At 37.9% G+C, this 72089-nt stretch overlaps 1 protein-coding gene across 1 annotated transcript; it reads right to left on the bottom strand.

Moving 5' to 3' along the window:
• Positions 1–2719: 2719 nt before the first annotated feature.
• Positions 2720–28178, bottom strand: LOC100889473 (TALPID3 protein). The gene is made up of 19 exons (XM_030999146.1): positions 28108–28178; positions 16949–17063; positions 16421–16516; positions 15798–15866; positions 15063–15304; positions 14570–14642; positions 13915–14229; positions 12891–13077; positions 11904–12271; positions 11471–11563; positions 10855–11090; positions 10101–10234; positions 9259–9452; positions 8191–8398; positions 7386–7647; positions 6287–6501; positions 5801–5889; positions 4655–5279; positions 2720–4289 (listed from the first exon to the last, which is right to left on the bottom strand). The coding sequence occupies exons 1-19, from the start codon at positions 28176–28178 to the stop codon at positions 3856–3858; spliced, it is 4026 nt and encodes a 1341-aa protein (XP_030855006.1). The 3' UTR covers positions 2720–3855.
• Positions 28179–72089: the final 43911 nt, after the last annotated feature.

Genomic DNA, 72089 nt, shown 5'->3' on the forward strand with positions numbered 1-72089 from the left:
AAGTTGTGTCATTAGGAAGAAAGAAATAGCTTGGAATCAAGGCAAATGCAATCACAAACCCATGCAAAATGCAATAAATAAAATATAATTCTGAAGAAAAATTATTATTAAAAAAAAAATCATAACATGAAAGAGATTTATTTCAACACAACTGTGCCAACAGAACTGCTCATCCATGAAAACATAACAGTACTCATACCTAATCAGTTGGATCTTTGAAATTCCAATGAAACAAGCAAACATTTCTTATCTTGTAAAGTATAAAAACACAGAAGGAAAAAAGAGATTAATGACATATTAACATAAATACATTTGCCTCCAACTAAATAAACAGACTTAATACACAAATATGTCTGGGTATCATTAACCATTTCAGAGTACCGGTAGCTTTGACACAAATTATCTCATCAGCATTATGGAGAGCAAAACAAACACCACGTGAGGCAATAAAATATATCACATGATATTTTTCAATTTTGTTTCTTTTGGCTTGTGATATAAGCCCCATGTCGACTGGTGAGTTAAGTGTTCTACAATACTATATATGCCTGTCAAGTTCATCCTTTGAAGATAACTATCGACTCTGGCATGTAAGATACAAAACATTAAAGAATTTGAAAAGCTATAGCAACAATTGAAAAGTTTGTGACACCACAGGGAACAATTACAATGCAATATCACAATGAAGTTCAGGCACAGGTTTAAACTGAGCTCCAGGCAAATTCTCTTCAATCATCCCAAATATCACATGGACAACAGGTTTAATATATCTTGTCAGGGACAGATCGCCTCAAATAAAGATCTGTATTCAGTGCAAAGAATCCCAGCCTTGAGGCTATTTAGAATGGAACCATATTATGGCCACTTGTCATGGTCATGTGACGGTCATGTGCAGGACACAGGATCTGGCCTTGGCATTGAACCCTTTTAGTAGTAGAGTGTTCAGGTAGGAGGGGGCAGCCAGACCAAAAGGTGTTATATTGTCTCTCCCCCCCCCCCCACATAGATCCTCCATCTTCACTACAGCCCCATTAATTTTGCATCGTCCTGTTCCAGTCCGAAGCAGTTTAGACAGGACCTGGGACCCATTTCACAAAGCATTTTTTCAACGACAAATCAGTTACAAATCGGTTGACAACCAATCAGACGCAAGGATTTCAGTAGCTTATAACAAAAACTGTCATTTGTCACTGATGATGAGTTTTGTGAAATGCCCCCCCCCCCCCCCCCCCCCCTGATGGGCCACGCATGCCTCACTTGAACCAGATGGCAGTGATTTATCAATGCAAAGTGAAAGAGAAATCTACATAACCACATTGTAAAAGAGGAAAAAGAAATCTTGGGCTTATACCAGCTTAACATGAACTAGGAAGAAGTTGGCATCAGACCAGACAATAATTGAAACCTAACTTGATGTTATAATAATGTGCTGGTCTTCTATGAGCTGTGCATAAAACTCAGGAAGGTGCATTAAAGTCTTGATAATTATGGAAAAACATTCTACAGAGTTAAACATGAACAAGAATCCAGGCAGGCAGGCTGCAACATTTTCTGTCACATCACTGCAAAGATCAGATAGTTCTGAATATTTGTGAACAAAATATCCTTGAAAAGGGTATCATTAAAAGTTTATTATTGGAATAGGGGGGGGGGGGAGATATATAATTATGTGTCTGACTTGGCAAGGCTGAGAGAGAGAGAGGGAGGGAGAGAGGGAGGGAGGGAGGGAGGGAGGGAGGGAGGGAGGGATCAAGGGAGGGAGGGAGGCAGGGAGACAGAAAGAGAAAGAAAGAGAGAGAGAAATAATAAATCAAAGATAAAATAATCTTTCTGTTAATCTTTCAGGTCAATAAGGAGAGACAAACGTAAGTAGATCAAGGACAACATGATACATGTTCATTTGATACATACATTGTACTATGTTCATGTGATACATACATTGTATTATGTTTTTTATATGTGTGTCTGTACTGTTACCGTGACCCTATAACAAGCGTATGTTTTCAGGGGGTTTTATCCCCTTCCTCCATTGTAGTTATATATTCCATTTTTTTCCGTTGAGTATTAGAAGGGAATAAAGATTTCTAAATCTCTAATCTTGATTTGTTAATTTTGTTTACATACCAAACTAGAAAACATTAATGTCAGAGTCCAGTATAGGGCATAATATCTTCCCTCACATGTACATACATGTGACATTTGGTAAAACATGCAACATGTCAGTTGGTTACACAAATGTGACAAGCGATATGCTTGAATGACTACAGAGACATCACAAGGGCAGCTGGGCAGAGATGGTGAGATAGTTCCATGAATGGACTGCAGTATCTCTAATCCTCTATAAGCTGTAGGTTGAGAAAAGAATGGCCAAAACCCAAATAAAAGAAATCCTTCAAGTGATGATGCATATACACTATGAACATGACTGACAAAGAAAGCGGACAAAATATACAGTTCCTCAGGTAGACAAAGGAACATCCCTTCGACTGCTATTATGTAAAAAATGTGTAGAACAGGTGTCACATGCATATTCACTTTTTACATAATAGCAGTGAAGGGATGTTCCTTTGTCTACCTGAGAAACTGTATATTTTGTCCGCTTTCTTTGTCAGTCATGTTCATAGTGATAACTCCTATCACACACACATACCTGTGACATTTAGTAAAAAAACAAAACAACAACACCATGCTTGAATGACCACAGACACATCATTTGGGGGGAGGGGGGGGGGGGATATAAAGGCTTCCGGGCGACTCCAACAGAAACCATAAGAGACCAACATAATTTGTCTAATGGTCTCTATTGGTCTCTATGGGATTTTCGACCTGGGCAGGAAGAAAAATCAACAAAGGTATACTTTCATAAACATTACCAGAGAGAATAGTGTTCTATGCAACTTCATTCCACTGTAGCTAGGAGATATAACCTTGGATGCCATTTTCTTCTAAAGAGGTTTGCATTACAGGGGCATTCTCCTAACATGTGACCTCCACATAATTGCTTGAATGAATAGGACTGGACAAATCAAAGAAAGAAGTCTTATCACGGTTGAGAAGTTTCACAAAGGACCATTCAAAGATGGTGATCTACATTCTTCCATAAGACATACAAAGGATATAGGCATGACTGAATGATAATAAAAGGCCTTCTGTGACTCACAGAAAAGAGCACTCAAGAGATGATGATAATTGGACTGGGTCTTATCGTTACTTTGGAGATTTCTTTTCTTTCTTTGGAGTGGAGGGGGGGGGGGGAGGGGGGGGGGGGGGGGTAATGCTGGTCAAGACTATCCCATATTTCATGTTAAAACTCTAGCTGGGTTTTTATCTTTTATTCTGAAACAACTTCATAAATCTAGTCAACAACTATATGCATACAATCTGAATCCTAACTATTAATAATGCAACAAACTTGAAACACATGAATTAAAAATAGTTCATCTCTGGGCACTCAGGGAAGAAGTATTACATGAGTTTTAATGCAGGACAAAAACTGCTGATTAGAGCACAATTTGCAAAGTCATGAAAAAGAAAAAAACAAATATGATGTACAAAAAGGCACTCACTTTCTTAGTAGGCACTCAGTTCACACACTTTCGCTTTTCCAAACCATTTTCGGAAGATAACGGATACAATAGATATGTATAGATACAATAGACATCAACTGCTCCGTTGTGTCTTGTCAAATTACTTTTACTGTTTGTTTTTAAAGAACCAAAACTTTGACAGAGCTTATAATTTCATTCTCACCACTCCACTGCGCAATAATCTAGATAATTAATTGACCCACACACACTGGACTCCATGTAAGATTTGTGCTTTCTATTACATCAGGAGACATTTTGAATTAAGTTATCAAAGGGTAATTTCTGAAACATCACTTATTGTCTCCCCTCCATGCACCTCTCCTTCACTGGCACTCTCCTCTTCCTTCTCATCTAACCCAGCAATAGAGGGCAGTGTAACCTGAAATGACCTCTGTGTCATACGCTCCTCCCTCCCTCTCATAGCCACCCCAACCTCCAGCGAATCTTCCGAAAACATCCCACTTGTCGCAAGGAGACTTGAACCCCTCGGCCCAGCACCGGAAGCGTTTAATCCCGTGACCGAATTATTAGTCTGGCCGAGAAATTGTGAACTCTCGAAGTCACTGGTAGCTCCACCCAACCCTCCTTCTGATTGGCTGAAGGTTTGGCTGAGGTATCCTGATTGGAGGTAAGCATCCATGTTCATAGCGTCTGGTGTCATGGTATGTCTGCCTGGATCACTGACCATGGAGGAGTATAAACCTGATCAAGTGATGAACAACAGAACAAGAATAAAGTTTCTCGAAAAAAAAGGGTAATTCATTACACAACAGTATACAAAAATAGTCAGCATTGTACCTACAACATCACTGTGTTATGATGAAGTTGCCAATTGGTCTTTAGCTATTTGTCATATTTGTATTATTTAAAGATTCATGACTTATTTAATTACTTGTTTGATTTGCCTTGAATCTTTTGATATATGTGCTCTGCTTTTTATAATAAGAACATATATAGGGGCTGTCCCTTTTTCTTTAAGCTAGAATACAAAGGATAGATTAAGGATGTGTTCTGATACACTAAATGTCCATGCATTGACAAAGAATGACGATAGATTATCTTCTTACTTGCTGGTAGTGGTCTATCTATGAGTGTACCTCCAGCAGTCATATCAGCCTCTGCCAAGTCTTCTTCTTCCTCCACTTCCTCATCCTCTATCTGTTCTGGAGTCCTCTGCCTTCCAACCTGAATCACCCTGGCTACCGGACTCGGTTCTGGAGTCCTTTGCCTTCCAACCTGAATGACCCTGGCTACCGGACTCGGTGCCACCATCAGCTGGGAGGCACTTGCCTTTGGAGAGATGTTTTGATTAGAGGGTGTATCATCAGTACCCTTCTTCACAGCATCTTCCCCCTCCTCTCCATTGCTCCCAACTTCACCAAGGGATCTTCTGTGGTCCAAACCCGCCTCGGGAGGCTTCGAGTGGTAGGCCTCCTGGTAGAGTAGACGCTCGGCCGGTGGCATGAGACTTGGGCGTTGCCCCTCGCTCACCTCCCCCACGCTGCTGCTGCTTGCGCTGCTGATGCTGTGTGGTGAAGAAGCAGCTGTGGGATGCATTCCTGCAGGGGGTATGTGGCCAGGATGAGGGACACCAGAGGGCGCCTGGCGAAGACGAGACAGGAGGGCTACGACTGGATCTCTGGTGAGCTTCAGACGGCTAGGGTCCACTTCACCTTCACTCCTGGGTTCCTCCTTAGAAGATAAACATTCAAAATATAAAATGAGTGTTAAGGCTTCTCCTGCAATGTACACAGTATATCAAGTGCATCAGTACAAACAATCATATTTGGATTACTTTTATTCCATTTAAAGCCCGTCGGCACTAGTTTGGCCAGGAGGGATTAGACCTCCCTGTGTGGTCATTGACAGGTGGTTATCTCATCAAATCAGCTCTCAATTAACATAAGAAAAAGGGGACCATGGGGGAGCAAGGGTACCGCTTAGGCACTGTTTGCTATATAGAGGGCGCAAAGTAGTTACAAGCAGTGCAGTCCCACATTAAGGATCACATGACAGATGGATGGAGGATTGATGGAATTACAAAATAAAAATACAACAATATTTGATGGATTAAGCAGGGATTTAAAAAAAGAGCCATTACAGAAAAGATGTAAGACAAGAAGGGAGGTCAAAGGTCAAAGAGAGATATAGGGAGATATAGAGGATGTCAAAGTAGAGAGCAGAAGTAAGAAGAAGAAATGCTGAATGTATACCTGATCTTTGTCAGGGTCTGTTGGTCCTTTGACAGTGCTGGTTGTACTGCTTGGTAAACTCTCATCAAAGGCCGCCATCTCTGAAACACCTTTCAGATTGGAAGAAGATAACAAATCACAGAAATTAGACTAATGCATTGAAGTAAAAAAAAAAAAGGAAATACTGATTCTATCACAAACTAATTTACCATTAGAAAGCAAGCAAGAAGGAACGGGAAAAATCAAAGAATAAGCATGTGCCAAACAGTAAATTTAACCTTGAAGATTAAACCTGACGGATACCGGCGCTATATAAATAACCTTATTATAATTATTATTATAACAAGTTTGGAACATTGAACAAAACAATACTTTCCATTCTATACTGAAAAGCAAGACCCCAGCAAGGTTAATGAATTAAAACTGATGCTGATGTAACAGCAAAATCACAAGGATACCATACAATATAAAATATTCTAATTTGCATTATTTGACCATATGTCTCACCAAACAAGGTTTCATCTGGTACCCGTCCCTCTTCCCTCTCACTGACCAGCCATTCTCCCTCAGATACCTCCCTCCCTGTAGAATGCGTAATGGTAGAGTCCGGGGGTGTTGACTCAGTAGTGCTGGAGGATGCTACACTGGGTGGAGCAGGGGTGGCAGCCTTGGTAGGGGGCGGTAGAGGGGATAGTGTAGGGGATCGAAGGCGTGGCTCAGGACTGAACAAAGTATATGAGGAAGAAAAAACGAAAATAAATTAGACTTCAAATCATAGCATAGATCCACTATACAGCATTTATTGTTTCTGGTAATATTAATTTGCCAAACGGAACAGTTTTATCCTTTCTTTGACAATTAGCTAAATCTCACTTTAGATGTTTCACTATGAGCAGCTTTTCCAGAATTTAAGCTTATTTCATTTCATAACATTAAAATGTAGTCTGACAAACCGATATAACTTTAAATACTGAAAAATTATAAATTAAAAATTGGAATAGTGCTTATTAACATGCAAAATCTACTTGCCACAATGGAAGGTTACCTCACACACACATACTGTTGTACAGAAAAGAAGCTGGTACTCTTTACTTTACCGGTATGTGTTTACATGAAATGAGATGACACTAAATAGTGGTTGCACTAATTGGCATTGGATCAATTGGCAATGTACTATCATGTCAAGGCCCTTTACATGAACATAGTACAATAAAAGTTCACTTACACACAGTTTCTAGCATTTCATGAAACAAAATCGTCTGTTTGGAGCCAGAAGTGTATTAACTCAATTAATGCCCTTCTGGCTCCAAACTCCAGATATGTTTTGCCCTGATTTTGCCCTGATGGAATTTCAAAGGTCCAGAATCATCCTATCAACCTATTTTAAACACTAAAATGCCAATCATCTATCTGATATGATGTTTGGATACAAAACAAAAATGTATGAAACTGACTACTTTCTATTTCGGGGCAATTAATTCCCAGAATTTTCCTTTAATTGAAGTGTTTTTCTCAAATTTCCTGACTATTCCACGACTTAGACGGAGCTCATTTCCCAGTTTTCACTAATCTCTTCCCTAGATAGCTAGGAAGCTTATAAACCCACCTTGGAGTACGCAATGTAGCCTGGAAGGCATCCTCCTCTGGTTCTGATGCTACCGGACTCCTTGGCTCCGGGGTAGGAGTAGGGGTAACCATGGGCTCGGAGGGTACACCCACCAGGGACGTGGGGGAGGAAGGAGGTGAAGGAACCGGTGTCTGGGGCTCCTCCCCTGGGATTGGGGGTGGTGATTGGGCGTTGATGGGGGGCGGGGTGGTGGGAGGGGTGGTGACGACTTCTGGACCTGGTGCGGCAATGGTGTTTGCTTCTGGTGGAAGGAGGGTGAGAAAGAGGTCTATGTAAGTATCATGAAGAAACCATAGTATCAATGGTTATCAAATCATACTAGAAAGGATAATACATGTATATGAAAAATTAAAGAAAATTTGTCCATAAAACCATATTCTTCCTCTTTCAAAATATAATATTAAGGAATGGACTTGTTGGATAATCTACATTGCAAGCATTTCTTTGTATAGCTTTACTTCAATTAACAAAAACAGAAATGTATTTCATACCAGCTCATTAACATGCATGATCTCAGGAATACCATACTGATGGAAATTCATATATATACATTAAAAAAAAAAAAATCATACCTTGAATTACTTAATTATTGCTGTCCAAAATCTAGTCAACAATCCTGTAGCTGGCAATCATGAAACTAGACAGAGTAGGCAAGCCTGAACTGATTCACTGTTGGGTTATACATGCTAAAGACATTAAAATGCAGAAGGCTTTTTCAGAACCTAGACAATCGTGCAGTAATTGGTCTTTAACAAATACAACAAGTTCATCCCTCTTTCCTTACCTTGGTTAGAATTATCTGAATCTTTCATCAGATCTTTCCAGCTCTCTGTCTCCGACTCGGCTCCTCCTGATGCTCCCTCCCCCATCTCACTGGCCTCTGGGGTAGGGATGCGATCCCTAGGGGTGGGGGAAGGCTCTCTGGACAGGGCTACAAGGGGCGAGGCTGGTGGAGTAGGCTCAGGGGTGGGGATGGGTGAATGCTGGCCCATCTGCAAGTACACACAAAAATAATATGACAAGGATATACCTTTATAATAATAATAATAATATAATATCATAATATGCCATGTTTACCCTGAGTAGCCTCATCAGTATTAATATTCTTCTACTTGGGGACCCCTGCCATTATATTATTACCCGGGTGTATGTGCTTGGATGGAATGTATGTGCTACAAACGTTCAGATCATATGTAGAGGCCTTCTCATCAAACTTTGTTTGTTGGTATGAAGATAACAGTCGCTTCCATTTGGATACAATCATCATTAAAAAAAACTTCGGAATAGTACAAAACACAAGCAGCTCCATTTCGAAACCTTAACCTACCTCATAAGGGAAACCTTGCTATAGATTTATTCACTTCACTTACGATCAAGGGTGCAAATTCTTGCCTAGCACATTTATCTTTAGATAAAAAAAAAATTTTGTTCAGTTTTCTCTCTTGATAGTGGTATTAAATGGGTATCTGGAAGGAAAAAAATATTTTTGACCAATGGAATATTATATATGGCAGCTTGGCTAAAGCATGAATAAAAATATTGGAGGCCCAGAATCATACCTTATGGCAACGGAAATGAGCACTAGCTACCCAAGGAACCATTACAATCACCATCACTACACTATCTTTTAAAGCCTGTCTGTACTAGTTTGGCCAGGGGGATTAGACCTCTCTGCAAGGTCACTGACAGGTGGTTATCTCATCAAATCAGCTCTCAATTAACACAAGAAAAGAGGATCATGGGGGACCAATGGGCACCGATTAGGCATTGTTTGCTATTTAGAGGGCACAAGTAGCTATAAGTAGTGCAGTGGGGTTTTAATACATGTGAAAGTTGCATTATCTATACTAACAGGCTGTGGTGTGGGCCGTCTGGCATCATGAACAGTTGGCATGGTAACGGATGACCTCTCTCTTTGATGCTGACCCAGGCAGAGGGCGATCTTTTCTTCCAGCACCTGCTGGACAAGACTGTTAACCAGGGTGGGGTTCACCGGTTGTCCGGCATCCACAAAGAACTGCAGACCCCCTCCCCCAAGAGCACTAACTGGACAGCAAGGGTATAGAAAAAATAACATATATGTCACTCAAATTTTCATTGAAAGATTCTTGAAGGTACTAAAAAATGCTTGTAAAAGTAATGTCATTATGTGTGTCACAGTTTGTTGTTAAAGTTATCTAAAGACTCAGGTGTCATTTAAGGAGCTGCTTACACAAACACTCTATATCTTAAAGATTGTATGACCTTTGGGGACAAGATGTGAAAGTCTTTGGATGACCAAAGATGGCATGACGACTACGTCATAATCATTCCAGCTAGAAAATAAATTTATTTGTGCAGTGTATAGACAAGAATTCAAACTAGAATATACTAGAATATACAACAGCCATAATTTGCAACACCTAGAATAATCCCAAATATCCTGCCTCAACCCAAACAATACGGTAGCAGCTCCCAAATGTTTTCATGATAACAAATTTTATTGAAACATAAAAAAAGTTCTAATAGGGTTGATGGAGCCTTATGTATGTCATCAATGACCCTCACAATTTAGAAAGACCCCTAATTCTGTAAAATCAAACATAAAGAAATGCTTCTTTTAGGCAATATAAAATATAAGGAGATTGCTTTAGGAGAAATTAAAATTAAGCTCTGTCTAGCCGTCTCTGTCTATTTTGTCTACCAATATCTCACCGACATGATCAGAGTCTTCTGAGGATGATGGGCTGACAGGCCTGGCACCATGGACGGTGCTTGGCTGCTGAAGTCTCTCTGATTGCCGTAGATGAGTCCCACTGATAAAACGAGACATCAACTCTTGCTCAACCCTTTCACATAACCAACAGAGAACAAATCAAATTATTTAAGAATCATGCATGCTGATCCTTCATGCTTCATCAGATTTTATTGCTGTTGGATTGAAGAATATGCATACTTCTATAAAGAAACACAACATTTTCTAACTTCAATGAAGATTGTAAGAGTAAAAGCCTTTTTAATACCATTGTATGTTACCTATGGTATAGCATTTGATAATCTATTTAGGACTTGGTGAAAATCTGTGTTCAAGGTATTTCAACAGTTTATAGTGGTCTTCCCCTTCCATTTCTTGAAATGGGTATCAAATAAGAAATAATTATTCGAATTCTGCAAGTCATTTATTTCTTGCTAGTCTAAAGCAAGAGTAATAATTTTTAAAGCATAATAGGACATTGTTTCGTATGTGATGAGAGGTAAATGAAATAGTTTACATAATTAGAGTAAAACCTAACATGAAAAGGGCTCAAGGATTTTTTTAAATATTTTTGTTTGTTGTTGTCTTCACAAGCAGATAACCTTTATTTAACAGGTTGCAATTAGTACAGATCTTTAATGAAAAGGGAAGGGTTAAAGAGGCAGGTGACTTTTATAAACCGGAGGATACTAAATCACTTGGGGGAACCCTTACCAGTCAACTGCTCTGGTCTGCAGCATCTCCATCCTTCTGATACCAGCAGCCAGCTCATCTGATGAGGGCTGGATACCACCTGCTGGGTGGTGGTGGTGGGATGGGGGTAGCTGCTGGGGTGGGAAGGGTGGTCCATGGTAGGAGGGTTGCCTAGCTGCCTGCATCCCTTCCATGGAGATACCTGGGATCTCTGGTGATGGGGGCTTTACCTCCTCCTCCTCCTTCTCCTCAGATGGCTGTATAAGCAATCAAAGATGGGGTTATGGAAAGAGATAGATGGCGCTGTTAGCTATTTAGTAAGAAGACGATTTCTAGATTCTGATATCTGCAGTACATTTTTTTTTTCTTCATTGGAAGTCATGCATTTTTCTAGTTGTGAATGTAGATATTCACATTTTTATGTCAATGTTCATGTGAATGATAAGTACGGTAAACCTTTGGGAATTTTGAGGACTAGCAACTGTTTCAACATATGCAATACAACAAAAAAATGGGGCATCTCGTAGACATACTAATCTAAGTAAATATGCTATGCTTACGAAGTTTAAGAAGGGTATATGTAAAAGTACATGCATTATCATTTTTCATTAAGAGATGATTGTACCTGTGTGTTTACCTGATGTGGTGGCTGTGCTCCAGGGGAAACTCTTTCTTGAGGTGATGGGGATGGGGTAGCTGGATTGGAATCAATGTCCACATTGGGTAACCTCTGAACAGGGAAGAAATCAATGCATGTCAAATTAGAATTTTGGAAGATATTTTATAAAACTTTGAAATGTAGTGAGGAAGGTCAGCTTTAAGATATCATTCATTGACATTTGATTAATAAATAATCATAATTCAATTCCTTTGTTAGATAAAAATCATGATGAATAAAAGAGTTTTAAGTGCTTTAAAAAAAGGCATATTTTACAAACTTTACAAGAACACAAGAGAACATATAATTGGACACATACTAATAACATTCTACATTATGGACAATAATGAGGGCTTTTTACGGCTTTGTTTGATGATAATTGCTTTCTGCATTCCATGATGTGTCGTTTTACCTGTACAGTGAGGTCTCTTTTCTCTGGTTCCATCTTATTCTCATCCTCATCTTTGACATCAATCAGGGCCACGTTAGACCCCTCTACCGGTCTAACCGGTGCCCCTCTCCCATTGCTGATGATGGTGACAGGCTGGGACATCCCCACCCCTAACCTTGGCTCCCTGAGGGGTATCGCCATGGGGATGAGCTGGCCGTCTGCTGGGTTGGGGTGCTGGGCGGGGGCGATGACAGGTGCATGACTGGGTCCTGCTGGGTAGGGGCTGAAGTAGTACTGAGGTGCGGAGGTTAGGGGCAGGTGGGTTCCTACTCCTCTGCTCCTGCTCTTGTGTGTCTCTGTTTGCGTTCTGATGGGTCTTTGAATTGGGGCTATTATGTTATATGTTAGAGAGATGAAGAGGAGATGGATAGCAAACCAGTTTCAATAATGGTTGGTGAATTACTGTTCTTCAATTCTCTGTCATAATTAAAAGCCAATACCGTTAGATCAAAGATGAAGTTGTAAGATCTTGAAATGTAACAGTATGCAGCATCAATTAGAAGATGACTACAAGCAGGCTTGTGGTTAGCAAAGTATGTTTTATGGTTTTTGTATTATTGTAAACCTTGCATTTAGTACACTTTTGTGAAAAAGTTTACAAAATGCAATGTAAAGAAAGAGAGGAATATCTAGGGTTCATAACACTAGTTTGAAAGCAAACAAAAAAGAGAAAGGAATCACTACTCTAAGACAAATGGTTGGCAGTACCCAGCATGGTGTGAGATGAGGGGTAGAGACCGGGGGGGGGGGGGGGGGGGGGGGGGGGGGGGGGGGGGTCCACAAAACATGTCTTCAGTGATAAATGACATTTTTTGTTATAAGCTACTGAAATCCTTGCTTCTGATTGGTTATCAGCAGATTTGTTCCTGGTTTTTGTCATTTGTCATTGAAAAAAGGCTTTGTGAAACGGGTCCCAGGGGTGTTGGTGGGATGGAGAGAGGCTTGTACCTTGAACTGGAGAAGCATGATGAGCAGCTATCTTCTTAGTCTTGGTAGGTGTCTGGTTGGCAAAGTGGAGATAGGGGGCATCCCTGAGTGTGGACCTCTGTGACTGAACACGGGTGTGGCCATAGATGTGCTTGAGATAGCGCTCATCATCCTGCCCTCTACCGGTCGGTTTGGAAGTTGGTCTGGGCTAGATAGAGAATAGATCAGACAAAGCTTAGTGGTGCATCATAGAGGTGGCGTAGTGGAGTGGTTTAATCACTTGACTGGAAATGCAAAGGTCATGGGTTCGAGCCCTGGCTTGACACGTATGTCATTGAGCAAGGCATTTTATCTACATTGCTCTTCTCCATCCAGGTGTTAAATAGGTCCTGGTAGTTGGATTTGCATGTGCACGCCCTTAAACAAGGCTACTAGCTGGAATGGTTCCAAGGGAGTGGAGAAGGTGCACCAGAACGTGCAGAATAGTTATTGAATCCAGTGAACGGGTAATAATAATACTGTAGCATTTTGATCAGTTAATGGTAAAGCATTTTATAAGAAACAAGTTTTATTATTTCCTACAGTTGAATGGATCAGACATTAAGGGTAGAATTTGAATTTGACTTACGGTAAGGAACATTTTTTTCCATCTTTGCAAAATCTTGGCAGGACATGTGTACATACCCTGCGGGAGTGACATTGCGGTTGCTGTATCGAATATTGGAATCCTACTTATACAGTGATTTTCCTTTATGAAATTTTAATCTAATTAATTTTGTTAAGGGCGTTTGAGATTTTCAACAAAAAAAGAAATAAAAGATATCAACTAGTCAATTTTGTATGAACAAAACGTGTCTAAGTAAATCTGAATACATTGTGTCATATGGAACATTGATTTGAATAAAAAGTAAATGTTGATGAGAGACCATCAGGCTTAATAAAAAGTAAATAAAAAGTAAATATTATTATTATTATTATTAATAGATGGATTTATTGGACAGCAATATTCCATGAAATCATTTGTGTTCAATCATAAGAAACATACTGGAGATTTTAGGACAGTTGTTCTTTCTTTCAAGTTCTCCTTGTTCCTTTCTGTCGAATCATCCTCTTGCTCCTCCCCTTTCCTAGGTCTGCGTAAACCGGTGTCTATCTTTGCCTGCACCTTCTTCTTGCTCAACTTCCCCAGACCTGGCCCTGCTGATTGCTGGCCAACTGGCTTGCTTGTAGGAGGTTGTTGGCCCTGCTTCAGCTGTTGTTGGTGTGGTCTTTGGGTGATCTTGTCTGGAAGAAGTCTTGTTGGAGGTGAGTGGCGACCACTTGGTTTGTTGATGTGAAGTCTACCTTGTTGTAATTCTCTCTGTGGCAGGCACGCAAAGGCAAAGAAAGACTATAATTTAATTACCGGTACTACAAGTTTTATTTTCCTTGTTAATCACTTAGATACACTTGTCAATTAATTTTATTACGCACTGTATAACTTCTCATCTACTATGATGTATGTAGTTTATGTAGTTTACTTTACATTTACATCAAATAATGTGTGGACCGACTAAAGTTAAAAAGTGATATCCATGACAGATTATTCATTGAGGTCATTGAGGTGGAAATAGAATTCCTAGAGTTGAAATATGCAGTAGCGACTGGCAAAAAAAGTTCTTGATAGTTATGGACCAATTATAATATAATTTATATCATACCTTGATCTCTGTATCAATAGCAGCTATTTGTTCATCAACAGCTTGCTTCATTCTGGCAAAGTCTGATCCATCTCTGCAAATAATGAGGAAAACAATTGCAATGAATTTGACAGAACTGTGACCATAACTGGCATTTTTTCTAATATAATCAAGGGAGATAACAAGAAAGAATTGATCGACAAACATACAAGTAAAACTGTAACTCAAACTTAACAAGGTCTAACGACTACAAAGTTAGGAAAAAAGAGGAAGAGTAGGGAGAGTGAAAGAGAGAAATACAGAGAGGGAAGAGGGGAGGGAGGGGGAGAAGAAGAGAAGGAGAGAAGAGAGATGGAGAGAGAGAGAGAGAGAGAGAGGGAGAGAGAGAGAAAGAGAGAGAGAGAGCGAGCAAGAGAGAAGAGAGGAAAAAACAACAACTGAGAGACAGAAAAAGAGCAACACATACACACAAAGACAAGGCCAAATCAATCAATGATCTCCATCTACCACTTACCCCTCCCTACAGATGCTCTGGATGACTTGATAGAAGTGCTCATCATCTTGTGTCCTAGCAACCGTGTCCAGATTCTCCTCTAGCATCTCCTTGGACGTCTGCACCTTCTTGAGTAGAGCCTGAGCCTCTGCACACAGTGGGGTGAGGACAGGGGCGTTATGCTGGGAGGGGGACATTGTGACATGGGAACAGGGAGGGGGCAGGAATGCTGGCCCTGTCATGTGAACATCTTGAGTTCTCCTCTACAATGAATATAAGAATAGGATCACAGATTTACATTTATTAATGGAGTAACAGTGAGATGTGCTAAATGATGAAATTTGAATATAACATTATAACATTTCTCCTATTAAGTGTTCATTTCCCTAATGAACTAACATAAAATAGAAAAACTACATACTGGAACCAGTAAACAAAATTCTCTCTGAACAATCCACATTATAATTCATTTGGAAGAAAATATCTTTCAACATATCAAAATAGATATATGTATTTGCACCACTCAATTGGATTAAATTAGGGGGCAATTTTATGGAGCTTTAACTTTCTCATTTTCTCTTTGTCACAAAAATAATATGTTTTCACCAAGAAAGCCTTTCTTTGAGTTGAATTATATTTACAAGTACATCAGTTTTGACAGGTATAGCTGATCATGAATTTGCGCATGGCAACTCACAATCACAGATAAGTTTCTGATTCTTATTCAATCCTCAGCAGATGTAATAATATAGTTACCAGATAATCATCCAGAGGTGCTGGTTCCAGCCAAGCTTGTTTTCTCCTGTCCATATCCCTCTCTGCTTCCTACAAAACCATTAACAGATTTATACATATTCATTAATACATGGAAATGTTTAGTGCTCTTTGATTTTTTTTTTATAAGGACATTATCGTGAAAATTATCCTGTACAAGATAAATGTTTTCATAAACGAATAATATGGCATAACAAGAATGTTTTTTACACAGATTGGTTTAGTTGTGGAATAATTTATCTAAAGGACCACTTTGAAGAAGGAATTTATTTTGTCTGTTAAAGACCTGTCAGTATGATGACTTGAAACAAGGAAAAGCAAGCAAAATCTTTTACTCAATTATACTAAATTGAAGAAAGCTATTTCAAAAATATAGTTCAGTGATTTTCACTCTAGACAAGTAGATCCTATTCACTCTCTAGCATTTATTGAATATGAAAAGAACAAATTTGTCTCTGATTATATCAAACATGTTGTGGAGTACGCTTTTAATATTGATTTTGCATGATATCTCTCGGGATGTTGCATCTGGCTATCACCTTGAGCCTATAAAACAACTATTCCTCTCATAGCAGTCATTATATCTATACTATCTTATCTTTTACCTGTCTGAGCTTCTTGGATATTTCCTTGTAATGCCTGTCTGGTGATGCTTCTTGAAGAGTGTTTCTTTTTCTGCCTTCTTCCTTCAATCCACCAGTCTGTTCAAGAAAATCAGAAAATAGAAAGAAATACAGATGCAATGAAGAAGTTCTCTTACCCACACTCTCTACCATCTCTCCTTTATCATCTTGCATTCCATTGTATCTTCTCTATCACCCTTCACCTCAACTGTACATGTACATCCCATTGCAGTTCATATAGAAACAAAGAGAGAAAGAGAGAAAGAGAAATAGAAAGAGAAAGAGAGGAAGAGAAAGAGAAAGAGAAAGAGAGAGAGAGAGAGAGAGAGAAAGAGAAAGAGAGAAAGAGAAATAGAAAGAGAAAGAGAGGAAGAGAAAGAGAAAGAGAGGAAGAGAAAGAGAAAGAGAAAGAGAGAGAGAGAGAGAGAGAAAGAGAGGGAGGGGGTAAATGAAATATATAATATAGGAATTAAAAGAAAGAGATGTAGGCCTATGCAGATAAGTACTAACCTGTATTGTTTGTTTGACTTGTTGGTTGAGTTCTCCAAGTTGTCTGGCTATTCTCTGTGCTCTCTTTACAGTAGGGCTGGTAGAACCTACAGATTGATCAGACTCATTAGTGGGCCTGCATAAAAGATAACAAAGTATTCAAAATATTATTGTCATCATGAATTTATGTGTATTTTTGGGGTTTTGTTTATATATTTGATTCCCTATTAAGTCACCTATCACTGAAAGGAAAATAATAAGTGAAAATAATAAGCAAAAGTAAATCTTAGACATATCCTGAATCTAAGTCATTTAACTATCAAGCTAATCTACTCATCTAAAAATCTCTATTCAGAGAATAAACCTTACTTATCAAGTAATCATAATCATAATCATTACAAAAAAATAGTACTTAAAACTGAAAATGAGTTCTCAGAATGCATTGCAACTTTGAACTCCATATACGATAGTTCCTCAGCTCAAAATCATCAACAGCACCCTCTCTTGACGAGCAGAAATATCTCTCAAATCCATCTGCTCTTCCTTCTGCATTTTAAATGATATCATTTCAAACATCCCTTCAACAATCTTTTAATCAGTAGCATTACAGAATTAAGAATTCTTGTATTAAAAAAAAGGATATTTCCTCTTTTCTCTTAAATATGAGGGAGAGACCTATTCATGTGGAGAAAATAATAATTGGAGAAAAATTCAGCATTTCAGCATTTTATTGCATATCTCGATCCAGGTTGAATGAAGTGTTGGAGTGTATTGCATTGAGCGACTGATCAATACGAATGATATCATATGGTCAGCTCACAAGCTCTGATACCAGTTGTGCCTTTTACCCTGGAAACCTCCTCAGTAACATTTAAGTAATGGATTTATGTTTTGCCTTCATAACATTTGTATGATTTTTATAAGTACATTAATTATAGATATTTAATGAAATGTATGTTTGAGTGCTTTTACCTCATCAAAGTTGACATGGAATGAGTTGAGCGTATAAAGCTCTTAGCTTCATACAAGATATTTCCATTTAAAAAAAACAATATTGAGATTTGATCATGATACTTTTTGTTTATGTACTCTTTTTCCCCCTTTTTCCTTGCTCACTCTTTTTTTCTCATGTAATAATTTGTTTGTATTTTGTGTATTTCTTAATTATTTCTTTATGTGCTGTTGTTGTTATTGCACTTGTTTTTTTTCTACTAATGTTATTTGTTACAGACTGAAAAACAGCCTTGCAGCCCAAAGCAATTTTGTTCTACACCATATTAAAGAAGATATAAAAAAAAAACTAAAAAAAAAACTAGAGAGTTCATGAGAACAAGGTTGATCCTCTAGGCATTTATCAGTGTTAGAGAAACAACAAGTAAAACACAAGGAGCAAAGTAAAAGAAGTGGGTGAGACACTTATCATATGAAGCCAATTGGAACACCACATCCATTAAAAGGGTCGATTTAAAAAGAAGGAGAGAGAGAGAGAGTTAAGATTAACCTGATAACAAGTTTGACTGGAATAATGTTACAAAACCTTTTGAATGCTATTACAAGTTTTTGAAAACATATTTTTTCATTTGAATAGGGGAAAAGCTGGAAGTGCATATTGCTTCTTCCTTTTTAATAAAAAAAACAAAACAACTAATACCCCATACTCATACACTCTAAGAACGTCATGGAGTGCAGAGATTTTTTTTTTTTTTTGGGGGGGGGGCTGGCAAAAGTAAGAAACATTTTTTTGCTCTTGAGGGCTCTTCAAGACTTGCTCAGGGGGTGTAAGTATGGGAAGGGGTAGTAGTTTAAAAAATGCTCCTGAACAAAACACTTTTTTTCAAAAATATAACACTGGTCTATGGGGGTGGGTGGAGTATTTCTTAATGGAAAGGGGCACATGCCTCCTGTAACCCTCCAACCACCACTGCCATTGCAAAGTTCATTATTCACAATTCAACATCCCTCCAAATACAAAACACACTACATAATCATCTGTCCTATCTTTTCATCAGTAATAACATCATACCCTTACTGGTGAGGGAGATACATGCCTACTGTGACCCCCCCCCCCCCTCCTCAAAATCCACCACTTTGCAAAGTTCAGTACTCTCAACTCGATACTCTTCCAAAGACAAGAACATACTTCACAATAATCTGTCCTCTTCATGTCTTTTTTGTATGTATGTCTCCAGGAAATCTAGCCTCGATGACAGCCATGCAGCTTGCGCGCAGAAACGGGGACAGAGTACGTTGTTTAATGACATAATTTCTGCATAATGCATGAGGATGAGGAGACCCGTCGTCGGCTCGAAGGATGCTTTATCTTGTCAATGGAGAATAGCAATGAGCGATTGGAGGATTTAATCAGGTTCAAATAGAATGAATGGTGAAGAGATAATCCTCAGGGAAGGAAAGAAGATCTAGAGAAGTTATGAAATTGATTTGTTTCTCCGATGACACGTGTAACTGAATTCATTTCAAGTCTTCAACTCTGTGGTAATTAGCTACGACATTCTTTCAAGTGAAAATAAAAATGAAGAGCTTTTGATGGATAGCACTATGCATCGCCAGTATACCCATGAGGGCACTGAGAAATTTCACTGCCAGTAAAAATGTTGAATCTGATTCAATTCCCAAGAGAAATATCAGAGTTAGTATCTTGATTGAACTGAGATTTTGAACATAGAGGATAATAATGAGAAAGAAACAAGAAGAGTAAAGGGTACCAAATGTATGATAGACAAAAATTGAATGCATTCATATCAAACACAGCAAACAACAACAAGTTATTTACATATTTCTTCCTGTCTTGATCTCTTTTTTAAGCAAAGAATAATTCACAAGCAATCTATATCTCATCACATCTTCCTTTTCAATCATAGCATTTGTTGTACAAAACTTATCCAGTTTCTCTCAATTTCAATGTGTTTGTAAATATATCATATTAATACATGTATACTTATACATTTCATCCTTCTACTTTCAAGGAAGATATAGCATTAGTATTATTTTCAAAGTTGAGGAATCTATGAAGAAAAAAAAAACACTTTTCTGAAACTCAAGCTTCTGAAATTGACAACTTTCCAAGAGAGAAATGTAAACCTCCAAAAGCGATTCTTCACAAAGGTATGATATGATTTGGGTCAAGTAGGAATACATCCTGAGATAGATTGATGGATTCTGAATAAACAGGATGAGGGAATCAATTCACAAAGAAAGTGGTCAAATATATTGCTGCATGTTTGAGGAAGTTGTTGTTAAATAACATTTCTAAATCAATCCAGCATATTTCTGAAAATTTGGGATTTATGCCAAGGTTACTTGTATCAGTATACAATCCCTCCATACCCTACAGACATCTTTGCCAAAACACAACGTGACTATCTCACAGCTATGTGCTTGGTTTGACATTTCAGTGTCTTTGGTTTAAAGATGAAGTTGAGTTCTGCATGGTCATGCGATTGCATTGTGAAAGAAACGGTGTGGAATCGACCAGAAAAGGTTGATCATCTAGCATATAAGAATTTGTGTGTATTGCAAGGTTCTGGAATCATCAAAATGATAAGAAATTTGGCCAAGTCTTGGTAAAGTTACAAACACTTGCACAGAAAGATGTATATGGGACTACACGAACACGTGGCGTAAAAAGCCGCCCCCCCACCCGATTTTTACGATGTTACATGCATATTTAGAATATGAAGGCATTTGAAGAGCCATGCTTTTCAGGGAACATGTCTTAACTGATGTTCTTCCACACTTGCATGATAAGAATGAGTAATGCTCACAAATTATTTTTCACCTCTTCCCAAAATTCAACCTTCTCTTTAAATGTGAAAGAATCATGGTGGCACCCTCTTTTCTGGTTCATGACCAACCAGCTAATTTGGACGAGTGGGTGATTCGTCTTCAATCCCAAACATGTCCTCAATTAGGAATGAACTACAGCATCAAGGTCAGGGCTTTGTCAAGTCACAAGTGGATAGCATCTAATTGATCATACAGCCTCCAGGGGAAACTTCCCACATCCTCCAAACAAGCAACCACTATCAGACAGGCATTATTAACATATCAAGCAAGAGAAAACTTTTCCAAATGCCAACGGTCCATGCCAAACCCATCTTCTTCTAGATTAATGTCACTCCATGTAAATCCCACCGATAATTCAAGCAGGCATCTGATAAATTGTTGACTCTCTCAGAGATGCATCTTCTAGGAGCTTTCCCCGAAGGGCGACAAACCACTTGCCGACTCCGCCCTTCGCTTCCTTTGGCGTGTCGCTTCTCTAGGGAGATCTCACATGGAAATGACGAAAATCATCAACATCATTACCAAATGTCTAAGTGTCAACGTCAGCGTTATGTGGAGTAAATTTGCATTATCCCCCAACCCCCCTTCGCCATCGAACTAATACTTTACGCTTAGGGTGATGCCATCTATTTTGTCAATTACAATCAGATTGAGACCTAAAGGCATATTCGCCCACAGTATGCCATCTATTATTTAGTTCGATTATGCCCTCGTTAATAGGCAAGGCCTTTCCACAGATGACACAGTAAGTTTATCTGCTCAATACTGAAAAAAGAGAGAGAGAGAGAGACAGACAGAGAGACAGAGAAAGAGAGAGAGAAGAAAGAAGAAAAAGAAAAAGAAGAAGAAGAAGAAGAAGAAGAAGAAGAAGAAGAAGAAGAAGAAGAAGAAGAAGAAGGAGAAGGAGAAGGAGAAGGAGAAGGAGAAGGAGAAGGAGAAGGAGAAGGAGAAAAAGACTGCAGTTTGATAGTGACACTGAAACAATTTGCCTTTCTTTTACTTATTGCAGTTGTTAGATAAATTCAGTTGCACAAGAAATTCAGCAAGAATGAAAACAAAAGGATATAAACAAACAAAAACACTGCCAACTGAAGTTCTAATAGTAGGTGTAAAACAATTAACCCATGTTTGCAGAAATATGAATATTTAAAGCTGTGTTAACTCAGATTAGAGTTTGTGGAACATGTAGGTTATGAAAAGATCAGACTGTATCCCAATAGATTGACAAGAGAAATATCTACATCTGGCATAACTAGAATTGCTTCATCAACTTTAAAACTAACCGCATTGATCCAGTTTCGGTATGGTAATTAAATCTAACCCTTTTCTTATGAAACCCCTACTTTCTATACAGTCTAGTGAGTTGACCTATGCAATCAAACTCCCAAGTCATTGTGGATACAATGACCCCTTAAAATTCTACTTCTTATGGCAAAACTTCAAAATAAATTTATAAACAAAATTGCATGACACAGAACAAATGCTCAATATCCTTGAACTTTAAATGTTTTGGGAAACAGATCTGTTTTAATATCAGCTTGTATTATCCACTTCAAGTGTGGCCACCCTGATCTTTGTCAGCAAATTGAAAACTGTACTTGCTCTGAACTTTACAAGACTCTTGTGAGAAATTCTTTTGGACAGGATTTGTCAGAAGAGTTGGACGGAAAAAGAAAGAAAAAAATCGATCCAGATTTGGCTATGACATATCTCTGATTAATCTCCTCAAAAACACAGTCCCAATTTATCTCTCTCCAGCCTAGCCTAGTCTGATGATATGACCTCACAGCCACACTGCTTCATTTCTTCTCCCAAGTTGTCGCAACAGCTCATCGGTTGTCATGGTAACCAGAGTGTTGGGCTTCTTCTCCGTCTTCTGGCTTCTTGGGATTAATGTCAAATCTGAGCTCTTCACCTCTGATGCTTGGCGATGGCTTCCTGTCTGTAGCCGCCGTCGCTAAGCTGCTGGGGACCCCGCCCGTCTCCTGCCCTCGCTTGACACTATCTATATCAGATCTCTGCGCTGAATGGTACAAGTGCATGTCCATCAATTCGTGGCTTCAAGGGATATATCACACATGAAATAGACGTGGACCGCCATGTCACCTACTTCTCATATTTCTTACTGGCCCAACAGAGCTCTGTAACCTCTAAAAAAAAAAAAATTATCAACACATTTGTTGTTGTACAGACATGTTTGATGCCAATTTAAGTTATAATTTATCCTTCTTACTAAAGAAAAAATATGGACATCTTCATAAAGTATGTTGGCTTAAATTGTATCCACGTGTCAGCAACAATGCACCATTTTGCTTCTTGATTCTTGGACATTTGATTTGATGAGAAATACTGTTGGCAGCACTAGTCCTGGAACAAGTACAGGTTTTGCTATTTAAGCAAATTAGAAAGCAGCCCTTAGACCTATTCTCTATAATTTTGTAAGCCAACAGACTTACTGCTGATATTTCTCACCCACCACTTAATCTAAGCCGTCAATAATACAGATGTAAATCACTGATACCACCCTTACTCATGTAAGCCCTATTGATAGCTTTGAAGTCATCCCAAGAAAACAAATCTCTCCCTTCTATTTGAATTATCAGCCAGGGAGGACTACTTATAAAGCAATCTGGAAAGCATCTAACCGCCCTGATGGAAAACATCCCAAATGTCATCATGTCGTAGTCGTGGGTGGGGTTCCTTAGTGATTGCTGCGGTTGTAAACCAATGGGGAAAGCTCTGAACTTCATAACAAACGTGGGGTTGATATAAGTCAAGGTCTCCTCACAGATATGGGCGGAGCTAATTGACAGGCGGGACTGTCAGAAAGTTATAGCTCTAGCACAATTCATTAAATTATTTTCTATACTATTATATTGTGTAATAGTCTGGCGGTCAAATTTCCTCATGTGACTTTACATATCTCGCTGATTTTGCTCCTATCTTTATCCCCCTTTCCTCAGTGCATATGACAGGTTCAATGAGAGATGGATATAGGTATATAAATGGTAGTAAAGAAGAAGGGAGGGAGAGATCGAGGAAAGAAAGGTGAAAGTAGAAAAGTGATAAAGACAGAGAGAGGAGGATTTCTTTTTTTGAGGTGGTGGGGGAGGGGGGGGGGGGGGGAGTCGAAAGGAAAGAGGAGAGAGTGATGGTCTTCAAGCACAATTTATAATTTGACAGTGACACTAAAAATATGAATGGAGAGAGAGAGTAAGGAAAAGAAGGAAGCAACTCAAGCACAATTTTCATATTTATTGTTTTTGCTTTCAAACACTCCTTTGTACAAAAAATCAAAACATTTGGCAGCTGTAACCGATAAATGATCTGTACCCTGTATATCTTTCACTCCTCGGATTGTATTCCATCTCAATCCCCCGCTAGAATCTGATCTTTGAGCTCTAGACCTAGACAAGGAACCCCCTCTCTCTCCGTGCACGCACTCCACCCTGATTCTTACCCGATTCCTCTCGGCCCGCTAGTTAGGAGACACATTTCCTGTATCACTTGGAAAAGGAGGAGCCGTGTCAAGAAATCCCCTCAAATCTGATGAAAGCTTCAGCAGTCAAAGCTTTCCAAGCAGACTGATATCCTCCACAAATCTTCCAAATGATTTCTTCTTCCTTTCTTTTAATTTGAGATTAATCAATCAATCTCCAAGGTTCCCTACAGATTTTGGAATGATTAAAAAATTAAACGAAGAAATTAGCTTGGTAGACAGTTTAGGCTGTGCAGCACAATTAATTTTGTTTAAATATCTTCATCCCTTTATAAATACTACGTGCCCCCTTCACAAAAAAGAACTCAGAATATGGTCCACATATCCACTGACTTTTCATTTACTGCATGACATCTTAAAGGCAATACTAAATGGTTAGTATTTGTAAGGATCACATATATTGACAACTACAAAAGGTTTTAAAAGAGTCTGAGTGTTTGTAGGATTTTTTAAAATAAAGGGAAATAAATACTTCAACATCTCTAAGCAAGTAAAATTACTCTGTACCCTTATAATTGTATTTCAAATCTCTCCTATTTAGCAACCCCTTGGTCTCTGTACATACGTGCTTGTATATGTAAGTGACATCTGCTTGACTAATATGACATGCTTGGATTTGCCTTGTCATGAGTTCATGACAAACTGCTAAATAATGCACATTATCTTTCATGTGCAGTGCTTTTGCTATTAATGCAAAGTTGACTTGAATTTCAGCTATACATCCATCATGATTATAGCTGCCTCCCCATTTCCCCTTCAGGTTTTTTCCCCTTCATATTCTGCACTCTAATATCTCAATTGTCTCTTTCCCTTCCTTCAATCCTACATTTCCCTTTCTCTTGTCATCGCTTGTTGCTTACGCCCCCATCTTTTTATTCAAGGTTATCATAGTTTTACATATTCTTAAATTAGCATTTCAATTTAAAAATTTACATTTTTGTCCATATTGTTCTGATTGTAATTATCATATGTTATCTCTCCATCACATTTTACATTGTTTTCAAAGAATCTTTTTTTAAAGTGATTTTTTCCAGAGGGGATGGTGGTATTTTCTTATGTTATACAAGCAAATGTAGAGTATGTGCGACATGAAATCAACAATAGAAGTTGAAAGACTATAATAAGAATTCATTAACAATGTAGTTTGATAACAGGGAGTATATTTCTACAACAAAGGGAAACGCCCCCAAATCTAGCTTTGAGCCTTTCTAAAATCACAACTCTTCTCGTCTCTTCATCGTCAAGTATTTCAGTGTTAACATCAAAAGAAAGAAATCAGTCCATCATTGATTTCTTCCTAACTCGAATCATCTACGGGAATTATCACATTACAGATTCCCTGAGCAGCTGATCTATCTACTGGGGGTTAATACACCATGAAGCAGACTGCTTTCCATATCTGTATGGAGCCTGCCAGACAGTCTCTCTGCCATCTCCACCAGGCTACAGCTTATATGAAGATTGAAACTAAAAGATGAGCTTTTGAGGTCAATCGCAGTCAAATATGACCCCCTCTTTATTATTTACCACATTGAAAATACTCAAGAAATGCAGAGAGGGTAAATACAGCTAAATGTTATATCTAGTGTACAGCTACAAGATTCATATAAATCATACTTGAATCTAACCTATCGACACTAACATGCACCCAGGACACATGGTCGCCCCAAATCTAAGTCTGGACCCCCTAAATGTTAAAGTTTTTAAAACAGGGCTCATATATAAAGACTGTAAAAAGTTTAGTTCCAAACCTGTTCACAAAAAAATTTAGTGTAGAGTCCTACCTTATGGTCATACTCCTATCTCTAACTCCAGCTTTATTATAATCCTAAACTTTACTAAGACAAACTAACAGATATCTATACTATTCACATAGCATTGTAGTCCTCAAAAAATCTTAGATGTCTGTCATGTTTAGATAATAGATACCTACATTAGGATTTTGGAAACACTGCACATATCATTTATTCTAGTATTGTGGGCATATTTCAAGCCCATGAAAAATTCTGTGGAAAAAATTAAAGCCTACCCAATTCACAATGTACTTAATTATATCTTCTAAAACTGACCCAACATCTTTGCTATAAAAGCAAATAATTATGTTTAAAGCATGACTTTAGATCTTTCAAGATGCTGTCAGGAGTTCTCTTTAATGTTGATGTGTATTTCTTTTCTTGGTGGGCATCCAAGGAATCAAACCACAATATATTAAATTATCCCAATTCACATTTAGAGGGAGCCATTACTTCCCTTGGAATATGTCACTAAAATTCAGCAAACAGAATGTACAACTCAGGCGAATTGATCAAGATGTGGTACATCTTTCATGGTTGGTATCATCTATCAACCTGCTACACAGCTGATCAGTGAGCGACTAACCCCTCATTCAGACTGGATCAATTCATTGCATAGCTATACAAAAATATGAATAGTTATACACTTTTTTTTGTATAGTCTAAAAAGGGAGATGTGACTTTTTATTGGCGAAATACCGCATAGCGAAATGGGGATGTGAGCATTGTCTCAAATGAAAACAAGAAATCTAGCAAATTTCATTGTATAGCCGTACAGTACGACAAAACTCGAAAAGTCTGAATGTCGTATAAAGGGGAATCAGAGCATTGCAATAGAATGAAAAGAATCAGGGTCCACTTGCGGTAGTGTGAAATCCGCATGTATAAGTGGACAGAGTTTATCATGAACACGCCCTGATATATGACTGAACAGCTATTATCTTGTATGTTGTGCAATACCACAGTGTCAACTGACCTCCCTCTAACCAGGTTCCTCATGTTTCTTTATATTTATATATATTTTTTTTTTTTGCTCACGTCTATGCCCGTTATGCCCTATATCCTATAGGATATTTCTTTATACAATGTTTCTTCTTATGAATTTTGTTTAAAAAACTCACTAGGCTGAACAGACTACAAAACAAGTAACCTCCAGTTGATTTGAATGTTGAATGCTTCCGCCCTAGACAGCCTCAGAAAAGAGAGATTGTGAGAGGAGCCGCGGAATGAAACGATTCTTCCAATTGAGCATTAAGAGGGCTCATGGCAGACCGTGCTTAGATGATCATGCTAAGCTATGTGTCTCTGCTAGTAACAGACATGAGAACATGGGATAGGATAAGTGATGATAGCACATTCATAACTCAGCATTGGAAGGGGTTTAGACACTTAGATAACGTCTTGAGCTTGAATGATGAGAAACTGGTTTCTATTTGGTACACTGGATTCAGGAGATCATTCAATAGCTCAAGATGTTATTATCATCGAAGAGAACATAGGGTGAAAAGAAAACAGAGACAAATAAAAAGGACTGCAATAAATATGGAAATTCATGTGCCTGACACTATAGTACACATTATAAAAAAACATATCAAATTAAAAGCAGATCTTGAACTGGAAACATTCAACAACTGAGCTGTTTAGATTGAAAATGTTTAGAAGAAAAATAAAATTCCAAAAATCTTTTAATAAAGAGAAGGAAAAAAAGATTGATAACTCTTGAGTTACTTGGAGTTTTCCCCTCAATCACAACACATGGCACCTGCCATTACACTGAGATGTCCTAAATAACCCTAAAAATGAGGACAATGGCGATCAAATGATTTCTTAACATCATGAGCATGTCATAACCTGCCACAAAATGAGGACATCTGAATCTCCATTTCTTGGAGGTGAACTCCTGAATAATAGAATAGATGTTCTTGCTCTTCAAATACAGTAAGCGGAGGATATGTTTTCCACTTTCACCCGGCTTTTTAATAAGCTGCTCTGGCCGCTCTTTGCAAGGCTCGGTTTTCTTTTAAAAATAATTAGCTTGCGAGATAGATAACTCTTGAGTTCAGAGCGACTCCGGTTTAGGATACCCGAGACCCATGTGAATCAGGACGGACGATTGCTCACGCCTGGTTACCATGGCAACCGGTGACATATCCATGTCCGCAGCACGGTGACATTACACCTGAGCGCTTCTTCACCTGTCGGCTATGTAAGGTGAGTGAGGTACAATTCATCCGTGTCTGACGGCAGCAGAGTGATTGATGGCCGTTTAAGGCTAGTCATGGGTTCCCACTGACAGCGACTCAAATCCCGGTGCGGTGTATCGGTCCCGTCGTACGATATCGCCAGATGTATTACAAGAGATGCGTTTAGACTTCCTCTGGCCGCTGTGTTGTTCACCCATTGTCTGGATTGAATTGTAATTCAAAGAAGAGCCAGGCAAAAACAAAGTGGGTCTAAATTTTCAAGTCCTTTTTCCCTTTTGGCAAATGAGGATAGTTGATTCTGGGATCCTCACACAAAAGAGTATACCGGTATAACACATTGCACTGCTTTGTTTGAAACATTAAAAGAGTAAAAAGACTGAATAATCAGAAAATTTCTAAAAACACATACAAGAAGATCAGAGGTTAGATAAAAGAGTGTTAACATTGTCATGAGTTAGTTGCCTGGGAGTTCAGGTTTAATGGGAATAAGTGTTCCTTAATTCTTATGAGTGCCGATCACAAGGTTTGGTAATGTTTATATATTTCCTCATCATCTTACCGATTAGTCAGATTTAACAGAGTACATCTAAAAGACATCCCTGCAGTGATGTAAATGCATCCTAATGTGCTGATACATGCGAAAGGTGTAAATGTGTGTGATGTATCTTGTGTAGTTGTTCAGTTGTGATCATGCATCATCAATTATTTGTATTACATGTCATACATCATTCCATAGAAATGCTTTACCGATTAATACCAAAGAGATGGAGATGGAGAGAGAGAGAGAGAGAGAGAGAGAGAGAGAGAGGGGGGGGGGGGTGAGAGAGGAAGACAGAGATAAATAGGGGTTAGAGGAGAGAGATAACTTGTGTGGAATGATAAATGACAAGGGCAAGAGAACTAAGATGATTGATCACCTAAAAACAAAAACAGAACAGAATCTTACTCAAACTGTGTAAAAACAATGTGTGAAACTGCCTCATCAGGGGAAAACAAAATATACTTGGGCAATTCCTATGGGTACTGGAATGGATTTCAAACCATGAACACAATGTTATCCTTCGATAGCGTCGCTCGAAATAATATTCGAAGCAGCGATTGCTGGGAGATATACCAAGCATGCAAACATGGGATGATCATGTTATCTATGAGACCTCTGGCAAGTAGAGTATATATGCAGGGACGAGACGGAGAGATAGATAGATAGATGATGCTGCTCTGATGCTATCCGGTTAGGAGAAGGAAAAAAGAAATGCGCCCTGCATATGAGATGGGTGGGAGGATGATGGATGGATGAGATAGTTGCTAGGGAGATGTACATCAACATCTTCACCCTCTTTTCTCCCAGGGAAAGAAACATACCGGAGGGAGAAGGAAAGAAATTCATGATACATAATTGAAAAGCAAAGGATAAAGTGAGTAGTATTTAGAGGCCTACAGATTGGGCTTTGTGAAATCAGGGAGAAATGGAGCTAACACTGTTATGAAGGAAGAAGCAGAGGTAGAGCTCACAGGGAGAAAAACAAAAGATGTGTTGAGAATGGGAAACAGAGAGGAATTGGATCTATGAGAAGAGGCTCTGTGGTAACTTGAGAGATGCAGCTCAGTTGTCATTGGGTCAATGCTCTCCAGGATATGGTGATGACTGACGATGACTGATGCTGTCATAAGACGAGGGTGATGATAGTGATGATGGTGGGGTCATCTATCACTTGGCACTGATATCATCAGTATCAGAGAAGGATATTGGCATTCAGGAAAATACATTAAAGAGTAAAGACACCAACTGCATGCACAAAACATTTACCATATGTTGATAGTGAAGATGATGATGATGATGATGATGATGATGATGATGATGATGATGATGAAGATGATAATGAAGATAATGATAATGTGGGTGATGATTATTATACTGATGCTGCTGCTGCTGATCATAATGATGGATGTGATAATACCCCATTTCCACATTGTAATATGTAAAATCATTAATCTTTACTCATGTGGGTGATATAACTGATCTACAGGCATATTCCTAAAATTGAAATTAGTTAAACAAACAAAAAGATCCCACAATTCTCATCCACTCGGAGGCAATTTGACATGAGAGACAATTGTACTGTGTGCTCGTAACTGGAGATAACAGTGCTCAAGTGACACAGGCCATTACTCCAGTCTCTCAGAAGTGGCAAAAGAGAACACAACATCGCGTGACTCCTTGGTATCAAAATAGTAATTTCATAGAACCGTGTGGCCTCAACATTTAATATGTTGCTTAAAGTCAGGAAAGAGGTGTTTTCATGAATCACCCAGAAGTATTAGCAGAAAGTTGAAATGACACAACTTTGCAAAATAAAGGTACAACAAATTATTGGAAAAAAGTTATACAATCTTTTGTAAAATAAGTGTTCTGTGGTGCATCACTATCTATAATTATAGTACCAGTACTAATTATAGTACATGAACAATAAAAGTGAACAACATAGGTAAGTGATATCTGTCTGACGAAACAAATACCCCATCCCCCTTTGAAAATTTTCATTTGGGGGGTATAAATTAGAGATTGATCACCAAAAGCAAATAAGGTATGACTAAATCATAACAATAAACACTTGATCTGAACTTATTATAAGTTGTCTTTATCCAAAAATTTAGAAAATAAATATGTTAAAGCTCTGTTCATAGAATCAAAATTTTCATAGTACACTATATGCAAAGATGATGAAGAAGGGCTACATGATACCCCTTAGCCTTGAGAGTCAAAACTTTCAAGCAATCAGGTGCTTGGACTTTATTTATGAGGTTGAAAAAAGTCCTTTCTTATGCTGGCTACAGAGGGTAATTTAAAAAAAGAAGAGAATAAGGTAAAATAAATGAAAATGGACTGACATCAATACCCGGTACTCTTTTAACGAAGATTGTACAAGTAATCATGTCTTTAAATCAGTCTTTGCATGATTAAGTTACACCAAGGCACAGCGGTGTCTGAATTATTGTTGCCCGCAAACATCATGAAAGCCTCAAATAGCACACCTTGCAAACAGACACCTAGAAAAGAGAACATTCCTTGTAAACAGTGTCAGATAACCCCACACAGTGAAATAGCCCATATTTGAACGACATATGGCAGAGATGATACATAAGGTGCGTCTTCATCATCTCGAGATTGCCAAATATCTCGAGATTGCCAAATAGCCCGCTATTTGGGAAATAATCCCGAAGTAACAAATCGCGTCTTCACTATCTCGAGATTCGACCTCGAAACTAGAAACTCGACCTTGAGAAATTAGCTCGAGATATTTTGCTCAGCATTAGCGTGTATTGCGAATCTTCGGTCTAGTGAAGACGCACGGGACAAATAGCTGGATATTTTGCCAAATAGTAGAATATTTTGCAAACTATCCCAAGATATCTTGGGATATTATCCCGACCAACTATCCAGCTAATTTGCTACTTCGTTCTAATGAAGACGCGATTAGCTGGATAGTTTGCGATCGGGATAGTTCAAATAGCTGGATATTTGGCAATCTCGAGATAGTGAAGACGGGCCTCTAGAGCCTCTCTCTCTCCCACTGAGTAATCCATGAAACATGAGAAACATTTCATCCCACAGTGCTGTCAGCACAAGCAGAAAAAGAGGAAGAAAAATGTGCACAAATAGACCAAACTTAATACCCTGTCCCTCCATTTTGGGGGCAAGGTTAACAAGTCTTAAGTATGTTTGCCATCTTTTTGGGGTGTTGACAGGAGGGTGGAGGGGGGTAGGTTGAGGAGAAGAAGAAGGAAGAACATGGGGGTAACTCTACGCCTTCGACTGCCTTGAACTTTCCTTGGAGGTGCAATAACCGCTAGAGCCCTGTGAAACTGGAGAGCAATCTGGGTGTCGGATCTGTACCCCATGCTTAACTCAAGAATGGGAACAAAGTGATAAGGGTACATTAGACGATAATAGGATGGGGGGGGGGGGGTTGATGCATGTCAGGAAACCTTTGACAAACAGGCAGGAGGGAAGAGGTGTAATGTTCATAGAGGGGTGGTGGTTTCAGAATGTGACTCCCTTCTGAACTTCAACTCTGCATACATGACCAATGTAAAGGTGGCAACTGCTGGTAAATGAATAAGATTTGGAGACCCACTAGACCCTATAAAGCAGGCCTTCTCAACTGGCGGCGCGTGCCACTTGTGGCCCTTGCGGTCAGTTTGAGTGGCGCGCGGCTGTTCCACCAAATTAATAAAAAATAAATAAAAAATTAAAGAAAGAAAAAATTTAAAAAACTCAGCAAAATCAAAAAGTCGCAGTCGAAGTTGAGCCCAAAATGTATTCAAGCCATTTTGTTTGTTTGATTTTCACTTGATTTTGACATTTTCCGTGTTTATTGCACCAAAATAACTACATATAAATCAACTTCCAGTGTAGATTTTAGCCAGGAATTGTACTAATTACTTCACATCAATATGAAATTATAATTGATGTTTTATGGAACAAAAAGGTGTTAAAAATGCCACATCTGGGCCTTAAAAAAGCCCTAAAATCCACTAGCTTCCGGGGGCTTTGCTCCCTGGACCCCACCCGGTATCGGCTCGGTTGCTACGCTCCCTCGCAACTCAGTCACCAAACATACAGTTTGGCATTTCAACCTCAATAAATTTTTGTTTTGGCACTTCTAATAAACTAGTTGAGAAGGCCTGCTATAAAGGATATGCACATTTACATAGTTACAGTAAAGTCTTTTTTTTTTTTAATCCATCAAATCCTGGAAAAGGATGATTGCATTATAATAAGAGATGATAATAAGACACAATATAAGAGAATGTCACCATTCAAACTGAAAAGTCAGACTGTAATAATGAAATAAAAATGGAAGCCAGATGTAGTTACAAAAAGGAATAATATTAAAGGTTCTTAAACCAATATTAGAAATTGCTTGACCTCATTTAAAAGTTGACATATTAGGAAGAAGGAAAATCAAATTAGTTGATACCATAAATATGTTTAAGCTAAAAGTGTTCCATTCTAAAAGAAAGCTGAAACTTTGTTTAAACAACAAAATTTAGAAATAAACAACTTCATACTATATCAAGAAAAACAAACGGTTATCCATATATTGCACAACATCACACAGCAACTGTGTCAAGATCTTTGTGGCCTTCCAGAGCTCAAGAGAGCAACACAGTCTCTCATTCTTTTTCATCACTTTTCTAATAATCTGAATGTAGTGTATAGATCTGTAACGGGAGAAGCTAACGGATGCTCACTCCGGTTTGAAAGTTTAATGAAGAAGCACCTGTGTCTCAAGTGACATCCTAACCCCACTCTGCTGAGGAGGCCATGGCATGGCATCGACCTGTCCTAGCTACCACATTACTGGGTCACCTAGCTTTGTAGAAGCAAGCTCTCTCTCTCTCACGGGAAGATAATCAGGTTAAATTGACACCTTCCCTGCCATCGTTAAGGAGAGAGTTAAATGGTAAAGAGGGTAACCTGATGAGTCAATTGTTCGAGAGATAAGACAGCCTGACATGTCATGTCAGATCAAAGAAAAAAAGTGTTCATTTACAGTGTCATAAACAGTGTCATAATAATACCTTGGTTTTTAATACAATGTGACATAAAATTATCATAGTGGCAAAACATTGTGTTATTTTTGCAGAAATCATGTATATAATCTAGGAAAAAGAAAAGTTCAATTACTTTTTCTATGAACAATAGAAAATATACACTGGTCCCCAATGAATAATGTACCTAATGTTTCAACAATCTACCTACTGTTAATCATTATAGAAGTTTGGTGTTCAAAAATTATGATGCCAAGAAAAGTCAGTTTCGAATTAGAGGTTGAATGGCTAGTGCATACATCAGATTAATCAGACTGTGAATAACATGATTTGTGATTTGAGTCATACCGCAACATTAATATCCTTTGGCAAGGCATTAATCTACATATGCCATTCTCCACCCAGGTGTTGAATGGGTAGCAAGTAATTCCTTGAATGCTGTGAGCACCATAAATGGTAGAGCCGGGGTAACATTTTGAGTGCCTCAAGCACCTTGCCTGGTGGATAATTATGTGCCTTATAAAAATATCCAATATCATTATTATCATTATCATTCCTTTCAGTGCTAACAACTTGTAAAGCTCCATATCTTTGGCGTGAAACTTTGAAAATTTCATGACATGCTTATACATGTACAGGGTAGGTTAAGTCAGTGTATACGTAGGGGAAAGTGGACACTTGGTGATATATATATATATATAGTATGGCAGTTGTGTCAAATGGATTGGCCCAACATACCAGTGAATGTATGTTCTAATGAACTCCACGATGAAAGATAGGCATCTACTCAGTTATCACTTGTTAATCAAGAGTGATGAGCTTGCGTTGATTACAGAGGCCTGGTAATTACAAGACCTGGGCTGGCCCATAAATTAAGATATCCATCACATCCCCATATAATATTGTTCTTCGACCTTGTTCTTATTATGAAATCCAGTTCTTTCCAGACATAAAATGCTGCAACCTTCAATGAAGTGCAAGTAATTTGCAGACACCTGAGCTGATAGTGATACTATTAGAAAATGAAAGAGAGAGAGAGAGAGAGAAAAAGAAAGAGGGAGAAAGAGGGAGAGAATAGAGAAGAGAAAGAGAGTGAGGGAAGGAGATGGTAGAGAAAGAGAGAGAGAGAGAGGGTGAGAGAGAGAAGAGAGAGAGAGAGAGAGAGAGAGAGAGAGAAGGTATTTTCACATGAACTCTTTATCACTGGCATTTTAATTTGTTGGATACAATTTCACTTTGCTATACACGATCTCCAAACCAGGTTATATCAGGCTTTCTATATTTAACTAATTCAACAAATATGCATATTTGTACTATTTTCTAAGCATTATAACCAAAACTAATTTTAATGAGATTAACGAGACACAGACAGCTCAAATTTCTTCCTTTTCATTTTCCTTTGGAAGAAGTGAAATTAGACCATAGTGGCCCCAGCCCTATCTCAAAAGGGACTAATAAACCTTACAATGTTATAACATGTATTTGATATAGGCTATATCAGGAAATATGCAGCTTTACAGATTAGCAATGAATCATGTAACATTCTCTCTCTTTCAAAGAAAAGTTGAGTCATATCTGTCCTTGTAACACTGAGGTGTGAGTTTTTATCTTGTACCGGGTGTTGAGAGAGATGTGTCCTATCGATCATGGATGTTATGAGAAAGAATGAGAAAGAATGAGAAAGAAAGAGAGAGAGAGAGAGAGAGAGAGAGAGAGGGGGAGAGAAGGAGAGAGAGAGAGAGAATTAAAAAAAAAAGGGGGGCAGAGAGACAGAGAGAGACAGAGAGAGACAGACAGAGACAGAGAGAAGTAAGCTAGCCCAATGCCTAGCAAGTGCGGATGAAAAGCACAGACAAAATATGAGGGGAAATAAATATGGAGGGGCAGTTGAGATACTACAGAAATAGGAAGAAAATAATCCAGGACAGAGAAAAACTGAGAGAGAGATAGAGAAAGAGAGAGATACACAGAGACAGATAAAGAGAGAGAGAGAGAGAGAGAGAGAGAGAGAGATACAGACAGAGAGAGAGAAAGACAAGAGATAGAGGATTTAATTAGAGTGGAGAGAAGAGGAGTTTCAATATGCGTGAAATCACACTCTTTTTCTCTCAAGTTTAACTTGTATTCATCTGATAAGACAGAACATTTGAACATATAAACAGTACCAAGTAATTAACAGCAAATCAGAACCAGGATGCTATTTGTGGAAAGCTGAATACAATTCAGATCCCTCAAATATCCTGCAGTCTGAAACTGGTTTCTGTCTTGTGTTTTTGTTACCCTTGCCAAGAGCAAAGTAGCTTACACATCATCATTCAGGAAAACCTTCTTTTTACCTCTTTACAGCACGGTAAGGACTCACACTCACAATTTTTGCCCAAAACACACTTGAACCTCTTTACAAATTCTTAATTCATTGCATAATGCAAAATGTGCAGATGTTATGGAACCAGGACAAAACTTCTCCTAGGTGGAGGACTGTTAAGGGAATATTTTGAATGGGCAAGTACTGTACAAGTGGACCAGGGTTATCTACTGAAGATGACTACATAGAAATACAGCATGCATACAAAGTACTCTTAAGGCTGTAACAAAACAAAAAACAAAAAAAATGAATAAATAAATAAAACATAACAAATGAAAAAAATGTTAAAACACAGGAATTAGTTTGCACAAAATCTCTTCAGTCACAGCTTTGCATCTGTATAAGCATGCAAGCTACCTTGTAGAGTATGCTGGGGTATTTGATGCAATCTAACCATTGAAGCCTCATTCAATCTTTATTGCTCCGCCATCACCAGAAAAGTGACGCCTTTGTCTCACTTTTGCTATGCAGACGAGATAAAAATAATTCAGATTCATGAAAAATGTATAGTTACAAAACATAAAGGGTAGATAATTGAAATGAAGTATGATCTATGGTAAATAGCAAGGTGTTTCAAGAGAAGTGTAGAAATGACAGATAATAGGCCCTATGAAAATAATGTGAAAAGAAATCATTGTAAAATGTGAGGATCCTACATTTAAAAGCAAAGCATGTACATGTACAAGATTATGCTCCTGGGGCACAGTCTATCACTGTTATTGTTATCTGTCACCTGAAGCTTAAAGGAAGAACCATTAATTAAACCAATCTCTATTTATATACTCAGTACCCTGAAAAGGGTAAAATTAATTAATCAGTCTAGAAATTCACCCTTTTTCTTCATCCAATGATCAGATATGGTCCATAGAATATAATTTATTATGTGGAACCTAAATCTAACTTAATTTCCTTTGCTCTTCACCACAGCTTCTAGAATTCAGCTTTCACAAGTCAGTCTCATCGTCCTGTTAAGTTTACTCTCTTCATGGTAATAATGATGATCTCACCCAAAGAAGTATCTTATAACCCCTACAGGTCATTTGGAAGTGGTTACCCCTTCACAATCCTACTTGAATGCTTGGGTTCACCCTTGCAGCCATATGGTATGACCACACGACTTCCCCTTCAAAACCAAGGAGTTACCAGACCATCAAACCCTGCACAACACTGATGCAGGAAGACCCAGAAATAGCCCTCTATCCCACTGCCCTGGATAAATACACAATGCTCTATAAATGCCTCCTTACATTAGCATTGACTATAGCACTGCTGCATCACATGTATAGTCTCACTGACTTAAGTTTATAGACTCTTTGTTGACTAAATTGAATGGCCTTTTGAAGTTTTGGAAAATATCTTGAATAAAATCAAGGAAGAATTTGAATTGATACAGCACAAATAATGTAATCTGAGGTGGTTGTAAATATTTATATGTTCACCGACTCCCATTAGGATTTAGGAATAACTATCTGTTCATGTAAGTTCTGAATTCTTCCTTAATCTTCTAATTTCCAAAGTTGGATGAGTATTCAAAGAGGACTACAGAGGACCTTCTCTGTAGGAAATGGGGAATTACGTCTGTCCACTCTTTCCTCTCACAAACACCACTGGGAGACAGGTTTTAAGTTAACCAGGCGGGTGGAGCGATAGAATGAGCGGGCTGGAGGGGTGGCCCAAGGGTGGTGTTTGCAGAGAGTCCTATAAACCATCAGTCTGTTTAGAGAAGGGTTAACCATCCAGGGGAGCGGAGAGGATGTGGCTAGTTAAGGGTTGCTGTCATTAGACCATCTCCTTCGATCTTGCCCACTCCCCCAGGAATAGAGGAGATATAGAAGGTTAAGGACCTTGTGCTATCTGAACTCTAACATTACTCATTAACCAATGATGATGATGATTATGGGTGAACTTTTTCATGACTCCTTTAATGCTGTTTATCATTGTTGTAGTACCTTGTAGAAATTGGCAAGTGATCGAATTAGCTTCAAAATTTGTACCCAAGGTATAACTGGACTGATAGTATGAAGTTGTGATATACAATGATCGTACAACTGAAAAATAATCAACAAGATGTTTGCTACATCAAGTAGAAAGTTTGAGTAGCAGTATCAATCATAATACCAGTCTAATGCACATATTAATGTTTCTTTTCTTTTAAAGTGAAGTGTATAAACGCGTACATTTGAAATGGATGTGTCAGAAATGTGACTTCACTTCAACTAACTTTGGAACAGAGTGACTTTCTGGCACAATAGTGCATTGTCCTGAGTTTCATTATCTTCTCACTTAGATCAGCATCCTAAAATACAGCTGACAATAATCCTATTCTGACTCGATTTCACCATGGAATTACAAATTTATCGACCTCACCATCTGCATCCTGACTCAGATCCCAAAGCTAGACCAGACATGGCACCTCAAAACTGGTCGGTTTCAGAGAGGAAGGTCCCACCCACCAACCTCTGGTTTCAAATGGTGAGTGTACAGAAACTCTACATGCTGAAGGTCCACTGTTATACTGAATTACAAGCTCTTGTCAGAACTATACCCATAAAAGAATTATACAACAGGTCTTTTAAGAACTAACACATCTCTCGAAGAAAGAATACCCCAGTCCTTTAAACGATTCCACACATTTTAGTTTTCCTGACTCACGGTTCACTGTATTCACAAAAGTACTCAACAAGCCAGAATACAAAATCTACAAAACATCCTAAGGAAAAAAAAAGACATTTCACAATTATAGGTTGCCCAGGACTTCCTGAAATAGCAAAAAGTATTTTATTAGTTTATATTGAGAGATTTCATATGCTGGCATAAATAACATGTAAATCAACAGTTTGTTTACAAGAGGATCTGGAAAATCCTTTTTCATAAATTTGAATATTTTACTTATTTATATTCAAATGATTTTACCACCAATGGTTTAATCTTTCACCATTTATCATGTAAACATGTTAAAAGTCCACTACACTTTCTGTACCTTGCTAGTTGTAACCGATAGTTGAGTGTACACATACACACAGTAGGAGTATGTATCATATTCTATAAAGACATATCGCTCATCAAGCTCATTATACTTGGAGTGTTGTGATCTATGTGGAGGTGGTATGAAGCTATTCACAATCATGTATGTGATGAGAGCTATCATTCCACCAGGTATACATCAGAGAGAGAGAGAGAGAGAGAGTAGATGAACCCTGTCACCCATCCCACTTGCATTCCACTAGGCTAAGAACTAATGCTCCAAAAGGAAATAATCAATGGTAGTCTCGCAAGTTGAAAAGCAATTCTTGAAAATGAAATTTAAAGGAACTAAGGAAGAAATAGAGCTAATTCAAATCCACATATAATTTTCAATCTGTGAGAGCCATCTTGTCATTATATTTGGTAGCATAATAGATATTAATGACCAAATACCTTAGATTTGCCTAATTATAAAACACAAACCCCATTATTCCCCTCCTACCCCCACCCTCCCATCTGTGACACAGGTTACTGCTTCATGAGCTGTGAGTCACGTCAGGGTACATTGATCAGAGCACATAGTGTTGACAGCTGATGTCTGATCAGACCCAAAATACCAGAAATCCAATCCCTTAAGAACCACACAGACAATGACAGGGGTGTCATCAGAAGGTCACTGTCTTCACTCAGGTATCACTGATGTTTCACCTGATAGAAAGAAGATTGGATGAGGGGGGGGGGATTATGAGAGGTATCTTCTTTCCCAGAAAAGATGTTATTGTCAACATTTGGAAGATGTCAAAAACCTGAAGCCTCATAATGATAAACAATGTACAAATTTGAGTTGGTACTTAAAAAATGTTTTTAAGCTAAATTTGTCTGCTAAGAGCCAAAAGGGAATTAACTCATATCATTCAACATTGGAATTACGCCCTTCTGACTCTCAGTAGATGCATTTCAATGAAAGTAGAAGAATTGTGCTTGAATTCATCTTGAATTCATCTTGAATTGGTTTTATAAGGTATTGAAGCAATTGATAGTTTCACACAAAAAGGTAGTTTAAAGAAAAAGACTAGTTTTCCCTGTATTCTGTGGGTTTTTTTGCGTCTTTTTTGAAAATGCATATGCAGTGCAAGTAATTACCTACAGATACAGGGACAGAGAAAGTTTGAGGATATTCTGTCATGGCAGTTAAATAACCAAAGTAGATTCGACTGTCATTACAAGTTGTCCTTCTAAATGCAAAATCAGCAGCGATGACAATAAAGCACTTAGAGTGACGGATCAGAACATTTCCAAAACTTGTGGTCTCATTTGCGGAACAAGTATATCGACAGCATCAACTCATATTACCATGGTAAAAGCATCACACTAGCGACATCCAGCTGGGTAACTAGTCACTAAGTATTCTTATGCAGTGGACTTATCCACTGGTTCAATCCACATCAAACTAGTTTAATCCAGATTTGTCCAGCCATAGATGTGAATGGGGGTCATACTAAGTTCACATCTAGAGAAGACTAAGGTAGAATCAAGATTTTATATTCAAAAGATATTCTCTTTAACGTAAAGAATAAAACTGCATAGATGACTTGGGCAAGCATGAATCTTAAACTAGTTGAATATAATATATTTAAAAGCTTTGGACAAAAAAGATTAATCTCCTTTTTCTGAGTACATTTCATTAAAAAATTAACCTCTTTTCTATATCCTTGTTTCCTGAGTATTTTTTGCATATGCACCAGGGAGAAAATGCCTAAATGTATTTCACTCTTTTATTTATCCTGCTGATCTAGAAATCTGTGAATTTGTATCACTGACCAAAACTGTAAAATTAATTATTAAGTTACTCTCTTTTCAATTAGACTGTGTCTTTAAATCACTGCAAATGAAACGTGCTGAATTTCCAGGCTCATATCACGTTCTTCTGACATTATCTTCCTAAACATATTACCGTTTAAAAAACATTCTTGATGGGGGAAAACTCTGATAACACTTCAGGAAAAATAAAATGTAGAGTTGCCAAAAGATTATTGAAGAAGATGCCCATCTATCAAACTTGCCCAAAGGCTCAAGTGGTTCTGAATTCTAGCTATAAAATGTCACATATTTTCATCCAAAAAATAGATTTGAAGAGGAAAGTAGAATTCTTATCAGAGACTCTAAGAAGGACTTGAGAATTATCGTGTATGGGATCACCTGTAGGAAATTGAAAGCAGGAAAGGGTGGTTAAGATTGTGATTACATCTGACACATGAATGTCAGTATCACAGAACATAGTTTCACATGATGCAACAGATTAGGGTTATGGTACCCTTAGAGGGGAGCCATTTACCATGGACCCATAGAGAAGGTGCAGTAGACTGCCAGTAGTTCAGATGATATCGCAGGGTCACAGAATCTGGATCTTCCCTGGTCAAAATAGAGTCAGGGAGCCACAGCAAGGAAAAAGTAAGTAAAGTAATAAATATATCAAATAAACATTAAAAAAAAATATTTTGATTTGACAGCATCTTAAAAGGTATTCATCAATTCTCAATAAAACTTTGTAGGTTGTGTTGTAGTGATATTGGCAAGAATTTCTAAAAAGAAAAAAGCTAAAATTACAATAATAAAATACATATTTATGACATTTTACAAATGAAATATCAATCTATAATGTTTCAGTTGTGATCAGAAATCATGAGTTAGAATGACCCTTGATGGAATGGTTTGTTTTGAAATGCAGAAGCGACAGGTATATGCTTATTGCGCATGGATGCTATGCAACGCGCCAACCTTGTAACATTTTTTGGAAAATGGTACCTCTTACAAACTGTCATTACTTTGCAGTTGTATTGTAAATCCTCTTGAAACTCATACCGGGTTCAAGAGACACTTATACAGCATTACATACAAAATTTCATTGAGAATAATTGAGTACTTTTTAAGATATTGTAAATCAAAATCTTGTTGCATTTTTAAAAATTTGGAATGGACTAAAATACAAATGACTTCATACTACATAAATGTCAAGAACTGTAACATGTATACATACACAGACAGACCTGCAGGAATGAAGTGCAATTTCACGCCATTCTGTATCATCTCCGGCTAACTATATTTAACTCTGATGGCAGGATTCCAAACAAAAGGGGAAATGAGAATATTTTTGATGAGAGAAATACGTGGAAAATGGATCACATTCTAATGGACCATGATGAGACAAGTGAATCACTGAAAATTCTTAGAGAATGACAAAAAAATCTATGAAAATTAGAACAGAATGACTCTTGCAATTTTGGATGATGATAATCAATTACTAATCAGACAGTCTGTAGAGATATGTGAACCATTGTCAGACAATCTTACGGATCTTGGCCGAAAACTGCAATTATTAGAAAGCATTGTGAAATGATAGTCAAGCAAGATGTCCTTGTTCTTGTAGACTTCTAACTTTTCCATTATTTTGTTCTAATCTACACAAGAGGAAGTGAGCAACTTTGAACCTTGCATATCACAACTTGATATCTCAATCATGAATAAAATATTAATGAAATACTGGATATACCACAAATGTTTTTTTCTCTCTCAAATATACCTGACGAAAAGACCTGGATTGAGTTATTAACATACCAGAACAGAAATAGTTTGGAAATGATTCATATAGGGGAACAGAAATTTATCTAAAGATTTGATTTCCTTTCATTAAACAGTTATTAGAAAATCTGAGATAAAAAGTGATCGTGCCACTGACAAGCTTGACATAGAAACATTCTTTTGCATTACTCATATCTAAGATTTTATCTCAAAGACACTAAAACTTTAAAGTTAAGAATCTCATTCTTCAATGTTTTCATATGCAGAGAAAACACAATTTCTGTAGGAATTACACAAATTTGAATGCCTAACCAGGTGATGGCATCAAGAAGATGAACTTGGAGATACTGGCCATCTTAAGGAAGCTGTTAGCAACACATTTAGAGAGGGAGGAAACATCGACAAGGAAGCAAAGACTAAATATGGAAAACAAGTTTGTTCACAAAATCTCCTATATTTCATCAATGTATGATCACTATCTTTCTTGCGTTCCTCCAGCACCATGACAGAGTGCTTGCAGAAGGGTTCAGGGTAAAAGTGGATGAGACCTATAAATGGGCCATTTTGATTTCTTCCTCTTCCTTCATCAGATATATGTCTTATCTCCTGATTTCCAAGCAGCGGGGGCGATGTATTCTTTTCTTGGCTACATCGGTAACTTCTTTGAAGCAGTATTTCAAGGCTGCTAAAAGTAAATCTAAGAGTGTGCTGTCTTTCAGCAACTAGTTTTTTAAAACATATATGAAACTGGATAAAACATACAGTTTTCGTATACTTAAACTTATATAACAATGGGTCCTTCTAACTTTAGGGCAGGTTTTGACACATCTTTCCATATGATTGATTGCGTCCTTTGTTTTTATTTTGAATATTGATTGCATTATAACAAAACATTACCTTAGTGAAGAAGAGCAGATTCAGTATACATCTCTGTTTGTCTTTGATCAACACAACAAAAATCCCTTATTTCTTGTATTTTTGAGAGGAATGAATATCCAATTATGACACCAAGAGCAGCTAAAAAAGTGTTCAAATTCAGAATACAATAGCTGTAGAACTTATGTATGTAGATAGAATTCATTCCTAAAATATAACACAGACAATGTCAAGATGTTGATCTACTCTCCAAACTCTTACACACATCATTACGGCACCACTATCACTTAAATAAAAATGGTAACCCGACACATGCTCCGCCGACGATTGCTCCGCCGACATTTACTCCGCAAAACGCGACAATTGCTCCGCGACATTTGCTCCGCGACATTTGCTCCGACGTCAAATGCTCCACCGACAGTTGCTCCGCCGACAGTTGCTCCGCCGACAGTTGCTCCGCCGACAATTGCTCCGCCGACAGATGCTCCGCCGACAATTGCTCCGCCGACAATTGCTCCGCCGACAATTGCTCCGCCGTCAATTGCTCCGCAAAACGCGACAATTGCTCCGCCGACATTTGCTCCGCCTGAAGCGACACTTGCTCCGCCGACATTTGCTCCGCCGACAATTGCTCCGCCGACAATTGCTCCGCCTGAAGCGACAATTGCTCCGCCGACATTTGCTCCGCCTGAAGCGACAATTGCTCCGCCGACATTTGCTCCGCCGACAATTGCTCCGCCGACAATTGCTCCGCCGACATTTGCTCCGACGACATTTGCTCCGCCCAAAAAGTGTCCCATAAACTACAAATGCTACTAGTACTACGACAAATGCTTCGCCGACAATATTTTCTTTACACCTATTTTTTTCGTTTCTTTTTTTCTTCTTCATTTTCTGAATGCATTTCTTGAAATAATGTAGATGAAATGAAATGAATGAATGTTGATGAAGTGGGAGGAAAAAGGAGTTACCTAAAAGTCATTTCGAATATACTGAAATAACTTTCCATCTATCACTGTATACGTCCCATATAATGTATACTAAACACTCATTACATGTCGTGGGAAGTTTTAAAAAAAAAGTAAAGCAGCAAGCCACATTCCCCAATACGCGCATACCTCCTAGTTAATTTCAAGTAGCTCATCAATATGTAATACCTGAAATTACCTCGATCAATGCATCTTACTAGGTAAAGCATTATACAATGTAATAGGTCATCATGGAAGTTTAGAAAATAGGTAAGGGGGATTTACCAAGTGTTGATCTTTTTAAGAGTTTTATAAAGAAACAAAAAGATATTGAATATTTCTCAGCGAAAAAAAGGAACAAGCTTGTTTCGCATTTTAAGAAATGGCGATTTGACTTATGATACTCATGTTGATTTAACTTTTATTCCTGTGCCCCCTCACTCCCCTTCATGCACTGGAGTTCAAACTATGATTTATATGTGTACAGTGTATTTTTTTTTACTATAATGTTTTTTTTTAATAACTTTCTTGTCCTTTCATTATTGTTAGTTGTTCTTATACATATTGGTTTTTTTGTTTGTCTAATTATTACCAATGACTTGTAAATATGTTATTTTTATATGATTGAAAATTTAATAAACACACAAATATAAAAAAAAGTTTAGAAAATAAGGGCACTTATATACGTAAGGAAGAGAACCCATTCAGACGGGAAAATGAGATGGCAGCCTTTCTGCTTATTCACATTTATACAAATCATTTTGTTGCAGTTTGATGTTAGTTCTTCATGATAAGCCAATTGCTCTTCTTCTGGTGGCTTCGTGAGTCCCTTAAATTATTTAGTGAAAACAAAGTACTCGAATGAAACGGAGTGTTTTGCACACTAATTATATATTAAAGCTACATACACTTAACTAAAGGAAAGAAACCTTTAGAAAATGGACTGGATATTATTGAAAATATTATTCTAAACAAGAATGTACTACATGATTGTATTACTTTACGTTTCAATTTCACGAGAGAAATAGAACTCGAGAGGGGGAGCAGAGAAGAAGTGATGGAAATGAAAGAAGACTAATAGCATGAGAGGAAAGAAAAGAGCAAAGAAGACAAGAAAACGGTGTAAACAGGAAAAGGAGGAGCATGGGAGAGAGAGAAAGAGAGAGAGAGAGAGATAGCCTTGAGCTTTGGATCAGCTAATGAGTAATACATGAAACAGATTTTGAGCGGAGTAATTATCTTTCGCCGGAGAACTTGCGTAAGGAGCTATAATTTTATTTTTTATTTTTTTAAATCAAACATTATGGGGAATAGCAAAAAACGGTTGTCTTTTTTGCTCTTTTCTTTCCTCTCATGTTATTAGTCTTCTTTCATTGAGGTAATTTCAGGTCTTACATATTGATGAGCTGTTTGAAATTAACTAGGAGGTATATGCGCGTATTGGGGAATGTGGCTTGCTGCTCTACTTTAAAAAAAAAAACTTCCCATGACTTGTAATGAGTGTTTAGTGTACATTATGTGGGACGTACAGTGATAGATGGAAAGTTATTTCAGTATATTCGAAATGACTTTTAGGCAACTGCTTTTTCCTCCCACATTATCAACATTCATTCATTTCATTTCATTTACATAATTTCATGAAATGCATTCAGAAAATGAAGAAAAAAAGAAAGAAACAAAAACAACCCGTGAAAAAAAAATATTGTCGGCGAAGCATTTGTCGTAGTACTAGTAGCATTTGTATTTAATGGGACACTTTTTGGGCGGAGCAAATGTCGTCGGAGCAAATGTCACCGGAGCAAGTGTCGCTTCATGCGGAGCAAATGTCGTCGGAGCAATTGTCGGCGGAGCAAATGTCACCGGAGCAATTGTCGCTTCAGGCGGAGCAATTGTCGACGGAGCAATTGTCGGCGGAGCAATTGTCGGCGGAGCAAATGTCGTCGGAGCAATTGTCGGCGGAGCAAATGTCACCGGAGCAATTGTCGCTTCAGGCGGAGCAATTGTCGGCGGAGCAATTGACGGCGGAGCAAATGTCGGCGGAGCAAATGTCGGCGGAGCAAGTGTCGCTTCAGGCGGAGCAAATGTCGGCGGAGCAAATGTCGGCGGAGCAATTGTCGCGTTTTGCGGAGCAATTGACGGCGGAGCAATTGTCGGCGGAGCAATTGTCGGAGGAGCAATTGTCGGCGGAGCATCTGTCGGCGGAGCAATTGTCGGCGGAGCAACTGTCGGCGGAGCACCTGTCGGCGGAGCATTTGACGTCGGAGCAAATATCGCGGAGCAAATGTCGCGGAGCAATTGTCGCGTTTTGCGGAGTAAATGTCGGCGGAGCAATCGTCGGCGGAGCATGTGTCATGGAACCATAAAAATCTGTACAGTAAAACTATCACACCAGTTCTGATCTGAAACCATGCTGACCTAATTGGTTGAGATAACCGAGTCACATGCTCTCTTTTAGGATTGACCTGGGACTTCCATGTGTCCACTAGGAAAACTTTCCTACACTTGGCCTATTTCCTGAGTTTTAATGATGTATAGGAGCAGAAGTCTCCATTTAGACAAGGAAGACTATATGCTTTTTTGAATGACAACTCTATGGCTACATTGGAAATTAAATTTAGTTTGGAAGTTATACAATGAAAATCATACAGCTAAACAATGATTTGTACATCATTTCAATAGAAAACTTGTTTAAGAAATGTAATGAATCTGTATGACTGCGCAGGGCGTATTGTGAAAGCTCTATGTGTAGTAATCGTGCTGCATGGGTCGAGGTTCAGGGTACAGGCGGATGAGAGCTATAAATGGGCCATTTTGATTTCTTCCTCTTCCTTCATCAGATATATATCTTATCTCCTGATTTCCAAGCAGCGGGGGCGATGTATTCTTTTCTTGGCTTTATCGGTAACTTCTTTGAAGCAGTATTTCAAGGCTGCTAAAAGCAAATCTAAGAGTGTGCTGTCTTTGAGCGTAAACCAGGTATTGACACATTTATAAAACTGGATAAAACATACAGATTTTGTGTACTTAAACTTATATAACGATGGGTCATTTTAACATTAGAGCAGGTTGTGACACATCTTTCCATGTGATTGATTGAGTCCTTTGTTTTCAATTTGGAATATTTATTGCATTATAACAAAACATTACCTTAGTAAAGAGAAGCAGATTCAGTATACATATTTGTTTGTCTTTGATCAAAACAATAAAACTCCTTTTTTTTCTTGTATTTTTTTAGAGGAATGAATATCTAATTATGACACCGAGAGCCGCTAAAATTGTTCAAATTCAAAATATAATAGCTTGAGAACTTATGGATGAGTCAAAGATATATATGTAAATAGAATTCATTCCAAAAATATAACAAAAACAATGTCAAGATGTTGATCTACTTTCTAAACTCTTACAAACATCATTAAGGCACCACTATCACTTAAATAAAAATCTGTACAGTAAAACTATCACACCAGTTCTGATCTGAAACCATGCTGACCTAATTGGTTAAGATAACCGAGTCACATGCTTTCTTTTAGGATTGACCTGGGACTTCCAGATGTCCTCTATAGGAGAACTTTCATATACTCAGCCTATTTCCTGAGTTTGGATGATATATAGCTTTCCAGGAGAGGGTCTTCATTTAGACTAGAAAGACTATACGCCCCTTTGAATGACAACTCTATGGCTACATTGGAAATTAAGTTTAGTTTGAAAGTTATACAATGAAACATCATATGTAAGCAAAACAATGGTTTGTACATCATTTCAAAAGAAAACTTGTTTAAGAATTGTAATTAATCTGTATAGCTGGGCAGGGCTAAGAGTAGTAATCGTGCTGCAAGGGTCGAGGTTAGTGATTAACAGGCATAAATTTAATAAACATAATAAGCATTATTTTATTTTTTTTAAAAACCTGTACACATCTCCCAAACTTTTCTTTAAATGCTTCTTTATACGATGTCACTTTACATTAGATCCTCATCCCGTTTGTATGCCCTTTTTGCTTTACAGTTCCTGTATGGCTTTCTTTATACAATGTTTCCTCTAGTCTAAAAGGGCCTGGTGACTCAAGTAAGAATGGCAGTCACTCCTATCTTCAGATGGAGAGGAAGAGAGAGGAGTGGAGATCTTTACATCCTGGGTGGCAATCAAGGCGTCTTGTTGGATGAAAACACAATGGATATATTCTCACATCTTTATGCAGATGGCCAGTCAGACGTATACACCCAATTAGGGTAGCGGGGGTCGTTGAACGAGTCAGGAATCTGGCGCTAATATCATTGCTACAAGAATAGTTTAGAGGGTGATTTATGCATTGAGTTTCAATAAAAAAGAACTGAACACTAATTCTCATGTCTAGGATTCTTTGTTCTTTTTTTAAACACCATTGACTCGTTTTTTTTCTTCACTCGTTCTTTAAATCCCTTGCAAATGTTTTTGCTGCACATCTGAAATGACACAAGTGCTCCATAGGAGAGTAGAAATATTAATGACCACTCATCACGCTAAACATGTAACTACATTCAAATTTACCTCTGTAGGCATACCATATATTTATTTTGCTACAATTTGAGTTTAGTGTCATGTAGAATAAAGCTATTTAGAGTTATCAAACATCCTGGATATATGAATGAAATATGGAAAAAAGATAAGCAAGCAGGCCTAAATGATTGCCATCTCATATTACATACCTCACTCCATCACAAAACGTGAAAGAATAAGAATTTCATAAAACAAAGGTGGGAGAGGGGAGGGCTCATATTACATTTGCGGATATGCAGGAGCCGAGTAGATTTAATCACAATACTACAAGGAAATGCCAATTGCTATCGGTCTGCATTTGGTGCTGACAGAGTTAAACCTACGGAAGCTGAGGCCAGTCTAAGCAATTTGTGATAGGAAAACCTAGACCCGTATCTTTGTTATCTTTTCAGATTTTCTGGAATTATGATAAAACAATACCATTAGTATGAAAACAAGATATGGTTAGTAATTGGTGTTGATTATCATCAGACGATCTCTATACCTTCTTGGTTGATGTAGTTTTCCTGGGCAGAAATCTTGGCGTCTGATGGAAAGATATAAGAGAGTATGAGCCATTCTAGGAAATTGAGATATTCTTAGGCTAGGGTAGCAAAGTGGGTAGTTTAGGGGGAGGAACAGTATTTTCCTCTTCAAGATATCCATCGCCCGACAACAGATGATATCTCGGTTCTAATTCAAAGGCTTCATATCTCGACTCTGCGTCATCATAGCACATGAGCATGACAGAGCTCAATTTCAGAACAGTAGGCCTACATCCTTGTCACATTAAGCGTTCAGGATATAAGAATGAAAGCATCACATCAGGAATATTGAACAGGGTTAACATGGATTCTGCCTATAGTGAGACACTGTCCTCTGAATACTAGTTGTCTAAGCATCAAGTTGTACAGTGCTTTATATACATGACAATGCCAATTATAAATTTTATTATATTTTTTCCTTTCTATCTTCTCCTTCTCCCAACTGTGACTTCTTGAACCTGATTCTTAGGCATTTAATAGAATCTTCTCTATTCATCTAAGATTTTTGTAAATCATTCCTTTCTGTTACTTGTTGTCCAGCAGAATGCGTTGATGGCACTTTTGGAAACAGCCCATTCTTATGCAATAAGTAATATTTACCTTTATTTGTTAAAATTTTCCTTGCTAAATTCTGCAAGCTTCTTCTTGTGACAAGAATATTAATGAGAGTCAGTGGTAACTATACTTCATTATGATGGACATAAAACAGACATGAAAGAAAGAGAGAGAGAGAGAGAGAGAGAGAGAGAGAGAGAGAGAGAGAGCGCATGAGTGGGAGAGAAGGGTGGAGAGGTACTTCCTCATCAGCCAACGTGGCTACATCATGAAACCCATCGCTATGGTTACTAATCATGATGCTTCCCAATCTGGGGGAAGTGTCTTGTCATGCCCCGTAGTGTGGATGGGTCATAAACGATTCTCCCAGGTGCTCTGCCGCCGGAACTCATCAAGAAGACCGAGACCTACTCAAGCTAACCCTGGATGACTGTAAATAGAACCTCCTTCAGCTGGACATAATAGAATACAGTTTCAAATGTATCGCTTAAGACATGCGGTAGGGACACAGGGAGGGAGGGAGGGAGAGAATGAGAGAGAGACAGAGAGAGAGCAAAAAAGAGGTTATCAAAATATCAACTGAAACTAGATCATATTTATTAGGTTTATCTCTCAACCACTTGGCACAGTAAAGAGAGAAGGTTAATAGGAGGAATTTACTATGTATTTTATTGTCTGCTGAAAATATCTAATAAGTACTGTCAATATAGCAACAGCCTACAGGTTTCTCTGGACACGTTTACTTGTGGGTAGTCTTGCCAGTATGACATTTAAAGGCAATGCCTTATACAATTGCTATGCAAATTAAAGCAATATGTCACATCATGCATCTCTTTAGCAAAAGGAGATGGTGCACATTCAAATATAAGAATGACATGAAAGAAATCCTGACTATTCCAGTATTTTCTTGAAGAAAAACAATACACATCTCTTTAATAACACATTTGGTATTGAATTGCTCAGTGTATTTCAGAGGTTGAATTACTGTTCATCCTATGGTTCAGACAAACAGCTGTTTCAGAATTTGATAAATCCTTACTGGGAAGAAATTCTAGCATCTTTAGCTCTCCCTTTTCCTTTTAAAATAGGGACTACGTCATAGTCTTTTCTTTGCAACCTCCATACATTGAAATAAAACCTTTAAAAAACAATTTACTTCACTAGAGATAGAATATCAATCACTTGAACTTTATCAAATCCCAAACCCTTTTGGCAAAGATCCTTTACCTGGATCCCTCCAGGTTAGTTTTGTTTTTCATTCCAAATATGGATGTTCATGTTTCCTCTCGATGACAACCATAATAAAAACAATGAATCCAGTCAAAATGATCTTCACATGACAATAATAATATATCTCTCAAGAGTTTGGTCTAGTATGTATTATCCCCTACAGACATCAAGGGGAGCATTTCACAAAGAATTTATTCAATGACAAATAACAAAAATCAGTGACAAATCTGCTGATAACCAATCAGAAGCAAGGATTTCAGTAGCTTATAACAAAAACTGTCATTTGTAATTGATGACAAGTTTTGTGAAAACGTCCCCTGAACCTGTCTTCTATTACAATGGATGATGTCTCCTGAAAGGCCTACAATGGATGATGAGAGGCCTGGGTACCTTGGGACCTAATAGACAATCTTGCTGGCTCCAGAGGTCTTTTTCCATATCATAGGTTAACCTTCGGATTAAATTCTGAGGTGGAAATGAGTAGTTATTTCAAAGTTTTTAAACCATAACAAAGGTCTCGGAAGACGATAAAATCGTCCTGGCTGCAGAAGTCTCCCTCAAACTCACAGGTCAGCCTTTGTATTAACTTGGTGGAAATAAGGAGCTCCTTTTAAGTTCTCTAGACATTCATGACAGATGGGTGCTATATTCAAGTCAGGAGAGACAATAGATGTCCCCCTCCCTAACTGATGTCATCAAGTCATTCACAAAGGATAGAAATACACTGTCATCGTGTCTCATAGGATGGAAGAAGCACTGTCATCATGTCTCATACAATGTGGGTTCCAGACAAGAAAGATGGTTCAAATACAAGTACAAAAGAGGCCTAACCCATCTCTTAAGATGCTGAGGTGTTGTGGACTAGTGGATAAAAAAAAAATCATCAGATCACGTGTCACAAGGTTTAGGGTTCCCTACTACAGTGCTGATTTCTTTTAAATATTCTTTTACATCCATCAACATTTCTCACACGTGAACCAGGTGAAGTCTATGGCTTTGGTAAGAAGAAGAAGAAATTCTCTGACGCTTCAGCACCTTATATACAACACATTCAGGTCAGTGGAAACAAAATTCTCTCTCATATAGAATATATCTGCATTGTTTTGGAAGAAACCTGAAGAAAATTAGGCCTATATCAAAGTTATATATGTACAGCCCTTTCGGATATCAAAACTCAAGTTCTATACAAAATGTATTCATTCATTTTTCTTTTATTTTTGTTCCACTTTTTGTTCCAATTAGTCATGAGGTACCTCTCTGAATTGGAAAGTTGTCAAGAGGTCTGGAAGCCCTGTCCTCTTGACAGCACACATCAAGGACTAAAGAGGCCTCGAACCGATTCCTTTCTTGTGACATTGTCTGCGACACTGTCGTTGACATTGGCCCTGTTTCAGGAATACATGAATACATGTAACTGGGACTAAGCAAAACAATTCATCTACTGGCTGGCGAGGTTTAGAAATCTCTTATTTTCCTTATGTGATTTAATAGTGAAAATTTGCAGCAAGTATAAGGAGCTCTGATAATCATTTAATCTGTCATTAATATAGAGAATAACTGAAGTAGTATACAAAAATTTCTTTGATTTAAAAAAGAAGAAGATCATCAGTTGAAAGCAGCTATAAATAAGTATCCATCATGGTGTATGAACTTGTGAAAAGATATAAAAAATGAAAACAAGAATATCAGATGTCATGTCGGCCTGAAATTATCTAGTCGACAGGTGTATACTCCTCTTGGAAGATGCATATATCTACAGCAGACAAAAATTTTCAGGGCAGGGCATGTTTGTGGTATCACAAGAATCACTGTCAAATACTTGTAGCAAGATATGTTAACACTCTCAATACCATCAATGGTATCACCATGTAGAGCGTCTGCAATATGTTATGGTCAATGTAGCGAGATGGTTACTGTCAGGTTGAAAGTGTTGTAGATTAACAATGAATCTATCACCTGGAGGGAGGACAGATGCTAACAGATGCTGTAGAGAGATGCCATCTCTTACAGGTGGTTTGGTGAACTCATAGAAAAGTTTCCTGTTCCCTGTGATTGCAAACGCAAACACAAACCCAGGCCCTCTTGGGTTACATCTTTCATCATCATGCTACGCTGAGAGACAATAATGACTCCTCCTCGGCTTACTGCACGCTCAACCAACAATCACACCACCACAACAAAATGGCTCCACTGATACAAGGTATAGTAATGTTACACAAATAACTTGAGAAAGAGAGTATAAGAGGGGTGGGAATGAGAAAGAAGAGAGAGAGAGAGTGTGTGGGGGAGAGAGAGAGAGATAGAGAGAGAGAGAGAGAGAGAGAGAGAGAGAGAGTAAGAGTGGGAGGGAGAGAGAGACGGGGAGAGAGAGAAAGGAAGGGAGAATGGGAAGGGGAGGAAGGGAGAATGGGAAGGGGAGAAAGAGAAAGAGGCGGAAGAAGAGAGAGAGAGAAAAAAACAGTCAACTACAGCTGATAACTATAAAAGAGGTGGCTGTAAGTGTAACAGAGTGATAAAATATGAGTTTAATTATAGCGAACGCCAAATCTATACAAAACAAGTAACAAAATACAAAATTTGAGGAAATGAAATGAATAGGAATGAATAACTGAGAGATTTATAGTGGAGTAACTCCCAAAACACATTCCAATATTTTTTACTAAAGTAGGATGCAGTTATGGGCACAAAGTTTGAAGCCACAAGGAAGAACCACAAGAACGATTCAAATGCATTACCGAACAAGAGAAGGCCTGAGAGAGATTGAGAAAGAGAGAGAGCAGGAAAGAGAGATGGAGAGGAAAATTGAGAACAAGAGGTACAGAGAGAGAAGTAGTAATATTATCTTTTGCAATACTCACTCATCTCCCTGCTCCACATACTCGGTTTTCATCCTAAAACAGCAGAATTTCTTCCTGCATCACTTAGGGAATATCACGTGGATGTATCCATCGTGTAACCCAATATTGCATGCAATTCAATGAAATTGACTCTGCTATTCTTGATATCACATCATGCCTTATCGACTATGCAGGAGATGTTTTGCAGTTTAATTTCCCCACTCTTCATCCCGCTCCCGAAGTTATCTTATGACCGATGAATATATATCCACCAACACAGATCAAACTACAAGTAATCATAGCCTCTAGAATCATTGCTACCATTTATTTTTTTCCCTTTGTTTGGATAGGCCTACTGAAATTTATGGATTGAATAACTATCTGAGTATCTGTTATTTGTTACTATAACAAAATAAAGAGGTATGAAATTGAAATGAGTTTGATAAATAGTTCTAATCAACACAAAATGCTGCAATTGGGTTTTATATTCATAACCTAATACACCATATTCTGTTTAATCTGGCTTTAAAAAGGAAAGAATCTAAACATAAGAACAAATCAAATTGATTTCTACAGACAGGCATTACTATAAAATACCTGTACCATTGCCAATTATTGTATTACTTCCATAATTCGTTACAAACTGTGGGTTTCTTAGAGGCAGAAGGAAAACCATGCAAAGAAACAACAAAAATATCAGTTGACAAATATGCTGAATGGAGAGTTTGAGATGGGTTTACAACTTCCGGAAAATTTATTCATTCTGAAATTAAAGTGTCTTGAAAAAAATCTCGAATAGAAACCCATCCCCCATCAATCATACTGACAAGTAGGCCTCCAATGATACAACTTGACTAGTTCAATGGTGTTCTATATCACCATGGCAACAATGTCTATGATATTTGATGAAAGTCAGCACACTTTGCAATGGTGATGACCGATCTTCTCTATGGATGCACGAGAAACTCAAGCTGGAGGATAAACATGAGCTGACGTTGACGCTAAGAATGCAACACAAACACTATTCATATGAAACCGGAGAAAGATAGAGGCCGACGGCATGCATACATCTGCCTACACGTGTATGTTTGACATGGAAAGTGATTTTCTATAGAGAGGACACAATTATGATTGAACTTGGAAATGTAATCTTCTCGTGGCACAGTTATTCTCCCTAATACCAGCAATAAATGATTCCCTCAGGTGATGATGATGTTATGAACATGCTGAAGGAGGATACAACACAAACAAGATTAGCCTACAAAATCTCTATGTAACCCAAGCTAGACATCGGTGGTTAGATATTTTAAATTATTTTGTCTTACCAAGAGAAACTAGATTTTTAGCTTTAACCAAATATCATTTGCCTGTAAGCACAGATCAATCAAAACATCTTCTCAATGACTACACTGGATGTAACTGATTGTGAAAATGTATCCCAAATAAGCTTTCTAAATGTATTTCACCAAGAATGACGGACTTAATATGAAAGTAAGTTATAGGTATATTTCTGTTGTGGTCCTGTATAGTTTACACTATCTTCAAACAATAGACATTATTATCGGTAAAGATAATGACACGTCTACCTTCTAAGTGACATTTCATTCATAAGAATTGAATATCCTTAAAGTGCTTTTGTTTTGTCTTTTTTGAAAGAACCAAACCTCATTCCCATCGTCACACATCATGTGATACTCAATAAGAAGTAAACACCTTCCATTTGTTCCTAGGAATGCAGAAATTTCAAATTTGATTGAGAGGGAGTGGGAGTTTAATAAACGATAATAAAATGAGAAGATTTGTCATCTTATAATTGCTTTACTGTTAAAGATGTTGAGAACATCCTTTTTGAGGTACTCAATGAAATAAATGAGAAATCTTTCAAATTGATTTGTTCCTAGGGACAGTGAAATGTCAAATTTGATAGAGAGGGAGTGGGAGTTGAATACAAGAAAAGGTCTTAAAACTGTTATACCACAAAATGTTTTTGATAGCACATATTAGACAGAATAAAAATCTTGTTCCCATTGTTACACATTGTTCTGAACTACATGAAACATATACAAGCCTTCAACATTGATTGTCCCTAGGCACATAGACATTTCAAATTAGATTGTGAGGAAGTGGGAGTTGAAGAACAATGACATGGATGAGAATGAGAATACGGGGGAGAATTTGGTTGATGGAGTGGAAGAACAACGCCCTGTTTAGACTACTTGAATTCATCATGTGGCTATACAAAAATTGTATAGCTAAGAGATGAGGTATTACAATAATAATAATATGATTGCAGGGCCCTCAGGGAGAACAGTATGAATACTGATGAGGCTACCCTGGGTAAACAAGACATATTATTATTATTATTATTACACTTTCTGTAGTCTGAATGTTCCATAGCAAAACCTGGTATAGCGAAATGACTTTTTAAGCATTTAAAAAAAATAAACTCGATAAAGAATCAGGGTCCTGTTCTAATTTGAATGTTGTATCATACACAAACACATAACAATGGTGAGCATGCACTTATGATTGGATAGCTGTCATGTAAACTGACCTCTTTGAAACTAGTTTCATTATACAATGTTGTCATCTAGTCTCTACGCCCCTTTTGCTATACGATGAATCTTTATACGAGTTTCAAATAAATTTCCTCTGGTCTGAATGAGCTATAAGAAGCACTAGGATAAGATGGAATGCTGGTTTATGGTAAGTGGTGCATCCATCAAGCATATCTGACAAATGACTGATTGTAATTACCACACAGAGAGGAAAGACAAGGGGAAGTACAAGAGTGATGATGGAGAGATAGATAGAGAGAAAGAGAGAGAGATAGAGAGAAAAAGAGAGAGAGAAAGAGAGAGAGAGAAAGACAGAGAGAGAGCGATCAAGAGAGAAAGACAGAAAGAGAAAGAAAGACAGAGAGAGAGAGAGAGAGAGAGAGAGAGAGGAGATTATAGAATGTATATAAAGAGAGAAGAGAGAATAATTATGATGGAAGGAAAAGATAGATTGGACAATGGAGAGGGAATAATGATGACAAAACTTATTATGGGTAGATTATGGTTATGGGTAAGGATGAGGGAAAGAGACAGACATTGAGAGGCAGAATGACAGATTAGAAACAAATCGAGAAAGGATGAAACAGAGAATAGCAAGCATCTGCGAAAAGCAAAATGAAAAACAGTTATTAGACACGATGGAGAGTTACATAAGTTTTTAAAACAAGAATTATACACTGTATCTAAGAAGAGAATAAGGAAAAACATATATAAATAGCTAAATATAATTGTTAACATGTACATGAAATGTTGGAAAGGACAATATGAGAACAATGTTTGTCACAACCTCTATGATAAAAAATAACATTGAATGAAGGATAAACAGAAAGAAAGAAGGAATGATACAGACACAATGGAATAAAGGAAGATTAAGCATCTTTAATGATGTTTGTACTCTAAACAATGATTAAGTAACCCATCCCTGCTTTCATGATGTTTGTTCTTTGTAATAATGGCTAGATACAGGAGAACTTCTTGTTGTTAGCATGCTGAAGAATACTCATTATCATCAAAGAGGCAGAAAAGAAAACAAAACTGTGGGGGAAAAACAGAACTTTGAAAATTGTTCAACCACAATGCCTAGCAACGACAAGAGAGGTTTTATTCTACACTTGAACAGGCAACCATGTCGTAGCAATAAACATCAATTCTCAATTACAGTGCTGATAAGATTGTCAGTGAATCCGCAAACATATTGCTTCTCTTTTGAGATCAGAAGTAGGATACATAATCATTGTTTTAACCTTGGTATGTGCTTTTAATCCTTTAAAAAAAAATTGTTAACTGTATATGATTCAGCCCTCAGGCTACCTTGTTTAGCTTTTTTTTTTAATCAATGCATTTCAGACATTTTCTGGATATTCTAATTTCTGACAAGAATATGTAATAGAAAACAATATTTTTTCTTCTTTTAATTCAAGGTTGCAATGGTCATAGATTGGCAAACTGATTAATTCTATATTAAAATGTTAAACTAATAAAACAGATTAAAAGAATAAAAACAAAAACAGAGTAATTAGAATTCAGTACTAGGAAACATAAAGAGAGAGATAAAATATTAATAATGTTTCAATATGTTTGCATCATTATATTCCTCGTATAATTCAATGGAACATTTTTACTAATTTTATTTTGTATTGATTGTAAATTGCACAAGCTGTAACATATTCATCGAAAGTAGGTTACAAACTACCTGGTCTTTACTTCAAGTGAAGCATTGCTATACGATTGAATTTCACGTGTCCTCTTTTTCACAACTGTCAACTAGCAGATGCCAATCTGTCTTAAAAATACCTTGGAGGGAAAACTAAAAAACAGAAAGAAAAAAAATGGAGAGAATTCAATACAAGTGGGGCATTGCCCGGATACCTGTCTATGTTGACGTAGCCCTGCACTGCTGCCGGGCAGCCGACAAACGCTAGCAGATTCAGGCGCTTTTCACCAAACAGTGTGTCAATATTTAGGCATAGCTTGATCGGGAAGTGTCCCTGGGTCGCTGCCCCTCTCTTTTTATTTCTTTTCTTGAGACTGAGGGATATAAATCCTGCCGTAGGTTGCCCGGCAGCATGACGATTCTTTAGCAATCCCATTAAATGTGTTTTTGGCTGAAGGCACACGAGACAAGGGAAGTTAGACAAGTGGGTAGCTAGACACGTTACCTTTCCGAAAGCAATTCACTGAAAGGTTAATTGTGAGTAAATGTCACAACATACTCGTAATCACAATCATGAGGGTTTTGTAGCCTAACTTTGGTGTTCTTATAATCAAGCCGACATGAATGTAGAATGGCTTGTAACCATGTAGAGAATTCTGATAAATTCATTTTAACGAAGACACTCAAATGGATTTGTTATTTCGGTATGGGGGCGGATGAGAACCTGAAAATATGTGACTTGGAAAGGAGAGTGGCTGATGATGCAGATAAAGAGGGGGTTTAACATTTTGCAAAAGACAAAAAGGAAAATCAGGTGGATAAAATCAGTAAGAGAGAGAGAGAGAGAGAGAGAGAGAGAGAGAGAGAGAGCAAGAGAACCTCAAACCTTTTCCCTCAAATTCTAGATGTCACTCTGTCAGAGCTGTAAAGTGCATTTACATACTCTTCTTGTAATTCAAGCGGGCTGTAACCTCTACAGTGAAACCCAAGTAAGGGGGAAAGCAGAGAGAAACGGGATATGAAAAGCAAAGAGTTTGCTGATGAAATTTTAATTTTCTCTTCTGAGGTGGAGATTTGATGGTCACTCTCTGTGACCGAATGCCATCCATGTTCTCAAGTGTGCAACCCAAGATGGGGATTGCGCTCAACTGATGAACAGAGTGTGACGTGTAGCTTTTCATCTTATACCGTGCCAAAGTGAGGTGCCCCTGATCATGATTTCAAGGGCCTGGTTTCATGAGGAACGGTTCTTACTTTTTCTCCTACTAATTCTCTCTTCTGATGCTTTGTTAGTTGACTTCTCACAAATATAAAAGTTTGACATGCCTATTCATGTACAATAGGTGTGTGCCAGTATATTTGACATACAATATGCAATTTTATATGGCATTCTCATCCAACTATACAGTTTTGGACCGATAGAAAGTTAGGATATTCTGGAAAGTTTCATTTATTGAGATGCTTAACTTGACAAGTGCATTTATATGTGTCAACCAGTGTTAACCCTAAAACCATTTTAAATAAAGTGACAATCTAGTTCAAGTATGCCACATACTCATAAAATGTGCATAGAAAATCTGCCATGGTGCAAATTGAGCCTCACTGAATAAAACATTTGAGGTCAGAATGGCTAGTAAGACCAGAGGCCATTTACCATGGTGTGCAATCCTTACTCTGTCAATCAAACAAATAGATCACACTGCTTGATACTACAGGCATACTAAGATGTCATAGAAAATGGGGGGGGGGGGGGTCCAAAAATATAGAGAGAAAATGGTAATATGAAATGATGCTGGGTGGCATATGCTACATAAAGTGCCTCTTATATACACTGAGGAAAGAAGAAAAAAGTGGACACCATAAATTAAGATTTTCCAATAAATATTTGATATAAATTATAAACCTATCTCTCATATATCAAAATAAATTAATCCTCTCAAAGATGAAATGGGGCATCTGGCCATTAAAATAAGTTGATGAGCATTCCAATCTTTCAGAGTAAAATTCAAACTATTGGAGGAAAAAAAAGTTAAAGAGAAACACAAGGAGAGGCATCTTGACCGTCTTTGTCAAACCATGCAGCCATATTTGACCATATATTGGAAATGGGAAGGGGCAGGGGACGTGACCCAGTAAGAGGATGAGGAGGTGGTGGTAGAGGTGGTGGTGGTGGTGGTAGAGGTGGTGGTGGTGGTGGTGGTAGAGGTGGTGGTGGTGGTGGTGGTAGAGGTGGTGGTGGTGGTGGTAGAGGTGGTGGTGGTGGTGGTGGTAGAGGTGGTGGTGGTGGTGGTGGTGGTGGTGGTGATGGAGGAGGGGCAGGGGTCTAACTTGAAGAAACATTGAAATAAAGAAGAAAAAAAAAGAAAGTGAGATGTAGAAGAGATTCTGAAGAACTAGGTAGGTCAATATTGTTCAGGCATGTCCAGAAGATAAATACTACAAATTCAAGGAGATGGCCTTGGGGTGAAATAAGATGCCGACCCGAGACACTTGAGGACAAGAGTCACCCTTTCTATGTCATCATTTTGCATTTCTTTCCTCTCTGGGAAACTGACTAACCAGTGCTTCAACTAGTTCATTGGGACAAGCCTTGATAATTGGCTCCTCTTTGAGAGGACTATAACCAGTGAGATTATTGACATCTCACAGCAAAAAGACACCTTGAGAAATACGATTTAATTCTTGAAAAAGGATGGCTGTTTCTCTTTATTGCTCATTATTTCTTTTAAAGACAAAAAAAAAGTACCATGGCCACCATGGTTTTTTGGTCCAAATTACCTCCACCATGGTAATTTGTATTGGAAGTAAGAGAACCATGCATTAGACAAGGATTAGCAGGATGGTTCATGTAGTATGAGAAGTGGAATAGCCTAAGCAAACTTCAGGAGAGAGTTGCAAAGACATTGCCTTTGGGCTGACATATTGGGTGCTTCTTAAAAAACACTTGGGGAAAACCTCAACATATACCGTCTCAGTTTCCTTGAAATGTATGCCATTTCTCCAGGCAGGGGATAGGCTACAGTTTCTGATAACTTTGAATTCTGATATCAGCATCTGAATATAAATTACATATCCCAAGATAGCTGTGACCAATCTTACAATCTGGGAAAGCAGAATGAAATAAAATAGGAACAGTGACAAAACCATGGTATTTGAATTGCGGGTGTGTACATGTAGGTCTTACAAACCTTTGGGAGAGGGGAACTGAGTAATATATACAATCTACTGGTGCTTTATCCCAAACAAGCCATCTGACTGTATAGAGAAGGAAAAGAATTCAAACTATGGTACTGAAATTACTTTTATAATAGGAACAAATAAAAAGAATATGGCATTACTTTCAATCAAACCTACAATTCTAGCATAGTGAAATATTTTTAAAATTTTGAAAGATAAAACAATGTAAAATAAAACAGGGAGAATAAAAGATTAATCAAGCAGACAACATTTGAAGAGGAGACATTAGTTGCACAAGGAATGAGAGAGCAACTACTGCAGGTACTGAAGCCAGGTAGAGAGGGGAAAAAAAGATTGAGCGGATCGAGTGCAAGATGCAGCCTCCTCAATGAGAGCCTTCCTGTTGCTGATGCATCTTGTCAGCTCCTTCCTCAGTGGCTCTTTGGAGCACAGTGGATGACAACAGAGTACTTAAATACCTAAATTGAGGAGGTCTTTCCTCTTCAGAGTGGTCTATAATAGACGTCAATTGGTATCCCTCACAGCTTCCTCATCAAGATCCAACCAGAGTCAAGATTTTGAGAATTAGGACAAATTTGCAGAGGCAGTGGTGGGGTAAATGGATGGTGGGACGGTAATTAACTAATCCATTATCCTCCATTGACACTTCCGCCTGACATATTAAAATCCAGCCTGATTCTCACCAGGTAGATCATCTTTTATGTCTCTTGTTTTTAAGCAAAGACATCCCTTTTGATGTAAATTGAGCTTAATGCTTGTCTCCATATGATTCAATGGAGGGCACTGCGGACATGGGCTGTCGAGCGCTGTCGGATAATTATTTAGGGTATCATGGCATTGTGGTTTATTGACTTTCAATCACAAGACTGGGGGTTCATATCCTTGCCCTTCGCTAATGTTTTTTTAAGGGAAGACACCAATATGTGTTTGGAACTCTCTACCCAGGTGTAAATGGGTACATGATGTGCTGGAGTGCTAATCACTTTGGCGTCTTGGCTATAACCAGTGTAATGATGTCAAAGAGAAATGAACATCACAGTGTGACATGTGCAAGCACTATATAAGAAGCCATTATTATTATTAATTCCTGAAATGCGATGATCAAGGTAAGTTCTTCTTGCAATTTTCTGCACATCTAGGAGATTTGCAAAGAGGGTAAACTTTCTGTAAGAAATCCTTTTCTCCAGTGAGAAGAAGTTTAGATGTGATATAACACACCAACGGCCTTGCACAAAGCTAAGGAACTTGCCCAATGTTACCATTAGATCACTGTTATCCCGGGAGTGGCCCGTGACGAACCCCGAATGGACAGATTAGATTCCTGTTCGGATGATCTGATGGATGCAATGGGCTTTAAATCAATTACTAGGCCTAATCCATGCATGGAAATGATACTGAAGGAGCTGATTATTTTGAGAGTCGGGTGGATAGGTGCTTGCCTGCCGTGCGACAGCACCAGGAAATCAGCTCTATTTCATCTCATGGACGTATTCCTGGAATCTGCAGGAGCTTCTGTGACTAGTCTCATGTTGAGAGATTTCTGCACTGTTTGCAATATATCAGGTGGATAGGTCATAACAAGCATGTATGTCTTTGCAGCTAGCAGGATTCTTGGAACATTTTCTTCTATATATCCTAACAAAACAAACAAAAAATCAAATCAAAATTTAGTCAAAATCATACATTTCAATGAGGATATAATTGTGCAAATAGATGAAAAACTGTGTGAGCTAGTTGAAAGAATGTCTCTCAAGAGATAATTTCAGTTCACTTTAATTCTTTATTGTGAACTTTGATGACACAGTCAAGAACAGGTGACATATCTTATTCCCTTGATCTACAATGTACAGCTCTGACAGAAGCACATTTCATCATGATCTTATCCTGTCCTCTTCTTTCTCAAAATGTAATATCATTCAGGTTAAAAGAAAAGTCTGGCAACAGAGACTATACTTTAAAACGAGATAACGGAAGACTTCCCGATGGCTGGCTGCTTATGACCCAGCGAGGGCGCCCCAGCCCTGGTAGAGGTCAGGTTTGGTCTCATGACAGGACAAGTCTTGATCTGGTCAATCAGTGGGCTATCAACCCTATCATCACAAGATGGCTCCAAAGAATGACAAGCACAAGGACTTTTGCCAATAATTAAAAAAAAGTTAGTATCAGGTACACCATATGAGTTTTCTTTATGTTATGTACTAGTATACTTTATTCTTTTTTTATCTTCATATTCTCTAGATACTATTCCACCTTGCATATTCTCATTCACTTTAGACAATAAAGGATTACATAATATAGGCTTACCTCTCCTGGACAACTGTTATACAATACTACCACGCCACATATATCTCAAAGTATAGCAGGAACATGAGAGGGTTGGCATCATATTTCCAGTCTTACAATCATGCTAGCATATTCATTCAAACAAAATGCACATTTTGAACTGGACTAGGCAATACCAATGACATAACAGCATGAGAGAATTTGAAATGGTTTGATTATTGAGATTCCATTCATTCTCCTTTCATTTTCCTTTTCAATTTTGCAAAGGTGCAATGAACTTAGTTCAGGAGGTGCATGGTGTTGGGGGAAATGTACACGCTTACATCCTCGTTTTCTAATAACACACCGTATCTTATAACCAATTAAAAAGAGTCTTTGACCTTTCCTAACCTAGCCTTTTCCCAGAAACAGAGTTCATTCATATTACAATCTTGCATATATATATATATATACCTACAGCTACTGCTGCTGCATGATTCCCCAAAATCAAAGTGACTTCTTCTAAACTTGATATCCTCTGGGGGGCTTTCTGATTTTACATTATAACATACCATTGATTTTTACTTTGATTTCATGAAAACAAGGTATCTCACATTTGTTATTTTCTTCAGACGACAACTGCTGAAAGGGAGGCCTGTTTTTCACCACGATCACAGACAACGCTAGCTTGGAATAGCTTGAGAGCACCTCACGTGACACCCTGAACAGCTAGCCAGCTCTCTCTCACTCACAAGGCCTGGCGCGTTAACTGTATTGTGTTTCAGCTCCCACTAATTGATCCCCGAAACCGGAGACTTGTGCCTATGATAGGGGATATTTGGCTAATATCAGTCCTGAGTCGGTGTGTTTGACATTTGATCGGCTGGATGTGCTGGTTGGAAAGTAGAGAACCTTATCCTGGTAGTTATAATGTTACTATTTGATACCGTTCCTTCTCCTTTCCCTTTTTCCCCTCTCTTACCTTTCGGGAGGAGGGAAGTTACATGATTACTTTCGTGGGAGCAAGATGGGAAAAAGAACTGTAGGGAAATTCAAAATAGGCCACCTGGGATCTCACTTCTCGCTTGGAAAATTGTCTTCAATCCTGTCTGAAATTTCTTTGAAGGAGATGGAATTACAAGGAAACCCTTTTTGACAGTGCAATAACGTCTGTTTTCAGGAAGAAGAGAATTTAGAAATTAAAATGTGAAACGTATCACCTATATTATTAAACCAATTCCTATTCTTGAAACAGTATTATATTATCAAGATATTTGCATTTTCACAGACTGTATACATGACTTTATACCTTGATTCATCTGTATATCATATTTTGTATAAACAAATAAAAAGTCTGATAGATATTTTTGCTCCTTCTTAAACAAATTAACCTAAGCTACTAAAAAAAAAAATCTTTTTAATGTAATAATTGTAAAATATGATATTCTTATATGTATGATCATTTCCTGCAAATTTAGTCTTTTGACTGCTAAAATGATTTTTTTTTCCTTTTCAAACGATTGTTTTTACTCCAATAAACCATTCAATCACATAACCTGCAACCTAATGCACACATGAAGATACACAGGAAATAGCAGAGGAGAGTTTAAATCCAAAGAGATATATACAATTTGAGTGCAGGAATAACAAGGTAATGAAAACAGAAAATAAATGAAAAACTTAAGGTCAAAGGAAGGGTGAATGGAAGAAAGAGAGTAGAGAATGGAGGGAGAAGAGAGGACAGAGTGGGGGAAAGAAGAAGTGGTAAAGATAGAGAGTTAGAGAGAGTGAGCTAGAAAGAGAGATAGAGAAAAGGATAGAGAGAGAAAGAGAGATAGGCAAAGAGACAATAGAAAGGGTGGGAGGGGGCTATATCATCATTTATCTATCCAGATGACAGCAGTCCCAGGCAAGTCTCTCCTCAAAACCACTTTAATACTCTCCCTTTCCCTAAGCCTCATCCATCACACTACTTTAATTGTGGACCTCTTACGCTTGTCATTAAAGCCATCACAATAGCTTTGTGAGCTATGGACCCCCTTCCCTCCTATCAATCAACATGTTCCACTTTACTACTGCTCATCCCTTGATATTCTAGAGCATTGATGTCTAATGATAGGCATGAATCTTTGTCTTGTTGTCAGATATTTGATTAATTTCATCCTCATATCACTCATACAATATGTCAGCATAATGATGGAAAGCCTATGCATAAATACTATATCAATGCCCTCCATTACCATGATTATTACGATGCTAAATGCTTCTTGTCAAATCATTTTTGCTAAATGCATCATGTCAAATGCTGAATGGTTCTTGATATGATCTCTCAAATTAAAATTTGTCACTAAAAAGTTATACCAGACACTTGATGTACTATTGAAAACTGTTATGGATCTTTGTGATCATTCTATTGATCTGTTACCATCCTTTACAATATTTCAAGGATCACTTTCATCATTCCAGAAGATACTTTAAATATCACTATCCAGGAAATACATATTAATGTTCGCCCTTCTTATGCAACAGTAATTTCACACTGCCACTGTCTGACTTAAATTGAAATGACTTTTGGAACATGTCCTCCTTCTTATTTCACCTCAATGTCGGCGTTGTCATGGAAACATGGCTAAGAAGGAAGGGAGGCATCTAACGTGGGATGGCATCCCCGCAGGGGAGAAATCTTGAGGATTTGCTTCTTAATCTAATCGCATCATCTCTGTCTATATCTCCCCTTAACACACTCTAATCACTTTATGTCTTAATACTTGAAAAACAGACAAAATTTACATTTTTTATTTCATTACAGGAAGAGGAGAGACCACTTATTTTCTCCCATAAGGCTATTAGCATCGATGATAGTTGTTCTGGTTTATCTCACCCTCTGTACTCATAAATTGATGGTTGAATATAAAGAGAAATACATGATCCTGATAAGAACCGACCTTTAAACCATATCCATTTCTTAGTAAAACATTATACAGGTACTTTATAAGTACCTGCAAAATGTTTGAAATTGAAATTTTAAAATTGAAAAGAAACACGAAGTAAAGGGGATTTTTTTTACCCATCTATTAAAGCTTCATCAACATAAATCCAACAATTTCTCCCTTCCCAAATGTTTAATATTTCACAATTAGACTATGCATGTATGGGCCCTGATAACTTCAGAATAAAATAACCCTCTCTTTGCTTACAAATCCCAGGTAAACCATAAACAAATCTGTAGGTAAAATCTCTCTTTTTTTTTTCTCCCTGAGGTCCAGACAGGGATATTTCAGGCAAATCTGTGACAGCATCACCCTCTGTTCATCGACTTTCACATTCTCTGTTGCTCACTTTGAATTAACATGAGTCAATATGTGTTGACAAGATTGCCGGTGACAGAAATGTGTTCTGAAACTAAGTTGAGCCTTGGTCAACTTGAGAGGTAATATTTAGTCACGAAAGGGGGGGGGTGGGTTGCCATAAGAAAAGAAGGGAAATACTGAATAGGGTAACAAAACATGAAGGAAGGGATTGTTTGGTCACTACTGATACATGTTTTCAAGGCTATATTTTGTCTTGGAATATGGGGGGGGGGGGGGATACAAAAATGTCACTATAGAAAATAAGCTACTTTGAGTACCAAATCATGAAGGAAGAAGGCATATCTACAATACGTTTTATGTCTTTTAAAGTCTAAATTTTGTTTTGGAATGGGGAAGAGCAAGAGAAAAATCAATTGCCAGGGGGAGAATGGGGGGGGGGGGGGGAGGGGCATGGGTGGAAAAAGGAACCCTTCAGTAACAGAGAGGGATGCTTCGATCAATTGGTGCACATCTTTTAATCTGGCATGGGGTGTCTCTTTGCCTCCCCCTTTTCTTTGGATTGACACCAATGGGTACAGAGGATCTCTAAGCAATCATCCCCTGAAAACTCATATCCCTTTCATCCTCTATCTTCGTGGGTGAGACTTTAAAGATAAACTTTAGTACTGGTAATGCGATTGCATTGTGAAAGAAAAGGTGTGAAAGGATCAGAAACAGTTGATCATGGAGCATGTAAGTATTGGTGTGCACTGCAAGGTTCTGGAGTCATCAAAATCATAATAAATTTAACCGAGTCTTGGTAAAGTAACAAACACTCACATAGAAAGCTATATATGGGACAACACACATGTGTCGGGGATGGTACTACCTTGGTTTCCTTGTCTTTCTATGCTCATTACTCAGCCAGTATACATTTTCTTCCAAAATTGTTTGGCACATGTCATTTATTTGTAATCTTGAACATTCAGTGTAAGTTTCGTTTGATTCTGTGAGAATTAATTTCTTTTTTTTTACCAGTACTGGAGTTTATCTTTAAAGGTAATATTGGCAGTACAGGTTTGGAATTGGAAACAAAATAAACAATACCCATCAAACATCAAACTTCAATAATGCTTAATTTTTTTAATATTTGTTATAGTTGGTCAATTTGTCAGTACTACAATATCCATGCCCTACATAAACAATTGTTGTTTTGATGTAATAAAAATATCAATCCTGAATTCATATTATTTCATTTACATGAGAGAATTACAAAAAAGCTACCTTACTTCACCTAAAAAAAAAAACTTTTTGGATGGAATAGCACACTAAATCAGAACTTGTGCTCTGATTATGAAGTCAGAGCATTATATATCAACATACTCGAATAACAAGAAACTCTTTGTAGTGATAATACTCTTCATTATTTGCATGCTTTAAAGTACAGGTACAAGAATGAAGCTTGCAAAAGCCTTATACATTTCAAATAAAGGAAGCAAGATTGGCTGAAATCAGACAAGAGCAAAAAGACCGACTTCTATGAAGTAAAATCTATTTTCATAGTTTGGTGACTGATCAGATCATGATTAGATCCAAAGAACAAATGTAAAAGAATATAATGTTATAATGGCATGCTAAATGCAGAATTACATAGTCATGATTTAAGTGTAAGTTATGGGATAAGATTTTGAGGGTTTATAGCTTACAACCAATATTTTCATAATCTTGTTAGAGCTTCAATGATAAATGAAAAATTTGTTGCACTATTAAGTTATTCTGATTCTGACAGTCCAAGAATATCAGGCAATTGCTTTGTCTTTGTGCTGGAAGAGATTTGTCTTCTCAAATCCATTACAGATGAGTTCAAGAAAGTGAGACAGGAGCATCTCTCCCCTCAACTGATTTATATGCCAATCTGGTCACACAGGAAACAAGGCAGACAGCATGAATAACTTAGAGGAGAAGCGGACATTATAACAAAACATAAAATTGATCTCTTCTCTCGCTCTCTCCCCATCTATCTTTCCTTCTCTCCAACAATCTTTGTATCAGGTACCTGGATTGGATCAAGACATTGTCAGCTTCATATAAAACCTGTTAAATACAGAATCACATAGAGATTTCACTACAGTACACGCCGAAAATCTCCGCAACACGATTACACGATTTATTTTTAGGATTACACGGTTTACACGATTCACCTGAATCGTGTAACTGTGTAATCGTGTAAATTTACACGATTGAAGAATGTCGCTCTGAATCGTGTAATCGTGTAAATAGTTAAGTGCATTGGTCGGATGATTCGACCAGATGTAACAATCGTGTAACTGTGTAATCGTGTAAATTTACACGATTGAAGAATGTCGCTCTGAATCGTGTAATCGTGTAAATAGTTATTAGGGTTATAAGGGCATTGGTAGAACGATGTGACAAGCTGCAACAATCGTTAAATCTTATCCTGCTGACACCAATTGCTTTATACACAACTTACCTTCAGTGTACATCAGTTAATTACTGTACTTTATATTCGTGTATAAACCTCAGCACTTTCCACTAACATGTATCGTATACTAATCCGTGAGACAAGGTAGGAAAACGTCAGAAACAGGAAGACATGATAGATGAAATAGTAAAGGAAAAAAGATAGCTACGAGGAGAAGGGAACATATAAAAGGAAAATGAGGGTTGAAAGGCACGATAAAGATAAACAGAAAAAAAGAGAGAAAAAAGGGAAAACTAAAAAGTTGACCGGAAGAAAAGAAAGAGTGAAATAGAGTGATAAAAAAAAGAAGGGCGAAACCTAGTAAAATTAACAGAAATGAGAAGGCTATGAAACGGAGAGGAAAAGAGACAAATTAATAAGGTAAGAGGGGAACATAATGAGGGAAAGAGAGGCGAGAAAGATATGGGGAAATGGAAAGATATTGAAAGAAAGAGAGAGAGTGAGAGAGAGAGAGAGATTAAAAAAAAGCTTTAGTTGAAAGAAAAGGGGCACCGATCAGATTTTAATAGGGGCATTTATCGGAGTTGATGGGGGCATTTATCAAAAGTGAAGAGGGGTACTTCTCGTACTTAAAGAGGGATACTTACTAGAGATTAAAAGGACACTAATGAGAATGGAAAATGGACACTTATTGTAAAGGAAAATAGGAACTCGTCGAAGGAAAAGGGGTGTGTGTCAAAAGAAAAGGAGCACTTATCAGAGTTGAAAAGGGGAAGGGGCACTTACAAATTAATAGGGACACTTGTCAAAGTAAAATAGGTACTTTTCCTACATACAAAGGGGCACTTTGGGGGAACTTGAAAAAGTGGGGGGACACTGTGCCGCTAGCTAAACGTAACTCAAAGACAGTTGGCCATTCACTTATTCTATTCATTCTCGGCTTGCAACTGTTCCCTACACTCTATAGCCAGTGGCTTACATACTTACTTACATGTAATACCTATTGTTCAGGGGAATCCTATGTTCAAGGGGAACCCCCTGAACAATAGGTATTATGTAAGGATCTCTGCCTGTAGCTAGGGCAACGGCCTTTGTCCCTGGCGAGGGTCAATGGCAGGCCACATTCAGAGTAAGCTTCTTTTGTATGTGACAGGAAGTGTGCCCTTAAGCCTTGACCGTAGCTCTTTATACATATAGCTGAATAATGCAATGTTGTAAAAGGTAATTTACGAAAATGAGGAACGCTAAAAAAGCAATAAGTGATCAAAGTCTAAGGCCCGAATTCACAAAGGAGGTTTGTCGACAAACCTTGGTTTTCGTGCGTCATATGACGCGTTTTTACAAACCAGGTTTGTAAAAATGGATAATGATTGAATAAAAAAAAGTATAACGATATTCATAGTAACGAATGAGCTGGTGAACCGTAATTCTAATTGGTACAGCCTTGTAATGTAAGAGTATCACAACATACTTAATTATGTTAGCCCTCCTTTACATTTTGTAGTCATTTTTACTTATTTACAACTTAGGAATAACAAAATTCCCCCCTTCCTTCGTCGTTCATCGCTTTTTTCTTTTTTCTCACCGAGGATTAAATCCGAGAGTGCTTTTCGGGAAGTGGACTGATTTTTTAAACTTTCAAACATTCTATAATAAAACTAGAGACAAGACACTGCAATTAAAAATATATACAAGAGAAAGAAAGCGTAATCTTCGCTATCCCCTCGTATCGTCCACGTTGTCCTCGTTCAACCAAGAAGTAACTTCTTGCTTTTACTGAACTAGACGTCCTTAACCTGCTCACCATCACCACTGAAAATAAATTGTAACACAATTCCAGCGAGCAATCGAATCGTGTAAATTTTGAATCGTGTAATCGTGTTGCGGAGATTTTCGGCGGGCAGATTACACGATTACACGATTCGACCTGAATTGAGGAATCGTGTAATTTTACACGATTACACGTTTACACGATTCAAATTTCGCTTCATTGGCAAAAAACGAATCGTGTAAAAATAAATGGTTACACGATTCCTGCGAGCAGTCGAATCGTGTAAATTTTGAATCGTGTAAATCGTTTTGCGGAGATTTTCGGCGCGTACTGTACCATCAGTCTTCTAAAGCCATGTAAAACATGCATAATTCAATAGAATACATTGGATTTTTTTCCTTCCCAAGTCTGTTGGGAGCCATGGTTTCTGTTGTGGTAAATTACAGTTGTTCAAGCACTATCTTGCAGGAAATATATAGACAGAGGTGGGAAAAGACCAAATAAAGTCTAGTACCTCCTTGGTCTTCTTATTCTCACCAATTATTCATCCAGAGAATGTTATAGTGACCGACCGGTGACCAACCGATTCCCGAGCAGTCTTCCACCGGCCGCCAGCTGATTATAAAGAAATTGCACGGCAGCCAGCCAGTGATCGACGGGGCTCCAAAATACGCTCGGTGCCCGGCTGTTTGCTGC

Source organism: Strongylocentrotus purpuratus, unplaced genomic scaffold (genome assembly GCF_000002235.5).
Source record: "Strongylocentrotus purpuratus isolate Spur 01 unplaced genomic scaffold, Spur_5.0 spur5_scaffold_5, whole genome shotgun sequence".
NCBI lineage: Eukaryota > Metazoa > Echinodermata > Echinoidea > Camarodonta > Strongylocentrotidae > Strongylocentrotus > Strongylocentrotus purpuratus.

Excerpts from the sequence above, each read along its gene's own strand:
- LOC100889473 (XM_030999146.1), bottom strand. The coding sequence starts at position 28,178 with ATGGATATGTCACCGGTTGCCATGGTAACCAGGCGTGAGCAATCGTCC. Across the intron at positions 16,517-16,948 it reads AAGTCAAACAAACAATACAG|ACTGGTGGATTGAAGGAAGA; the intron begins GTTAGTACTTAT and ends TTTCTTGAACAG. Across the intron at positions 15,867-16,420 it reads TATCCAAGAAGCTCAGACAG|GAAGCAGAGAGGGATATGGA; the intron begins GTAAAAGATAAG and ends ATGGTTTTGTAG.